A 72,089-nucleotide genomic window follows, 5' to 3' on the forward strand; every position below is an offset into this window, starting at 1 on the left:
ACAACTTACTTATTAAAAAAAAAAAAACAATTTAACCGAAAAGCGAATTCTATAAAATTAATAGCGCCGTGAAGTATGCATTGTTTTTCATAAAGAAAATTTTTTTCGAGAATCGAAAATATTATATGTCAAATATCAATAATTTAAAAATCAAAATCAGCATTTCAATATAAGAACTTACTTATGAATTTCCTATTTTACCAACCGCATTGCATTGCATCCAATAAGGGAGGGGTTATGTGATGGCAACAAATTTGTATCTAACGAATGGATTGATGAAATTTCTTAAAATTTGATATTTGAGTACTAGTTCTTACCGAAACTAACTAGTGAACTTTTCAAAGAATTCTGGTGGCACAAAGCTAAATTCTACTAAAAGCCAAATTAACACTTTTCTAGGTATGTTAACAAAAAGTTTGCTAGTGTCCTTAAAATTGTAAAGAAGGGGTTAAAACGCATTGTCATAAATCTTCTGTAACAATTTCACTAAACTAGGCAATTCACATTATTATGGTCGGTTATGTGCTGATTACGTCATTAATTTTTCTTAATTAAAATTTTCTTATAATTTTCTTTTTTACCTTAGAACTTTAACAAATTAAATTTTAAAAGTATAAAAAATATATTATAAAAAATATAGTTTATTAATCGAAATTTAAAAAGAAAAAAAATTGAATGCAATATTCGATTGTTTAAAGTTGCTTACATATATTTACATACATACATACATTGCCGACATATTATATATTTGTGATTGTAGTGTTGTTTACTTGTATTTTTATTGAATTTCTATATTATACTTCTTTCTATATACACTTTATTACGGGTATTCTATTATTATTTTTAATTCATATAAGAAACCTGTTCTAAATCAATCAATATGTTATTAAGTTCAGTGTATTGATTTCAAATATTTTGCACTATTAAATAAAAAGTTTTTCACGTTTTACAATATTTTTATAATCTTTAATAAATCAAATAAATTAAAAAGAATTTTTTTTTTTGAATTTCATCTAATAAACATTAAAATTTTATTAAAATAAAAATAATAATTTTTTCAGAAATAGTGTTGGTCAGTTTTACAATCTTAACCTTGTAAATTTTTTTAAATGTATTTTAACTTTGAATTTTACTCTTTACTAATTTTTGAATCTAAATACAAATACGAGTACATAAGTATATAAAAAATTACTTTAACTTAAAAGAAATTTCAAAGACAAACTCTTCCATTTGCATGACTTTTTCAAAAAAAAATATTTATAAGTTTAACTCTGAGTGTTTCCAAAAACTTTCAAACCCTTTATGATTTAAAAAAGCTGAATTTCGTTATGGCCAAAATTATTACCTTCTTACATAGTAATTTAAAACATTACTAATATGAATTTCATTTTACTATAGCAAAATTTTCTTATATACTTTCTCTTTAATGAATTATACGCTTATTGAACTGCAAATTATTGAAAGGGTAATGTGATATTTTGCAAATCATGTATTTAGGTTTGATCTACTGTATTTTTTAAATATATGTACACAGTTTTCTTTTAATGAAACTGTTATACTTTAAATATACAACTATATAAATGATTTATATGTATAACAGTTTATTCAAATGTTCGATTTTTATTTCATATTTTTTGGTAAATGGAAAGTGTAGTTAAGTATACGTATTATACCTAGTTGTTTTAAAATTAAATACTTATTATTCTATAAATATGTATAAATATATATATATATGATATAAATATAAATATATCATATAGATATATATTACTCGTATATATATATATATAAATAATTATGAATAAATCTCAATTTAATTGTTAAAAAAAAAAATATTAAATTGTTAAAGGTTAAGTGTTTTTCAAATTAAATTACAAAATTAATTGTAATACAAATTGTTTAAAAGATTTCTTTTTGGACATATGTAGTTCGTTTATTACATTAAATGTAGTAGTTTTGCAACTGTTTAGTCAAATAGGTAATATTAATAGGTAGATTGCATGTTATATTGTTATGTCAAAATCGGAGAGATCACAACTAATTTTTTTCTTTATTTTTTTTTTGGTTTTTCTCTTTCTATTTTGTTTTTCAATTTTCTTCAACTGTGAAAGAGTAACCAATATTTTTCTCTTTTTTTTTGAAAATAAAAACCAATAATAAAGTATGTATATATTGTGAATGATTGCATTTACGATTTTATATTGTTAGAATGCATTATTTTTTACCATCATGTTTCAAGGTCTTATATTAAAAAAAAAAAATTTTGTGTGCATAGTATGAATATTTTTTTTTTGTATTCTAGTTAATTTTTTGTATTTCTTTTTTTTTTTTGAAAATTTTATTTTGCATTATATTGGCAACAAATAAAATATAGGATAAAATACTTAAACTACCAATATTATTATTTTTAATTTTTTTTTCTTTTTTATTTTGTTTTTTATTTTATTTTAGTTTTCTCAGTCTTATCTTTTCATTGGTTATTTTGTTGTGTTTGTTCGTTTGTTTGTTTGTTGTTTGTACTCCTTTTACTTTTCAAGTGTTTCCACAAGTTAACAACTTTTTGCATAATATAAAATTATACACTGTTTTTTTTTTCGTTTTTTATATTATGCTTTTTATAATAATGTACTTGTGCACATAATTGTATATGTACATACAGTATACTAGGTAGTAGTATTTTTTGTGTATAATCTTGTTTAAGTACATGTGTGTATAAATTTTAATGGAAAAAGAAATAAGAGAATTCTTTTTTATTGTTATCATATTTCAAAATCAAAAGATTTTATCAATTCTTAAAAATTCACGCTTATTTTCTTGTATTTTCTTTTCTCGTATTTTTTTTGTTGCTTTCTTTGAATGTTTCTGCATTTTTTCTTTTTTGGTTTTATTTAATTTTTTTATTTTTTTTTTTTGTTTTTTGTGGATTTTAAAGTTAAGTTTGTTGAGTTTGGTTCGTTCAATGCATATACATACATATAAAGATGAAGAAGAAGAAAAAAGTTTTGTTTTTCAGTTAATCTGATTGCATTTTAATAATGCTCTCATCTTTTTTGATATCGTAAACATTCCAATTAAAAAAAAAAAAATACTACACAGAAAAGAAAAAACGAAATAAATAAATAAATAAATAAATGTATATACAAAATACTTTATCTATATTAACATTTAAATGAAAGAATTACTTAAAAATGTTCAAATACTTTATTAAAAATAATTTTTAAATTTTTAAATGTTCAAAAAAGATGAGAAAAACTGTCCATCTCATTTGTCAAAAAATTAATTAACATTTTAGTGTGAATGCATGAATTGCAATGTTATTGTGAATTGAAATTTTTATTTGATATAATTATTTTGAATAAAATGTCAATTATTTTGTTTAGAAAAGTTTTATATAAAAACAGTCGTAAAGTTCAAAAGATATGAATAAGTAAGAATGAGTTGCGGCACCATGATTAAAAATTCGAGAATGGCTGAATCACATTGTTTTGAACTGAAAAATCAATTTATTGAACTAAAATTTTTTTGCACTATCACTTGTTGTGCTAATTTTTTGTTCTACATTCGCTAATATGTGGTATCGGTACTACTGTGTATGTTCTAATTTAGTTGCTTATTATTGGAAATTAAATATTCAAGAGACAACTCCTTGTCCTCCAAATGTATATTGATAGCTTATTTCTGTATATATTTATCTCTTAACTCTTTGTACTAAATGATGTCTTGCATATTTGCAGACGTCAATTTATGAACATTGTAAACTTTTAAGACTCTTGTATTTATCAGATTTTTGGCAAATAAAATAACGTTATAATTTTTTACTTTATGTTTGTCGTACATGAGCAGTTTTCGTTACTTCTTTTTTTCTCTTCTTTTGAATTCAATAAGAAGTAGAAATGTACAAATGAAGTACACGGCATATACACCCAGACTGTACACTTATCTAAAGATAATGTTTTGGAGTTATGTAGTTCATAAAGCATTTACCATTTCCACTCATATATACACAAACACACGGTACCTTCTGATCGATTTTTGTCCCTTTTTATTTTTTTTTACAATTTTTATTTTTTCATTTTTATTACAAATGCGTGAAATATTGGAAAATAAATATTTTGTTATACATATAAGAATAGGTTTACGATTTTTTGTTTTCTTCAGGTAGATAACTTTTTTTTTTTTTGATTTTCTTAATTTTGCTTTAAGTGTTTTGAAATTTTTTTTTTTGTTTCTCTACATCTAACTAAATAAGAAAAATTTCTTATTCTAATTTGTATGGGTACAAAATAAGAGTAAGAAAAAAAAAATCAAGTACAAAATTGTGAACTTGTAAATTTGTAAAATGGCGGGAAAAATTAATTTTACAAATAATGACCGTGACGTGAGTAAAGAAATTTTAATCTGTTTATTAATCTGTGGATGGTATTTGCTTATTGCTATTGAAATTTGAGAAATGAAACTAAAGTTGTGTAGGGGAGTCTTAATTGAAAAATAAATTTTATTATTCAATAATGTTAAATAGTTTTAGATGACATTGAAAAGCTTTTCTTTTAATGCTTTTTAAGTAGCATAAAAAAATCGATAATCTTTAAATTTAAAGAATAAATTTTGGCAATTGTTTCAAGAAAATATTCAAAAAAAATTCATAATGCAGAACATATTCTCAAAACAGTCCGGATACATGTATGTACAACGTCTAAGTTGCAATTTGGTTCTAATTCAGTTTTCAAATTTAGAACGTCTACCCAAAAGCACAATGTCATTATTCAGCCAATATATGTAATAATTCTAATTGCTAAGTGTTTAATATTTAAATTAACTATAAATAAAAAAATTTTAATTTTTATAACTTATACTTATGATTAAATCTTATCAATTAATTAATTTTAACTTTTGTTTCAGAAATGACAGAAGAATGCTTAAATGATATAAATGACAATAAAGATAATAATGAAACAGTTAAAGAAACTTCTAATACAGAAATAGATTTATTATTACCAAAAGAAGAAAGTATATCACCATCACCACCATCACCACCACCAAATCCTATACCACCAGATGATGAAGATAAAGAATTTAGTACAGAAAAGTCAGTTATAGAAAAACAAAATGATAATATTTCAAATCCATCGGAAGTTAATAAAAAACCTTCAACAACTCCATCTGCAGTTCCTTCTGTTAGATTAAATCAATCATTAGCATCAGATCCTGCATTAAAACCGAATGCTAAAGACTTAAAATATATTTATGATGAAGCAACGAAAAATGAAGAAACAAATTTAGAATCTATTTCAGAAAATAGTGATGTTAATTTTAATGCTCTCTCAACAACACCTAATATTTCTCAACGAGTTAAAGTTTTTATGTGTATACCATGTGGAATAGGATTTTCATCATTATCAACATTAGAAGCTCATCAGTCATATTATTGCTCTCATAGGTATGTTCTCATTATTCTTAATAGTTCCTCAATCATTTTATTATTCTAACTATAAATTATATGTTATTTTGAACATATATAAAAAAAAAAACAATTTTTGTATTTTAGACAAGAATTCGATGAAGATAGTTCCCCAGCAATTGGAATTGATAGTAATTCAATTGGTGAACCAGTAGGAAAATCAGTTAAAACTGGAAAACTTTACACTTGTTCCCAATGTTCTTATAGTGCCGATAAAAAAGTCTCATTAAATAGGCATATGAGAATACATCAAGCATCTCCAGCAGCAAGTTCCAATGCCTCAAACGGAGATGATAATTCTAGTCAGGTAATAAAACAGAAAATAATTTAATTTTTTTATTTATAATTTAATTATTTTAATAATTTAATATTTTAGCAAATTGGTCGTTATTGCTCTGATTGTGATATTAAATTTTCTAATGCAAAAACATACCGTGCTCACAAACAACACTATTGCAATTCTCGACGAAGTGAGGAGTAAGTTTCACATTATTTTTTGTATTAAATTATATTTTTTAGTAATTTAAATTACATTTTACAATTTTAGATTAGCGGCATTAAGAATTGATTCACAGAGCCGTCCTCAATCAACAAGTCCTCAATCAAAATCTAAAAGTCCAGATGCAATTAATAATCACCAACCGATTTTAGCTTTACCAACAAATCCAATCGTATTAATTCCTTATGGTTTAATCGGTGGTGCCAATATTATATCTAGTCCACTGTAAACTTTAAACAAATTTTATATAGATTAAATATTGAATTATGTTTTTTTTAGAACAAGTCTTTCAGCTGATGCTGCAAAACTGGATGCATGCTATATGCTTGAGAACGGGTCGTTAAAGGTCATTGCCAAAGCATTACCAAACCGTCATTTATTAAGTAATTTACTAACAAATTCGAATCCAGCACAGCGAGTAAATACTCCATTGGACATTGTTGATCCTGTAATCAAAGACGATGTACTAAAAAAACTGAAAAAAGATTTTGCAAATAAGTGAGCTCAAAATTTGTTTAAGATTATAATTACATTTCATTACTTGAGTGTTATATAAAAAACTGAAAAATTACAAATAAAAAAAAAACATTTTTCAGAGACACCATTCCATTAGATTTATCGGTGGGAAAAACACCTTTAAAACGACCATCTACGGATTTGATTTTAAATGAAACGTTAGAAGGAAAAGAAAACCTCTCAAACAATAGTGGCACATCAACGCCTGAACAACTAATATGCGCACCTTCTTTGCCTAGCAGTCCATGTTCGTCACCAAAACGACGTATTTTAAGTCCTAAAAGTGATATTTTTTCAACTTCTCCAATTCTTAACTCTTTAGAATATTTAGGGTCTAAACGTGCTTCAGATGTAGCATTTAAACTTGCAGAATTAAATGTTGTTCCTAATAATACATTAAAACAAAATATTAAATATTTAGTAGAAAAATCTAATTCAACGAGAAGATCTGAACTTTCAGCAACTAATCCAAATGCAAACATTCCGTCAGGTGCTTCAACATCGTCAGCTGCGTCAATCGTAAGCGCTGCTGCCTCACCTCAAATATATGTAAAACAAGGTGCATCAAAATGTAAGGAGTGTAATATTGTGTTTTGTAAATATGAAAATTATTTAGCACATAAACAACATTACTGTTCGGCAAGAAATCACGAGGAAATAACCGAGCAGCAACAGAAAATGAATACGCAATTTTCAAGCTCTGCAAACTCCTTAAATTCATCTCAAACAGTTGCGCCTACGAATGTTGCATATCAACAATTAATATGTGCGGCGTGCGGAATTAAGTACACATCTTTGGATAATCTAAGAGCGCATCAATCTTATTATTGTCCAAAAGCTAAAGAGCCCGCACCAGTTAATGTTGCACCAGCTGCCTCACAGGTAAACTTGTTTTTTCATTTAAAATAATTAAGACTAGCTAATTTTTATTTTCACATTCATTTGTATAGCATGGAAATTTAGAGGCGGAAAGATGTGAGAAATGTAATGAAATTCATGAATTCCCTGGGAAATGTTCCGAAATTATTACATCTCAAAATGTGTTCAAATGTCCAGTTTGTGGTATACTTAGTGCAAATGCTGCCGAAAATAGAAAACATCTGGAAGGTCATAATAGCGTAAAAGCGTTTCGTTGTTCTGTATGTCGCTATAAAGGAAATACTTTAAGGTAATTTTGTTTTTTGTTAGAAAAATTTTGTCAAGTAAAGTAAATTTTAATGACTCCTTTAGGGGAATGCGCACACATATTCGAATGCACTTTGAAAAGAAATCTGCTGATTTTAGTGAGGAAAGATTTATGTCCTGTATATTAGAAGAAGATGTCAACGAAACTGAAATAAATACGAACTCTGAAGATGTCGAACAAAACTCAAATCAAATTCAATGTGATTTATGTTCATATTCTTCACCGTATAAAGGCAATGTGGTAAATTCTAAAAGATGAAAAATAAATGATCTTGCTTTTAAAATAAAGTTTTATGGACTATTTTCAGATAAGACATATTAAAATAGCTCATTCTCAAAGTGAAACCACTCCTAGCGAACCGTCTTCAGATTTCCAGACAGATTTTGAGGTTAAAGATGATATTCCAAAAGTTGAACCAATTGAAGAGTATATTTTATAAAAAGCGAAATTATAATTGATTTATTAAATTTTAATTTAATTTTAGTATCAATGTATCCGATCAACCTTCGAAAATCGATGGTAATATGTCTGGTACTGCAGCAGCAGCAAATTCAATTTCCGATGATTCAATAACACCGTTAGTTCTATCTGATTCACCACCTGAAATATTAGATGATAACAATTTAGATAAACACGCCAATGAGAAATATTGTGAAGCGTGTGATATTAGGTTTAATTATATGAAGACTTATATTGCTCATAAAAGATTTTACTGTAAAAGTCAACAAAAAGAAAATAGTTCAATACAGAATTTTCCCTTAATAGGTAAAAATAAGGAAAATGTTGAAACAAAATCTTAAAATTTAAATTTTAAAATAAATTTTATTTAATATATTTCTTAAAATAATAATATCGTATAAAAGTAATAAAAATAATATGTAATTTTTTTTTTCTTTATTTAAATTAAATAATTATAAAGTGAATAATTAGAATTGAAAATTATGAAATTCAGAAAGACAAATAATAGTTAAATATAGTATTAGCTAAGAAATTTAACCAAAAGACTTGTAATTTAAAACAAGTAATAAAGCTAAATTAAAACAAAAAATTACTTAATTAAACAAAAATAATGTGGTTTTATTTAAAGAATATGGTGTAAAAAATCTCAATAGTTTCTCGTTAAGTATCCGAAATAGTTAACATATTTCAAATTCGAACAAAATGCGTTCATGGAACTCGTTCATTTAGTTTAAACCCAAGTAAAACAAAAATACACATTTTTAAATTTCTAAGACATTTTTTTTTTTATTATAGAGGAAAATTTGTTTTACTTATTTTCTTTGAGTTATTTTTAAAATAAAAATATAACGATGTTTTGTATTCAAAATTGCACAAAAATAGAAAATATAGTTTTATAAATTTCAAATAGTAAAAATTTGTTTAAATGTAAGTATGTTATGATAATTAATACAATTAGATTCGTTCTACTTAATTATGTAAATTTAATTTTGTAAAAAGAAAATTATTTGATTTTCAAAAGTCTTTTTTTTTATTTTAATATATTAAATTATTTTAAATATATATTAATTTTTAAAATTCCCAATTAATTTAAATTTTGATTCAAAAATTATTATTTTAAATATATTTTTATATAATTACTTTAATTTTTACTAACGAAAACAGTAACAATAAATTTTTAATGATGAATCTTCAATACAGAAACTTTCTTTACTATTATAATTAATTCTAGTTATAACTCCAGTTAATGAAACTGTATACGGTGTAACACGTACAACAGATTCATATTCGGCCAAACCAGGTTTTGTTTGTATACGTAACGTTATATCCATAACAAATTCATCTGATGTTGATGATGATACTGATTGACTTTGTTTTAGTAACTTTTTATTTGGAGTTTCTATTGTCGCATCTAGGATTGAATTTAAATGTAAATGTCTACATTGTGAATTTGATCGTACTTTTTGATTTATTTCTTGTACCATGTATCTAGCAGCTCTCTGTATTCTTAAATCATTTTTAGCTATATTTAATTTTTTCTCAAGACAAGTACATGATTCATATGAAATACCAGCTAATTCACATGTTCTAGTTTGTGGTATTGGTAAAAATAAGCTAATACCACGTGGAAATGAATCACTTTCTTTAATTTCTTTTGATCTTATATCTAATTTATCATCAGTTATTAAACGTAAATCAGATAAATCATAAAGTGTTTCATGTAAATCAAAAGCTGTAGTTAACTTATTAAAATTATTTCTAAAATTTTGAAAGGCTTTCGGATATTGATGTTCAAACCAATTAGGAAATAATGTAAAAAGGAATGGTTGGCGTTCTTCTAATATATTTAAATATGATTTGTGATAATTAATATGTGCTCCATGATCGCTAACAAAAAATAATATTGTATTATTTAAAATACCAGACATACTTAAATATGAAAAAATTTGAAAAATATCATTATCGATTAATTCTACAATTGGACGTTTATTGTAAAGTGATGTTATCCAATAAAATGTAAATGATTTTTTAAAGTGATATAAGTTATTTAATTGTCTTAATAAATCAATTATTTTATAATTTGGTATTTTATTTTCTTTATAATTTAATAATTTAAATGTTTCACGTAATTTCTCCAATTCGACAAGTAATGGTCTTAAATAAAAATCTGTAGGTTTATTTGAGAATCCTTTATGAGTAAAATTTAATATTTTATTTGTTGCAACATCTTCAGCAAATATTGTTGTGTAACCGGCAGTCTTAAAACGTTTCCATATAAATGGACATCGGTCATAGGATTCATTGAATGTATTTGAATTGCATGCAACATGTAATTCATTTTCATCTAATCCACATAATAATGGATAAAAATATTGGTATGATTTTTCACCAATTTTACTATAACCATAATATTCTATTGAATTTGATTTTCTCATAAATTTTGCTATATTTCTTAAATGATTTAAGAGGAAAAAATGCGAGGCATTACTTATACCAATTAAAAAAACTGATAATTCACCATTACTGTCAATACCTTGAAAATCATCTTTTGCTGAATAATGAAAATTTTCATAAAATTCTTTATTATCATAATTACAGGAAACTTTAATAAATTTATTTTCTTCAATTTGTAAATTATTTGCAGGATTTTCAATATTATTAATATCGGTATTAGCATCTCCAATAAGAATTAAACCAATATTATCATCATCATTTGGATCAAAATCATCATTATTATTTAATTGTGTTATTTTAAATGGAACTTTTTCATTTGATGTAAAAATATTATTTGTATCGGTTTTACGATTAAAATATTGATAAAAGCAATTTATTTTTTCAATATCCTTAATACCAAATTCCTTATCCAGGTATGTTCTATTAGTATTCAATTTTAATAATCCATTTTGAACTGATGTTATTGAAATACTTTGTTCGAAATTTTCATTAAATGAAAAATCATCTAAATGTAAATTTTCTTCATATAATTTTGGTATTTTACAACCGATTGTATTCACATAATAATATTTCGATTTATTTGCTAATTTATTTAACTGTTCCGTATCACCATTATTGTGTTGTAATATTTCGCTTACATTTAATAATTTTTGATTAAATGTTATTTCAATTATAATAAAAAATGTTATACAGAATATAAAACAAGTTATAATACATTTTTTTAAATTTTGTTTTGGACCTTTTTTATGCTTATGATGATGTCTACTACTGCTATTAACACTACTAACATCTTGATGTGATGATGTTAAGGATGTTGAACGCATTTTCTAAAAAACCAAAAAAAAAAAGGAATATCAATTGAAATGAATTGAAGATTTCTATTAATTTTTATAAAAAATTTATAAATGATATTAAAATAAACAAAAACTGTTCATGAAGACACATTATCAATTTAATATTGCTCTAGAATCTAGATACTAACTATGTTTAAATATATTAGATACTATCTATAGAATTATTTAAATATGAATATGCAATTGAATTTTGCATCTAAGAACTAACAAATTTTCAAAAATTGTTACTATGAGTACCAACCTATTTATTTCATTTGCTTGGAAAATAAGACGAAATGGTCAGGCTGATAATTGTGTTTCATCTAATTTATGCAGGCGTATTAAAAACTAAATTGCAGAATTTTTTATATACATATATGTAAGTCTTTTAAAACGTTTGTATTTTTATTCTTATAGAGAGAGAGAACGATTTGGGTTGAATAAACTTCTAAGTTGTATACAACGTTTTTCTATTGATTGTCCTTAATTTGAAATTTAACCAACGTTCTACGCCTGAAAGTAACTTTTTTTCATAACATTTATTGTTTAAAATTATAAAAGAAGCAGTTTTTTTTTTTTTTTTTGTCTTTCAGTAAAACTTTTTAAGAATAATTCATTGAAGCTTTTATTATTTTAATGTAAAAGGGCTATTGTAACAAGTGATGCTCTGTTTTGTGCACAAACCTTTTAAACACAAATAAATATAGTTGAATAAGCCAAAAGCCAAAACTAAATATTTAAAATAAACATGTATGTAAGTTTGTCTACTCTATGCATATAAATAATTTTATATTTTATATTATGACTCTCTGTTCATGCTTTTACGTACATATAGGCATGTATGTACTATATAAATTGTATAAATTTTTCTTTACACACTTAATAGCAAGAATAAGTTAGTCCACTTAAAATATAATGTCATATGGTATCATTTAAAATTTGACCTTGTAACCTATGTACATACATACGAATTCAAATAATGTTTTTAGGGAAATTTTTTTTGCTATTTATCCGGCTTTTTTTCTATAAAATATTTAAATTTTTAGTATTCTTTATGACATATGCTCTCTAGCAAGCATTTTCATTTTACTTGTATGACAATTTTAATATAAAATAGCTAGGCTATTGTTTTTGATATTGTTAGGAAAAATGTAGGGTAAGATAATTTAAATCAACGTAAATAATATTATAATGTTAAGTACCAACATGTGTACATTTATAGCTACATAGTTTTTTATTTGAATATTATAAAGGTGCAAAGGTTTTTTATTATAATGTAGGTACACTGAAGTACCTATTGCTACAATGTTATATATGTATGTATGTAGATAATTTTTTATAATATAAGAAATTTTATTCTTTAAAAGGATTTTGTTTTAATTTTAATACAAAAAAAAATAAATAATAGCGTTATGATGCGGTAAAATTGAATTTACTTTTTACTTAAAAATAAATTCTATAACAACATTATTATTATTATGAGAGCAAGAATTACCTACATTGAAAGCTCAATAAAATGAACTGAAAATTATTTGAAAAAAAATCGAATTACTTCTGAGAACACTCATATTTTTCCATTTTTTTTTTTTTGTGTTGAAAATCAATTAAAAATTAATATTTTCTCAGATATATGACAGCTCTTAATTTACTGTTAGAGCAGTTGATTGTTATATTTTCAATTTATTGTCATCACACAAAAATGATTTTGTTAGCGAGAACCTACTGTGAAATTATAATAATATAATATAGCCGCATGAAAATATATTAGATTCTTTTATATAAAAAAAAATACCTATGTACATATTTATTTGATTACTCTCTATGGAAATCAGAAATTCAATTATTTTATATATTTTAACTCACTTATTTTATTTACAAGAAAAAAAAAACAATATAATAAGAAAAAGAAATAAATGTACTCGAACATTGTATATTGTATGTGCATGCTATAATACTTACAAGTCGGAAAGCAGTTACCAATCTTCTCATCGGTACGATTATTGAAATTTTCTTTTCATTTCATTTATTTTTAAGATATTGTTAGATATTCTGTGTTTTTTTTTTTAATTAGAACAGTATTAATTAAACATTTTTATTTTTAATATTAAAAAAAAATGGTAGATTTTCAATTTCTCAAATTTTAAAATTTTTTTTTTTTTCTTTTTTTTTATTGTAATTTTAAAGCAAATTTTACATCCTTCGTGGTTAAGCTAGATACAAAATCTAATGTGAGATGAAATCTTTTTATTGTAAACATCATTTTAGGCAAAAAAAAAAAATTTTTTTTTTTGGATTCTGCGTATTGCATGATGCTTTGCTCCAGGATATCTTACGTATGTAGGTATGTATACATAAAATATATATATATATATATATATCGAATTATTTAACATTAATTTTAATATTATATTAATATGTTCGTTTATAATATACTATTTGTAAATATGTGCATCCATTTATTTTTTTTGTAAATCATACGGTATAGTATACGTCATATATGTAAGTATGCAGAGAATATAAAATAGAGAATAAGAAGTAAATATTATGTATGTATGCACACTCAAGAATATTTGTTTGTCCTTAAGAAGAAAAGGTTTGTTGTGCTGGAAGATATGTTTTTGTAATAACATAAAATTAAGTGAACATCTAAAGATCTCTAAATAACCGTCATAACAACAGTTGGGGTATAATCTTCAACTCTTTTACTTTCGTATTTAATAGATATCGTAATATTTTTGTCTTGACAGCGTTATTGTCAACGTGTGTAAAAAATGTTAGGTTTTAATACAGAGTTATGCTTATTAATCCATAAATGTTTTAAAAAATATATATTTATGATTAAAAATTACTTGTTTGTTAAAACAAATGCATTCACAAATTCTTTATCTCTTTAAATATTCTTGATTTTCTTTTCTTTTTTTGTTTTAAGTGAACACATTTTAAATTAAATTGGGATTAGTTAAATATTCCTTGCCTGCAAATATTTGCTCTAATAATTGTATATATACAAATGCATTTGATTTTGTTTAAAGTAGATTTTTTTTTCTTTAAAATTATAAAAAAATATTCATGTATTTTTTTATTATTTTTATAACATGCTAAATGGTGAATTATTATTTTGGAAATAAAAAATTTATATGAAAATTTAAATGTGATGCATAAAGAAATAAATATTCATTCGAAAAATTTGAACTTGGTTGTTTCAAATATTAAATTTACACTTATGTACATACATATGATATATGTATGAAGATATGTGATATGAGATTTAAAAATTTTTTAAATGAAATGATTTACTATTTTCTAAACAAAACTAACATTTACTAATTTCGTATTTATTTTATTTATTAATTTATGTTATTTTGATTAAGTCCATTATATACTTTAAGAACTGATTCCTGTTCTAAAACTCGTTTTATAGCTAAAAATAAAAATGATTGATAATTAATACAGAAATATGTTTAGTGTGATATATTTTAAAATTTTACCTAGTTTTTCTTCTTCCGAAAGTTCTTTCTTTGGAAATTCAACATCAAATGTAATATATAATGTGCCTTGTAAATTATTATTATCAAAATTAGGCATGCCTTCGCCTTTTTTCTTAATTCGAGCACCGGGCCATGTTATTTTATCTCTTACGATTGAAACTTTATGACCGTCAAGATGATTTATTTCCATTGAAAAGCCAACAAGTGCTTCCTATTATAACATTATCCACATATTAACATATTTTTTTTTTAAATTCTCAAGTTTTAATAATTAAAATTACCTGCAGACTGATTGTTACATTCGTGTATAAATCATCGCCCCTTCTTTCAAATACAGAATGTGGCATTTGTTTCACTTCTATTATTAAATCTCCTGGTTCTCCATCTAAATGTGGCTCACCCTCAGCAACAAAACGTGTTTGTTGACCATCTACCATTCCAGATTCAATTTCAATTTCAAGTATACGTTCTTCATTGACTAATTTAACGTTGGGACATTCATCACAGACTGTTTGTTGTATCATCTGAAATCTTCCTGGACCAAGGTTCCGCGTAACCATTTCTTGGCGACAATTACATTTTCGTGTCCCGGAAGCTGGTTTCATTACTGGTTTATTGTGTGCTACCTAAATTTTTATAATTTGAAGTCTGTTTTTAATATCAAAAAAAAATGTGGGCGTACCTCTACAAAATTTCCAGTGTATAACTCTTCTAATGTTACCGGTAGTTTCATTACAATATTTGCACCTCTAGGTGTTTCATGATTCTGGCTGTCATGGCCACCGAAATGAAATCCAAAATCACCGAAAAAGCTAGCAAAAGGATCAGAGTTGTCCATCATGCCTAATACATATAAATATTTATTTTCGAATGAAGTTATTTACATAAATCAATTTTCATAATGTATAACCTTCTTTTTTTAAACATTCTTCACCACATCTGTCGTACGTTTTACGTTTGTCAGGGTCAGATAAAACTTCGTATGCGGCACCTAGTTAACCATGATAGAAAAAATTATCTGATGAAATACTATAAATTTTTTTTTTATACATACCTAAATCTTGAAATTTTGTATCAGCCTCTGGATCATCTTTATTTTTATCAGGATGCAATTCTTTGGCTAGTTTTCTATATGCTTTTTTTATTTCATTTGTCGATGCTGATTTTCTAACATTTAATATCGAATAAAAATCTCTTCCACAGGAACAGATTTGAAGAAATAAAACTAACAAATAAACTAAACACAAATGTTTTATAAACATATTTAATTTATAATTTTCCTAAAATCTTTTATACGCTACTAAAATTTCAAATATGTATATTGTATTTTATTCTAATTGATACAATTATTAGACAAATAATACACGAAACAATGACGTGTATTTTCTATACAAATTTTCCAAATGTTCTTTCCAAAGTTTACGTACGGTTTATCTATTTTGACATTTGGTTTTTGATTCCTTGATTTGACAATTTGTTTGAAACTTCAAGAATGAATGGTATAGGCAATATACTCTCCAATGGATGAAATTTGACATTGGTTCTCAAAACAAATTTTATGTCATTCACAATAATTATAACCAAATTCACTTCTTTAAAATTTGACATAGTGAACGTTGGAGAATAAAAATAATTTAAAAATTATTCAGAATTTAATTTATTCAATGTTCAATTATAAATACTTGTCTTTAAACAATATATGTATTTGGAAAACTTTTGTGCTTACGATTGCTCATAATTATTGTAAAATTTCGTTGTTGAACTTTAACATAATGCAATGGAACATAATGGATTTAGTTTTGTTGACTCTAAAACTCAAGAGATTAGAATTGAGCAAAAAATAAATGTTATGTTAAATTTGCTGAATTCTAAGATGATAGAATAGGTGTTTAGCTGAAGTTTACGATAATTTAATTTTTATGTATTTTCAAAAACCTCAAAACCTGCTTGTGTATGGGCTAGAGTTGGTAAATAATATCGGTATCGAAAAAATATCGAAATATTAGAACACAGAACATGTTTGTAATATTTTTCGATACTCGAAATTAATTTATTCGCTTGCGATAATTGAATATTAATCAAGAACAAAAAGTTGAATTTTAAAAAAACATTTTTCTTTGTACTTTTATAGGTTTATTAAAATTTTTATCAAGTTTTTTATTTATAGGTATATTTTTTTTGTATGTATGTATATATCACGTCACAAAAATGCTTCAAATTTCACAAATTTTACAAACAAACAAATTTAATCAAACCCGAAAGAAATATAACAAACTGTATATTCAAAGCAAAATTAATTTTTTTTTTACTTAAAATGTAGAAACCTTAAAACACAACCAACACGAAAAACATTTTCTTAAAGTTTATTTTTAAACTATATTATATAAATTTTTCTTTTTGTGCAATTAAAAAACAATTTGCGTTTTATAAATATTTTACTTTTTTTTTGTTTTTCTTAAAATTTTGTTCTCCATTTATATCTTTTATATAATTTACTTATAAAATAATTTTTCATATTGCATTTATTTAAGTACTTAGTCCTGAGATCTTTGGCAAATTTTTCCAAATGAAATTTTTGTGTATTCTCTGCTACAATTTCTTCATGATGAATTGATAAACTAGGTGGAGGGCTGCTACTATTACTATTACTGTTAATAATTTGACTATTATCATCGATTATAACATTGGAATTTGAATCAATATAATTAATATTACTAGTAGTAGGGGTTGAAACAGATTTATTTTCGTTTTTCTCTAAATTTTGTGATGAAGAAATATTATTTTCATTATTTTCAATTGTATCTATAATATTATTATCATTACAAGTTTTTGTCGTTGTGCAAGATTTATTAGTTTCCTCTAAATTAGTTTCTGTTGTTGTTGGTGTTGTTGTATTTAAAGATTCTTCAATATTATTATCGTCATTGGAACAATCACTTTCGTCAAAATTATTATTATTATTATAATTATATGCTTCATATAAATAAACATTTAAATTACAACCACTTTTAATTGTTTCATTTATTATAAATTGTTCGCAAATATCGATTAATGATGGTATATCGGATTTTGTTGAATTTGAATCATGATTGTCGTCTATAATTCGATTATTGGTGTTATTTTCTTTAATATCGGGTTCAGATTTTAAATTTGCATTTGAAACTGCTTTATTTTTAGATCGTAATTTTTGTAATCTTTTCTTATATGTTCTTTTAATAGTTTTATAATCAGCATAATTCGGTTTTTTTCTATTTGTTTTAGAATTTTTTATTAAATTTGTTGATCTTTTTGAAAGAGGCACTTTTTTGTATAGGAACTTATTCTTTGGTAAAATATATTTGGTGTAAAAACATTTTATTTTATAAATTTTTCTAATAATTTTATATCTTTCTTTTCTTAAATTTGATTGAAATGATTTGTTTCGTTTTTGATTTCTTCTAATTTTTTTGATATTAGTTTTTGATTTAATTTCCGAATTTTTGATAGTTATTGAGGCACTATCTTGGTCACTTGATTTTATTATTTCACTATTACTATTTTTTTCTATATCATTTAATTCTTTTTCATTTTCTATCAATTCAGTTTTAATATCTTCATTTTCAATTTTTTCGATTTTGAGCAAAGTATTTTTCTCTTTTTCTTCTTCAGTTATCACCTCTTCTTTAATTTGGTCCTTAACTTTCAGATTATTTTCATGTTTTTCATTATTATTTTTGTTAATTAGTATTGCATCAGGAACTTCAATTGTTTGTAATGATGCATCTTCATCTTCTTCTTCATTCCAATTTGAAATAAAATCTCGTATAGCTTGTCCACATATTAATGATTCTTTTGAATTGTTATTTTCAGGGACGTTAAATCTTTCATATTCATACGAGGCATTAATATTCGTTTGCAATAGTTGATTGTTAATGTTATAAAAATCTACATGTTGTTGGTGATGATGACTGTAAAAATCATTTAAAGGAAATTCGGTCGGTAAAGGATCTACAATTGACTCACTATTCGAGTAATTTGCAGGATTTATATGACGAGATTCGAATGCACAATTTGATGATGATTCTCCGATAATCTTGTTATTTATTTGGTAATTAGTTGCAGTTGTAGAAAAATTGGGGCAATTAATATATCTTTTATCAATCCAAACATTCTCTTGACTAATGTATCTTTGGTGTCTTGTAATATCTGTATTTGATGTGGTTATATTGTTTGGTAGTTCATTAATATAATTAGCATTCCATGCTATTGCAGATGTTTCACTATTATTTTTTCTATATCCTATTTCCCCATAATTAATGGGGAATTCTACAGCAGACTTTTTATATGTTTCATAATTGATTAAATTCACTTGAGATTTTTTGTATGTATCATAGTTGATAGATTCAGGATTTACAGTTTTTGTACCACAACTTTCATCTGGATATTCGAAAGGATTTCGGATTGATATAGAGTTTTTATGCGGATTTGGCTCGGAATAACGCGGAACAAAACATTGTTTATAATATGTATGATGTGTTAAATTCGAATTTACAAAAGTCTTTGAATTATCAGGCTGATAATAATCTAATGTTGTAGAATTTGATGATTGTTTAAGTCTTGAATTAGATTGAATACTATTATTTGTTTGTGGATGATGAAATGCTGTCTGATGGGTTGGTGGTGGTGCTGGTGGTAATATGGTTGACTGATGTGAATTAATAAAGGCATTTTCGTGTAATCTATTTTCATAATTGTAATGTGCAGCTGGTGGTGCCGTTGATGAATTTGAATTTGGCGTAACCGTATTTTGTTGATGCTGATATGATGAATAATTATTTTTGCAATTATTATTCAAAGGCCACTGATACTTATAATCATATGATGCTTTCGGTGTACAATTTGAAGTCTGTGGAGTTGATATATTTGCATAATCGCATTTATTAATATTATTATTATAATCATAATTATTATTATAATGATTATAATTATTATAATTATATGAATAACATTTTTCATTAACTGGTATTCCATTTGCCGCTTGAACAGCTGGCGTCGTTGTTACATGATTATATGACCAGGGATAAAAAATTTCTTTGCTATTTTGTCGATTTATGTTATTGATGCCTGTTGGTGCAGGAATTGAAGGATAATAATTAACATTATTACAATTAGTATTTGCTTTATTAATATTATTATGTTGATTATTATTTGATACAGCGTTTTCGTTGGGAGGATATATGGGATTATTATAGCAACAATTTATATAATTTCGACTCTGGCAATAAGTATTGTGCATTTCTCATCTGATACATAAAAACCTGAAATAAAAAAAAATTAAATCAAATTAATTTTATTATAGCTTTTAAGATTATGTTGAGAAAGAATAAAACTCCAATATTTTAGAGACTTTTAAACTCTAATACTTTTTAAAATCATTCACAATGATAAGAATTTTGAAATATGTAATTTGAAATATGTAAATTGCCTTACATTGGTTGAATATCAATTACCTTAAATATTTAAAATATGTAAGAATATTCAAGAATTTATTTAAATATAAACTTGTAATGCAAAATTACATATATTTGATTACACTTATGTTTTCCCAATATAAATTTACTGTTGTCTTATAACAAAAGTGTTATACATGGTAACACATTAACAATTTTGTTCCATTGTGAATGTGTTTTTTTAAAAATTAAAAAAAATAATATAAAAGTTTTATTTTATTTTTTCGTTTTTAGTTAATTTTTTTTTCGTTCTAAATTAAATAACGGATAACAACCTTTTAGTGAAGCCTTAAGAAAATATTTGTAAACATTGTTATTGATTTAAAAGCATGATATGGTAAGTACATAAGCATGTGTGTGTAACAATATATTATATTTTTGACATTCAGAATAATTTTAATGAATTAGAAATTTATGTTTCGTATTTATTCCACAAGCGGAATTAGAAAATCGTTTTATTAAGAATCGATACTAATAGTTTGTCAATTGTTATAAGCATAATAATTATTGATTTAATTTGGTTTGGCTTTTTTAATCAATATTGTTTTTAAAATTTCTTATACCCAAGTAAAAACTTTGTAAGAATTTTGAAAAAAATATCAAAAATTTGCTTTTCATTTTAGTATGGTGTACGTTTACTTTATTGAATTACTGTTTTTTGAATAATTTATAAAATGAATTCGATTTCCTTTCAACTATCATTATTTTCTATATATGGAATTTACGTATCTATTCTATATGAGTATTGAGAATTTATATAAAGTAGGGCACAAGAACATATTTATATATATATATATATATATATATATGTATAGGTACATATGAATATTTTATTAATAGAAAATATTTTATATAGTACTTATACATACATATAAATATAAATGTAATGTAAATTAATTCTCTGTGTAAAGTTGGTTGGCAATTCTTTTTAAATTACATAACAAGAATAACATACAAGGGGCATTTATCTATGTGGTAATATACTTTGAAAAACCAAAAAAAAATAAAGGACATGCATGCATTAAGCTAATTGCTATCTATAATTTGAAAAACATTTAACAGACGGGGCCGTTTACGTTAATACCACAATTTAGTACAAGTTCTTGTTTTTTTTTTTTATTTTCGTATATAGTAATTATACACTTGACATATTTTTGTTTTAACTGTTACATTTATATTTTGTACATATATTTATATAGGTGTATAGTTATGCCATAAATAAATAATTAGAATGAAAATAATTGAAGGAAAAGCAATCGATACTTCGTTATTTATTCATTCTTTATTTCATTTTACTTTCGTATTATATTATAAGACAATTTTGAAAACATTACTTTATACGTACTTATATAATATGTAATTTATGTTATCTTGCGCATATACATACATAAATACTTGTTAATTTGCTTTATTCTTAAGTTTTTGGTTTTTTTTACTCAACTTCAAGTGTTACAATGTTGTGAAATCAAATTTAAATAAGAAAAGTGTCAAATTAAAATCAAGTAATTAATGAATTGGCAATTTTATTTTGCTTTTTATTTTATCGACATTATTATTTTTTACTAGATTACATATATGTATACATAATTATGTAAAATTTATTGTTTTGTCGGATTAATTTATGAAATTATTTGACAACTTCTTGTTTTTACCAGAAACAAATTGTTTTAGAAATTAATTTTTTATTGAAATAATTTTGAAAATGTGAACGTAAATTACAGTTATAACAGTTTATGAACATAATTTTAAGTTTATTGAAGTTATGGTTTTGAAGCTCTTTGTGTTGCAAAACTTCAGTTGGAGCATTTTTTTTTTGTATATTTTTTTTATATTTTTTTATGTTTTTCATGCGTAAAATTAATCAACTTGATTTTTTACAATATTAATTTTCGTTTACTTAAAAAATAATCGATTTATTTAAAAATAATCGATTTTTTTTGTCATTGAAATCAAAATGGTTTTAAACTGCGAATAGAATGGCTTCTTATTGATAGATTCAATATAACATTTTATATATATCGTAGATTTGAATAAATTTATATTAAACTTTTCGTATATGTATGTATGTATATATCACTTTAATTAATGATTCATACATAAATATCTTTTTTAGAAGTCTAAAACAAATTTAATATTTAAATTTTGCTGTCAATTTCGGAATCTTTTCTAATTTTGACATTTAAAGGAAATTTAAATTTTGCTTTGATAATTATATTTCTATATACGTAATATTTTTGAGCATTTTCTTAAATATTCTTTAATACAGTATGAAACAGTGTTGGGTCGATTGAAATATTTCAAAGTAATTAGAGCATATTAAAATTTTTTTTAAATATGAAAAAAATTAAAATTGTTCTGCAAACTAAATTGTGATATAAAACTAAAATCTTTCAGGAGTATGTTTTTCGTTTGAACTTCGAAAAATTGCAGCTCTATTATTGTATTTATATATTAATTAACAGTGGCAATTTCTTTAAATTTCAACCTTGAATTTTTCATCTTTCGAAAATGCAAACAATTTTTAATTGTCGGGTAACATAGAACGCAAGGACTTCGAAAAATATTGTTCACCATTCCAAAAATTATATTGTATTCGTATAATTGATTGTATAACATTTATAATGTTTTATTCATGTAATCCTTCACAAAAAGTTCAACTTAATCATTATGTACAACTGTAATTTAAAAAAAACAAATGATTTTATCTTAGCTAGATAATTTTTAATAAAAAAATTTTCGTTTTAATCATTTATCCATTATATACGCATTGTTAATTATTTCATGCACTAGATGAAAAAATCAGCATTTTTTTTTTAGAAAATAAATATTCAGATTGAAAAACAGTGTTTTTGAACTCTTATAATTTTGTTCTTGTAGATTTGTCAATTATTTCACAAATACGATATTGTTACTTTATATATCTACATATATGAATAAATTAATGACAAAACATACATATAATGCCATTATTATAATAATTACTGAATCATCATAACTTATTTTAGGGAAAACAAAAGAAAAAGAGACATTGTTTATTTACAATGTAATTGTAAAATTATTTACAATTACTATAATTTTTATTTAATTGAAATAATAATTATTATTATTATTGATAAACTTGAAATTTTTATTAATCATACTAGTATGTGTATGTATGTATGTACATCCATACATATATACTAATAATACATTTTTAATGGCCTTTTTTATTCGAGTAATAGGAAATTTTTTGGCGGCATATTTTTACATTTAATATTATTTTCTAATAAGAATAGTATACATTTAGGCGTAAATTATGTATTCATTCAAAATTATTTTAAATACATACAAACATGTGTGTTTCAAAAAATTCAAAACTACATACACACATATAAACATAATTAATTATACTTAATGTGTTAATTAATTTAATTATATTATATAAATGTATATGCATGCATATATAAAATTGTAAATTTTAAACGTGCGTTAAAGAAATATAAATAGAGAAATAAATTATTTAAATTTATGAAAATATAATTTTTTAATTTTATTTTTCTAATATATTATAATATTTATTTCGATTTAAGATTGTACATGTATATATTTACATGTATATATGTATGTACAAATGTATGTAAAAAAATTTATCTATACTTTATCTATTTAATAATATTATATTTCATGTTATATTTACATATATTTTTGTTGTTTGTGCATTCATATTATATATGCTATATATATACATATATATAGAAATATATATACACAATATATATCGCACGTGTGTTCGTATATTCTTACACATTTATACATATAATATATATAATCTTTTTGTTTGTAAATGTATTTGAACTTTATTTGTATTGTTATACTATATTTATATAATTAATTTAGGAAACAATATATTTATGTATGTATATGATAATAATAGTTCTTTATATACAAAAACACAAAAATAAAATAATAAAGAGAAAAATGAGTAAAAAAAACAAAACCAAAAAATAAAAACGAATACTACGTGTACTTTAAAAAAAAAATTATAATACAATTGTACAAACTAATTTTTGATCATATATCTATATATATAATTATTTTTGTATAATTATCATAATAAGTAGCTATGTTTGTTTTTTTCTTATAAGAATATATATATGTATGTACATATATATAATTTAATATTATAAGTAAATTTTTTTTTCTCGTATATTATTTTTAACATTGAATTAAATAGTATTAAAAAATATATACATACATACGTACTTATACACACACATGTGTTCTTATAATGTATAGTTAAAAAAAAAAAACGTACCTACATTTTAATTTTAATCATTATTATCTACTATAAATATCGACTATTATTGTCATTATTAATTTACATATCTGTACATACATTATATTCCATACATATGTATTATTAAATTAAAATTTTAACTATATAGGTATAAGAATTTGTATGTGTATATAAAATAAATATTTTAATATAGAGTCTCTAATTATAATTATAAATAAAATTATTAAAGGAATATAATAGTTTATTTTATTTATTATATGTATAAATAGAAAAAACATTGAACCTAGGATAATTTTTTATTTGAAAAAAAAAAAGTAAATAATTAATGTTTTTAGTGCTTCTTTATATGCTCATATTCACAATTATTATTCACAATTATTATTCACAATTAATAAAAATAATAGTTATTTTTTTAAATATTTCATAATTATTTATGTTATTTATAATATATGTTATACATACACACGTATTCATATTATATGTATATATGTGTATTTATGTAAATATGCATAATGATTTTTAATATTTTACACTTGTTGCTTCACTTTTTAAAACCGTATAACACAAATTTTTGTTTGTTTGTTTTTGTTTTTTATTTTTTTTTTTTGTTTTCGTAATATTTGTTTTTAAAAATTTTTATTTTTGAATCACAAACAAATTTTTTTAAATTTTGAAATCAGAAGGATTACAATATTAATTTATTAGAATTTGCATATGTAGACGGCGGGCGCCGCTTGTATTAAAATTGTTACAAAAATTTTTTTCTTTTCCAAAAAAATAAGCATAACAACAAAATTACTCACGCTTAAAATTAAAATGGTTAAAATTTTTTATTTTTTCAAAACAAAATTCCATTAAAGCAAAATTATAGAAAAATACGAGTAAAATTAATTTTTTTGTTTAACGTGGATGATTTTTTTTTTTAATCAATATGACTAAACTACCGTAGGGAAAATTGATTTTGTTTTTATTTTTTTTTTTCATGTTACTTACATTTTTTATTTTGTGTTGTTGTTGTTTTTTTTTTTTTTTTTTTTTTAATACATACTAAAATAATTTTTCACCCTAGAAACCAACCATGCAAAACAAAATTTTGTTTTTTTTTTTGCTGTTATTTTTTTTTTGTTTTAATTTTGTTAAAGCGTAGTTTACAATTTTTCGAAATGGAATGTAATTAAGTAAAGTGAAGTTAACAAAAAAACGTACACAAAAAAAAAAGAAAATCAATGATAAAGAGCAATAATTTTTTAATTTTATAATATTAATTTTTTTTTTTTTTGAGAATAACCTTAAAATCGAAACTGCGGCAATATTTTATAACAATACACACAATTCAGCAATTTTTGGATATATTCTGGAGTTGATTAATCTTGAAATTTTCGTACCAAATCCGAATGTGTCAAGAATGTTTTTGATGTATGACTCTTGAAATTTGTACCAGATAGAAAAATTTTCACAAATTATTCACAAAATTTCTTTACAAATATGGACTTTTAAAAAAATTTTAATAATAATTAGAAGTTCCAACTTGTACTCATATATAGATTGAATTTTCAGAACAGTAAAAGAAGTCTTATAGCAATTTGGATGTCAAAGATTATTATATAGTAATCAATTACTTTAATATTTTAAAAATTTCTATGTGTACTTGTATTCTTAATGCAATTTATGTTTGCATGTTAAAAAATTCCCATAATTAAAGTTTTCCGATATATAATATATAGCATTCTAACATGTATAATAATGAAATTCAGTTTTATTAAAGGTTAATTGCTGAATTCTGATATCCTAATTGTAATATGCTGACATTCAACTTGCATAACTTAAAAAGTTGATAAACTCGTAAAAAAATTCTTTATATAGATGAACAATTGATAATATTGCAATTTACATAGATGAAAAGGTATTACAAAAAATTTTGTTTTTTTTTTTATTTTTGCAAAACATGGTCATTGAATATTAAATGTATTAATATTTAATACATACGTACAAATTGTATTCAAAAAATTTACGCTGGCTTTGTTTTTTTAAGCACACGTATAGTAATAAAACCTTATAGATAAATTTGTTTAACTTTTCAATTCTAAATATTGTACAAATAATTTGATTTATTATAGAGACATAAGCTAAATTTCAAATGTATAAAGTTATTTCTGAAATTAGGAGTATCGATTCTTTCATAATTGTAATATATAGAATTATTTTTAATAAATTGCAATGCGACATTACAATTTTACCAATTTCTGGTCAATCGGTTATGTCAAGTTTATCTGAAATTTGGTAACAATAGTTGCCAAAATTACATTTGTTGTAAAAATTGAAATTGACGAACCACTTATATTGTTCGTTTTTAACTTTCCGAAAACGTCAATATTGATGATGACATGGCAATATTCACAAATTTGAAAACAAATTATATCCGTCCGTCATAAATTTTAAGAATAATTTACAATTAGTTTCGAAAATTAGAAATCTGTGAATATATTAAATGAAATTGGAGAAATTTTTTTAGAAAAGTGGTTTAAAAAATTTTTTTAATACTTTAACATTAGTGCGTGGATAAGAATCGAAATTATATTTTGACAGTTTAATTTGTCATTTAATTCGTTTGGCATTTTGTTATTAAATTACGAATTTAATTCCAAAATTTCTTAAATATTACACAAAATTAAAGTAATAACATAAAACAAAAAATTTTTATTTCTTGAATAGCATTGTAAGTATGTTATAATTAAATTATAAAAATTTAATTAAATTAATTTTTAATAAATTATTGTGAAAAGAAAAAAAAACTTCAAAATTACTATGTGGCATTTTGACAAAGTCTTGATTTAATAGATCTTTTGGATTTATGGATTTTGTTTAAAAAAGAATAAAAAAATTGTTCATCCGTGAAATACCAAAACCGAAAAAAAAAAATAAAAAATAAATAAAAAATATTAATATATATATACTTCACAATACGTGTATATTTAAATATGACATTATAATTGTATCACAGTTTATTGTTAATATAATATTGTTAAATTGATATTGCACGATTTTTTTTTTCTATTTCATAGCGCATTTGAAAAGAAGTTAAGATTGTTTGTTCTTCTTATTTTTTTTTAAATTTTTTTATCTTTGTTACATACATAAAAAAATTATAATGTAGACGTATATTAAAATAAGCCGCTATAACGGTTAAAAATGATATTATAAACTTTGTTTAAATATTTAATTTATATACATATTTATATATATATATATATATATATATATACGTATAACAAATTGTTTGTTCTTTTGCTTTTCTTTTACTTTTTCTTATTTTCATTTCTTTTGTCAGTGTTTTTTTTTTGTTGGTTTTTATCTTAGATATGTTTTGCTCTATTAAAATTACAAGAAAAGTGTGTTTTAATTACAAAACTTAAAAAATATACTATACAGATGTTATATTTGCTTTTTCATTATAAAATTATATAAAGAAATTAAATGAAATTAAATTTCACTAAAAATTAAAATTTTTTTTTTATTTCAATTTAATTTAAAGTGAAAAAAGAAATTTTGTGTTGTAAACTTAACTTGTTTTTGTTTTTTACTTAAGTTGTAATATTAACATTTAAGAGCACGAAATATAAAAATTTCACATGAATTAAGAATATACAAAGGCACACACATAATATGTATACGTGTATGTAAATGTGTGTATAAGAATTTCGTTTAAAATTTCATTAATGTTTTTCAACCCCAAATGAATATTTCTTAATTGAATTTTCTTTTTTTTTTTTTTAGTATAGGTATTAGATATATATGTATACATATGTATTTATTATATATTAACAAACATATTCACAATATAAACACATACATAAATAATCTTACAAATACACGTTGTATATATGTAATCAAATTAACTATTATTATTACCGTTTAATATAAATTTATAATTTTGTTTTTTTTTGAAAAATTTTAAATTTTAATACTGTTATATAGTTTTTTTTTTTGTAATTTTTTAATTAATATAATTTAATTATATTTTTTTATAAAATATTTTTCTTTAAATAAATAATTTTTAAATTTTTTTTTATCGTATTTAATTTTAAATGAGAGCACAAAAATTTTATAAATTTTCATTTGCTTTAATATTCTTTCAACACTAAAATAATATTGTTGACGAATGATGAATTATTTTTTGTTGACGATGAAGCATAATTTAGAAAATGAAAAAAAAAAGAAAGAAAAAATAGAATAAAAAAATGACAAAACACAATTTTTTTTTGTTTTATTTTTTATTTTTTCCAAGTACAATCATTTAAGGTATAAAAAGCTCCGATGACATTTTTATACTGTTGAATTAAATTTTTTGTTGTTAGCTCTTATTATTATTATTGTATATATATACATATTTATATATACATTCTAACATGTACATAAATAATAATCTAATTGTATGAAGGTATATATATTAAGAAAATATATATGTATATATCACGAATTGGATTATTTTACAACGAGTCTAAACGACAATGTATTGTCGTACACTATACTTAATAGTAGAGCACATGAAAAGGGAGACCTTATGCATATTATTGTAGGCTACATGCCACAATATACGCATGCTATTACTATATAACGTACTCAATATAATATTTATATAAATATATTAAGAAAATATATAATAATAATAATAGTATAGTACTTATATGAATATGTTTACATACATATATAAGTACATACTATTTTTGTATTATAAATAAAATACATTAACACTAAAAATTCTTGTGTTACAATTTTAATTTTTTTTTCTATTTTTTTTTTTTTTTGTTATTTTTAATTCTATATTTTGTGCTTTTATTGTTTTGTGTTTTTATTGTTTAGTTTTAGTTTTAGTAATGTGACAACTTAGATAAAATGTCACATTAGTACACCTTCAAAACGTACGTATACACACAGTATATACCTATTATATGTACATATCTATAAAAAATACATGCATGCATGTTATAAAAAAAATTACTAATATTAAGTTGTTATTGTTTTTATTTAGTTTTTATTGCGTTAAATTATTTTTTCTCTTCTGTTTTTTATTCTCTTTTAGAAAAAAAATATACATACATACGTACAAATATTGCTACATTTTATTATTATTAAATTTTATATTTACATTGTGGTGACGCTTAACGTTTATATTTTGAATACAGTTAATAGAGCAGCGGTATTAAAAATTTAAATGTAAGAAAATGTTTATACAAAAATGTTAAGCAACATTCTCTTTATATAATTTTCTTTGTATAGAAACATTTTTGTTTTGTATATAATAGGAGTAAAACACGATAAAAAATAAATTGCATTTTCTAAAATAATTAAAATTACTTTACATACACACATTTCTTTGAATACATCTATGTATGTTAATGCAAGAGCATGCATGTTTGTATATATGTATATGTAAAAATAAATAAATATACTGTTATGGAAATATTTATGTATACTATATGTATTATATTTATTTGTAATAATGGTGCAACAGGTGTTTTGATCGTCAGCATCATTTTATCAATATGTGGCAATAAAGCGTGTTTTTTTTTTATATATTTATATTGCATCTCAGTTAGAAGATAAAAATAATTACATAATGTTTTAGATGGCTTAATGTTTGTCTGAAATTTACTGAAAATTTATTTAAATTAAATTAAATAAATAATAATAATTCTTTAATATTTATGAATTTTATGCAATATTGATGACATTGATGCATATTCTTTTTTGAGGCAAATTTTTTATTTCATATATTCAACATCTTCTTGATATGAGGCTGATAGTGTTAAAATCTGGCAAAAAGAAAGTAATTTTCTCTTATTTTCTGAAGCTCATTAAAAATTTAAACAGCTTAAGAGTTTAGCAATAGAAATGATATTATTTTAGTACAAATATTTTATTGTACTTGAATTTGATATTAATTATAACGCTTGTTTGATGAAGCACTAATTTGTAAGTAATAATGTTCAAGCTAAAGAAATTATTGTTTCCACACAAAATAAATGTTGTAAATACTTATGTTTTGAGCACTTTTCCAAAAAATTTTTGAAAAAACTGTAATAACTAAATAGTTAAAACATTTTTTAACTATTTATTGCAGTGAAACCATAAGCATTTTTCAAATTTTACAAACGCAAACAATGGCTTGCTTCCCCTAGCGCGGTATACTGTAGTTAAACTTTAGAAAAACAAAATGGCCGTTCAAATTTACCGTTATCTAAAGTCCGTTTTTTCAAAATTTTTGATCTCGTTTTTCTTCTAGACCCCAGCCTGTAGAAGCCTGAAATTCTAGGAGCTAATAAATGCTTAATTTCGTTAGAAGAAAATATTTTTCCATCTCCACCCACTCTCAAGTTATTGCCTCTTGAAATTTGCAAAATTTGAATTTCTGACGCCCTATATTTCCGAAACTGCAAGCTTTTTCAAATTTCTATAAACGCAAAAAGATAACGGTAAATCCCATAAAAATATAATTATTTTTCTTAACTCACACAATTAACCCTTAAATTCGAGCATTTCAAAGACTGCATAAATCGTTCATCCTAAATATATGCAATCCTAGAAATAGTTTCGTTCATGAATGAAAATAATTTTAATAGTGTTTTTTTACTTGCTGGAGGGAAAAGGGCTACAATACAAACGATTAGTTTGATCCAACTTTATTATAGATAAGTAAGAAATGCATTTCTTTGATTTAATGTCACTGTTATAGTAAACGAGCGAAAACAAGTACAGTTTTCACTGTTACATTCATTAAAATTTGCTGGAAGTGAAAATTAAACAAAACATTTTTTTATATTTTAATTTAAGATTTTTATTCTAAAATTTGATTTAAAATTTTTAGTATTTTTTTTTTTTGTTATTTTGTTTTTTTTTTATTATTTTTTGTTTTTTTTTCTTCAATAATTTGAATCAAATAATTGTTTTTTGACTTCGGTTGGATAAGTAACATAAATATAATGATTATTTTGGGCTGGTGTTACATTATCAGTTCGAATATCAATACTTTCTGAGCAAATAATATCTTTGTCATAATCAATAATATTACGATGTTGTTGCTGCTGCTGTAATTGATTAGATTGATTGTGTTGAAATGATTGTTGTTGTTGCATTTGATGTTGCTGTTGTTGTTGTTGTTGATGTAATTGTTGTTGTTGATGTTGTATATTGGGCACATTAGAATTTTCTCTATATCTAGGATGATTTGTTGAATATCTCGAATTTGATGGTGTACGCATTTTTATTGAATTTACAGCATTATGTGTTGGTCTATATATATCTCTACTATTGTTACTATATTCAGTGGTTCTAAAATGATTGAAAATAAAAAAACAAAATAGAACAGAATCATAGTAATGATTATAAAAAGAAAAAAAAAAAAAACAAGAAAATAAATAAAAGAAAAGCGCAACAAACAAACACCAAATATACAATAATTTTATTTCACAATTTAAATTAACATAAAATTTTAAATATTTTATTTAATATGGAATTTTTAAATTTTTGCATTAATATAATTGTACAATATATTTTGAATTTTTATTTATATAATTGTGCTTATAAATATAAACTATATTATGTAATTTTTTTATTAGAATTTAAACTTACTCATATCTTATGAATATAATGTAATAACAAAAACTTATTCCAAGAGATACAATAAAAATTCCTAAAAATAAAATAGCCCATGGAAAACTTTTCATATGTACTGGACCATCTTCCCAATATCGATCACATGTTAGATACCAACAAACAACACGATTTAATTCATCTACAAAAAAAAAAATAAATAGAAATACAAATTATTTTTTTGTTCTATTGTTTAACACAATGATCTACATGTTTACATCTTTAACATTTCATTTCATATTAAATTTCATAATTAGAAATTGAAAAGAAGAGAAAAACACTGTATATACAAAATTATAATAAACGTTCTCTCTAGATATCACTGATTTCGATTCGATTATTGATTCCAACTTACTTTCTAATTCTCTAAATTGTAAATCGGTCATCTCTAATAATAATCCAGTTATACATTTTCGTACCGTATATTCACATTTTTGTTTAATTTTCGCAATACCATCTGGATCACATTTACGATAAAATTTTTGATTTTCTGTACCATTATTTATTGTAAAATTATTATATTTGTTAAAAGTTTGATTGCTTGTTGAGAATGTCTTTGCATTTGTATTACCATCATTGTCATTATCATTTGTATTAGGATTTTGTGGAGAAGAATATTTTCCTAAAAAATTTATAATATTAATTTGCTATTTGATATGAAATAATTGTTTTTTTTTCTAACTTACTATTTTCTTCCATATTGCTTTTACATGGTTTTCTTCTAAGAAATTTTAACATTGATATTTGTGATTTTTTCAAAATATTATTAGGTTTTGTATCCGGCAGCAACTTCCTTCTATAAGTAAAAATAAGGAAAAAAAATATATTTTTTAATTTTTTTTTTTTAAAATAAATTTCGAAAAATTTTATAATTTTGAACGTTTCAATCAAAAGTTAAACATTTTTATTATTTTATTGGCAAGTATATAATACGAAATCCAGTATAATTGAAAAAAATCCAACCTGCAATAGAGCAGATGAACAAGCGACTTCCCGTTCTATATATACTTGCAAAACCAAATTCTATGTAATATAATAAAGCTCAATTTTCAATTATTTTCAAAAAAAAAAAAAAAAATTTAATAAAGAAATAATTAACTTTTGATATTATGAACGTCTATAATTATGCAAATTTTAATATTTAAAAAAAAAAAACATTTTTTCTTTTTATATTTTACTCAGAAGCAATTGGGTCAAGTCTTATAAGGCTTCCTTGAGGTAAATTATTTGCTTTATCTTTCCAAACTTCCATATCAGTTGTTATGGGAGCAGAAGATGATAATGTTAAATCTTGTGAAGACCATACATCACAACGCATAACATCGCAAAAATCTGCTAAACAAATGGCATCCTCAGCCTTAAAATAGCAAAAAATACATAATACATAATTATTAATTAAAATTTTTTTTTTTAGAATTTACCTGATTAATCACATCATGTTTCTCTAAATGATCATCAATATATTTCTCAGAGAAAAAGCTTTTACCACATAAGGAACATGTCCATTGAGTTGGTCGATTTTTCTTTTTTGCTTTTTGAATTGGCCAAAATATATCACGTATTTTATGAAAAGGGCAATCTATTGGAAGTTTTACCTAAAATATTTTGTTTTTTTTTTTTTTTTTTTTTTTTTATAAAATAATTTCATAAATTGTACAATTTTGATTTACTTTATATTGATCAAGTATTGGTTGCCATTTAGAATGTATTATTTTTCTAACAAGTCTACTGTTATCTCGAGAGCATAATGTATGTTTTATTTCTATCCGGGGCCATGATAATATTGTTAATAATGAAAAGATTATAAGCTAAAAATAGAGAGAGAGAGAGAGAGAAATGAAAAAAAAAGGAAATTAATTTAAATTGTTTAATTAAATTCACATTATATGTATGTATTTGTACGTATAAGTAAAAAAATAAATGTTTCTTATACAAACATAGAAGAGAAAATAAAATAAGAAAAAACAATAACAAAAAAAAAAAAGTAATTCATCAACAGCCTATAAGTAGGCTTTTAATTTTCTTTCAATTACACTTCAATATAAATTTCCTTTAGGAAATTATTACATGCATAACTATTTTGATTTATAATAGAAATCAATTCCGTTTCAGTTACTTGACCAATAATATGACCAATAAAGTAATGAGTATAACAAAATTAAATTTCCATTTATAACACTTTATATTGCAAATATATTTTAAGTAGTATTAGTTTGGGATTTGTTGCTGGTGTACTTTGCATTTTTTGATATTTACTCATTTTTTTCTCTTTAAATATATATACGTATAATTACATACATATATTATTGTAAAATTATATTTAAAATTAATTAAAATAATAAAATGATATACGAATAAATTTAATTATTCGCTCAAGTATATATATATATATATATATCGTATGGATAATTAAGCCATTATAATTGCTTGTTATTAAAAATTTTTAGAGATATTGTACCCGCCCATAATAATCTCGACATTTTCTATTTACGAGTATATTGGAATTAAAATAGAGCATTTCACTTTATAAAATTTTCATCTTATATTTTGAATTTATATTTTCTTGAAAAGGAAATCATGTCCTTATAATATATCCTTTCATTATTGTATAATTTACTTGATATATACGCTATATATATACATATATATTATGAATATGATATATCCAAATGTACTCGTATATATGAAATTCGTAATATGAGTAAAAATACTTTTATACATGATTTATGTGATAATATTCTTCTTCCTTTAGGTTATTTTTTTTTCACACTATGCATATCGTTTTGTATAACGTATAGAAACATTATTACACTTATGTGTACATACACACAACATACTTATATGTTATAAAATATAGGTAGAAACTGAAAGAATTTTTTTTTTTTTATTATAGATATAGGCACCACCTAATTAACAAAATATTTTACATTTTTTTTTTTACATTTCAAGAATTTTTCCTCTGTTATTTTATTGTGTTAAGTGCTTTTATTTTTACATTAATATAGTCTATATGTACGGGTATTTGTGTATGTTCCGGTTATATTTTAAATTTATTCTGAACTTTTTCCACGCATATATTAAAATTTAAATATGAAAAATTAGTAATATTATTTTGAATTTATGGTTTTTTAATTAATTTTTCTTCACTGTCTTCAATTAATAATTCAGTAATTTTGTATTTTTTTTGTTAAGAAGAAAATTTTATTCAACAAAATTCAATTGAAATCCAAAAATATTTTAATATTTACCTCAATATGGAATAATAAGGTCGACATTCATAATATTTTCAATGATATTTATAAAATCTTTTCTTAAATAAAAAAAAAATAATAAAACTTTTTTTTTTTTTTTGTATTTCCTATGTGTGTTTTCCTTTTTTTAGTTCTTATCCTTTTTTTGTCATAAGGAAATTTATGACTTTTCCAGTACCATGCATGTATAGCAAAAAAGCAATCCTAAAATTCAATAAACAAAAATTATTTTTTTTTTTTGTTTTTTGACACATGCGCGCTTTCATTTAATTTTTTGATTTGACAGATTTGATTGTATCCTGCAGCAATTTTTGTTTTTATTGTTTTTATATTTTGAAATTTTTTAAAAGGGACAATTTTTTAAGAGAAAAAAATAGGAAAACAATTTGAATGAAATAAGAAAAATTTAATATATGAGAAATGTCATATTTGATTCGTACATACAAAAGTAATGTTATATATGAAAAAAAAATTGCATAATTATAGGATGTTCAAAAAATAAAGCTCAAATTAATTATGTAACAAAAAATAAATTTTTTATAAGTTGTTCAATAATTAATAATTAATTGAATAGTAAGGAAAATTTTTTTGAGGTTAAATTTTTTTTATTTTTTGAAAAATTATGTGAATATTTTTTGAATGGAAGCGCTTGAAAAATATTCTTACTTGTTTATTTTCGATTTTGTGACTGTTTATTTGGTAACATTTTCGATATAGTAAATAAAATAATTTTAATGTTAAAGGAATTATGTTGTTCCTACCTAAAAGTTACTAATGTCATTCGAGTAAATATTTTTTTTTATAGGTACAAAAATTTATAATTATAATTTTATAATTTGGTTTTTAAAAAATTTTGAAAAAAATACCAAAAACATATTTATGTGTCACAGGAAATAGAAAAACAAATTTTGTGTAATTTAAAATTTCCCATAAATGGTTTGTGTCTTTGATCTAATGTATAACAGAAATTGTGTACCTAAATAATATGTAAAATTTATTAAAACCTTAAGAAAGTATAACTAGTATATTATTTTGCATATATATACTAGTAGGTATATATATAACAGTTATATTATTAATTTTAGGTATATATATAACAGTTATATTATTAATCACGATTAAAATGTTAAGCTGTATTATTATAGCATTATGTAAATTATGTATAGTTGTTTGTAAATAATTACGAATTAAAAATTTACCAGCTAATAATAGAGAAAACTATTTATTAAGGCTACTCTAGTTGGTAAATTGGTAAACTAGTTTGCAATCCATATTATTCAGTAACTGATATACTTATACGTAATTCACGTTACAAATAATATCTGCTTGATTGTTAAATGTGTCTTAGTATATATGTATAAAATTATTCTAGACGGTAAACTTGAAGCTCTCAAAATTATTTACAAATATAATGTTACATTTGCTCGACTTTTTGACTCTTTGGTGTACAGTAACCAACAAAAAGTACCGACAAGTTGGTTTACAGTAATAAATTGTATAGAAATTTAAAAATCACGAGAGTTACCGTCCTGAAAGAAAACTATTGCATATTTATTCAACAAAATGAACTTATTTAGTTGAGTAAATGTAAAGATGAATAATAGCTAATAAACAAAAAAAAAAATATTTACATTTTAGTTTATTAAAGGGCTTTATGTTACCATGAAAAATAATTTTGTTACTCTTTTTTTGTGGAATAAATTAAAGTCCAACTAAAAATTGCATAACAGTTTAAAAAATAATAAAAAATATTTTTTTTTTTTGGGAAATATTTGCATTGACATTTTTATTTTTACACTATACCATTGAAATACAAAAACCGAATGCAAATCGCATATTATTTAAATTTTTTTTTTATTTTATTTTAAAATTCATAAAAAAACCAACTAAAATACATCAATTTTTATTTTATATATCTAGACAAAATAAAAAAAAAAATTTTTTTTTTCTACCACATTTTCAAAAAATTTAATATTCAATTCGAGTGAGTAAAAATTAAAATAATAATGAACTAAAATATATTGTTAAGCTCTATGTAACATTTTAATGAATTTGTAATACAAATACATCACTTAACATCAAAAGAAAATGCCACCAGACTGAGAAACGATGAAAAATTTACAAAACTTTTATAAAATTTTTAAAATTTTAACTATAAATTAAAAAACATCTGTTTGCCAATTCAATTAATATTAAAACAATTTAAATTTTTACAAGTTTTCGTATAATTACTTTTGAATTTCGAAAATGATACGTAAAAAATTATCTAACTTATTTCTTCATTTAAACTTCATCCGATGCATTTCAATGAAGGTCATGATAGTTCGGTAAAAAGTAAATATTCATATTTGAAGCATAAGGAGTCAATATTATTTACTTGCTCTTTAATACACACACAACAAATAGTATAAGCGATTCATGGAATTGTGCATACTAACATGAAAATTAGTATAGAAGATAATAAATAATGTGATTTATTAGTTACATTATGTTTAAGCATTTACTTTCACTTTTATATTCATAATGTGATAATGTTTTTATTTTAATAGTTTTTAGTTAAAAATTTTTATATTATACGAGTAGATAATTCATATAAATGCAATTTCGAACATCAGTATATCAATTGTGATCCCAGAGTATAAGATGTTCAAAGAAACTTGTAACATGTTTTGGATCTTCTTCTATTCTCGTATATGTATACAAAAATTAATGTGTTTGTGTATATCCTTCATGTAAAGAGTCGATATTTTCATAATATTATACTTTTGTTGAGCCTTCTGTCAGTTTGTTTGATATTATGTTTTTCATATTTTATTTATAATTTCTACTGATTCGAATTCCTTTTGTACACAATACATTATATGGTATATTATTGACGTAGTGTGATTTGACGTTATGTATGTCATATTTCAATCAAAAGTCTCTTTTGCATAATGGTGCAAAAAGAGTTCTCGTATTTGCTCATGCCAATGATAACGATGTTGGGAGCGTAAGTCTGAACGTCAATAATCTATAGGGTACATGAGGCCACCTGTTACCTAGTTCTTTGCATCGGCTGAGACAACATTCCACCCTGTGCATATCCCCTAATTACACAGTTTATTATGGTCTTCTGTTCAAACTTAATCTTTGTCGCTCTTGTAGTCAACATTTAAGAATGCGAATAACAAAACTTCTGCTTGTTCAAACGTCGTGTGTAAAAAATTCATCAATGTATACAAAACTATCTTTGTAGATCTACTAAGTGGTTTTTCCTGAAATTTGTTTATTTACTACTTTTTAATTCCATCGTTCTTTAGAAATGATTTGAAATCGGGTGGCCTGAGTGATGAACAGTCAATTTTCGTTCAATTTTTTGACAAGTAAATTGTATACATTATATTTTATTATATTTTAATTACTAATTTGTTAATTTAATTTAATTAAAATTTAAAATGGCAACAATATAACCTTAATTGAATTGGTAATGAAGAATAAATTTCCATTAAATAATATGACATCATTATCCTTATTGGACATTGACATCCAATGACATCATTGAATTTATTGGACATTGAATTAAAATAGGTCCAATTCATTAATTAATTAATATCAAAATGCATTTATGTCAAAATATTGCAATAAATTACTTTGAATTCTAATTATAATTAAATTTTTAATGAATTTATTTTGAAGTAAAAATTTTAACATTGACAATTTGAATTAGAATTTGTATATGTACATGTATATATATGGGAGCAAATATAGTCATGTGTAAAAGTATGTACTATGTTCATTATTAAGTAGGTATTTTAAGCTTATATTAATTAATTTGGGTTAAGATTTTGTCTTTCCAATATTTCTTTTTTTAATCGTTCGTTATTCAGTAGTTAATTTTATTGAAAGCGTCTCTCTTTCAAATGAATATTCGTCATAATATCCTTTTTCCTTATATTTAATAGCAAAAAATTAGCTTTATTTTTCCATCTATTTCACGATAACAATTTGCAATTAAAAAATTAATTTAATTCGCTATTAAAACTTTATATAATTATTATTTTATATAATATATTTGTGTATACGAAAATAACAATTATATAACAAACTTCTTGAATATTGTAAAATTCATAGTAAAAAACAAAAAAGATCCAATGAAATAAAAGTAAAAGTAATGTGAGAAAAATTATCAATGGAATTTTTATTTGAAAATGAAACTCGATTGTCAAGATCATCGTTTAATAAATCGGATGAAATAAAAAAAAAATGATGATAGAAAGAAGAAAAAACTGGACCTAATAAACGATAGTTGCATTTTTCTTCGGTTTTTTTTTTTTTTAGTTTTTTTCATTTTCAATCAATATCAACCAACTTGTTTTGCAACATAATTGTGAATGCCAAGTAGGAAATATATACGTTACTGTTAATAAAATTATGGAACTAATAAAGCTTAAGCACATGTACCCGTTTTTTTTTGTGCTTTTTCCATAAATGTTGTAAATTCTTGCTATATAATAAAAATGCAATGTCCGGATAAAAAAAAAATTAAGACTTAATTATGACAATTGTTTAGTTTTAATTTATAGTGTTGTGTATAATACAGTAAATTTACTGCAAATTGTACTGCATTAGATGACAATGAAATGTTGGGTAAAAATCAGAGTTTAAGTAATTTTTAATTTAGATTTATTGATTGAATTAATCGCTTACTAAATTATACTAATTTTAATTGTTCAATGCGCCGCATGGTGGCCGTATGTAATACTTTGTAGTTATACTCATTTATTTTCTGAACTTTCTGTCATTTTAAATGAAAGTAAACTGTATATGAAGTAATAATAATAATATAACAATTTACATCGTTTAATAAAATTATTTAATTCTAAAATTATATAAGAAAATCGAAGTATTTAATAATATTTTAAGTTGAATACATGTATTTATATAGTAGATAATTTTAATATAGTGAAAAAGTGTAATAGTATGCCAACGGTTGCAGTTATTTTATTTTGTACTTTTTTTTTGCTGCTCTAAATTTTAATTATATATTATGAAATTTTTTTTTGATCAAAGTTGTTTTAAAGCTCATAGAAAATGAAAAAATCGAGTTTTTCTTTAATTGCATCAATTTGTTTTTCTATTAAAGTTTTAAATTTTTGTAAGAAATATATACATATACATACATATTTATTGAGTAAACATAAATATTGAGTAAACAAAATATGTTATCGTATTTATTGTGAGTATACAAGTGCTTATATTTTGTACTTGTAAAATTGTGGCACTGAAATTTTAATTTCAGGACTTTTTTTTAGTAATATGGCGTATATTATATAGTTTATATGTTTTTGTAATTTCTTGAAATATTTAAGTAGCTTAAGGTAAATTAAGAAATGTGTTGAGAAAGCAAGTATGATAATGTATAAATTACATGAATTAAACATGTTTACTATTTTTACTAATTTACCCAATTTTGAAAATTTATTTTGAAACTTCATATAGGTATGTATGAAGTACTATTCGTTTGATTAGTACTTTTTAATCCATTGAATTGTGAATATCATTTTAAAACAGATTTCTGGTTTATTTCTGAATTGTTCTTACTTATTAAATAATCATAATTATAAATATAATTAAATAATCAAAAGCACTCCCGTACTTTTACTGGAATTAAAGTACAGAGAAAATTGAGTAAATTGGAAAGGAAAATATTAACGAAATACTAAAACCAAAAAATAAAAATATAGAAACAGAAGGAAAATTAAACGGAGAGCATTGCGTTTCAAACAAATTTCAAATAACCATCCAACAACAATCAATGTTGTTTTTTGAAAAACTGGAATTTCTTACTCTTTTTTAGATTGAATTTGGATTGGGTTCAATATTTGGGACAAATTCAATATTTTTTTGAGAAATTTTAAATTTTAATTGTCATTATCCCTTAAATTGGTGCAGGAAAAGTGTTAAATACATAGTTGAAAGTATATCAAACCATAAACACACATGACATGAAAAAGATAAACGTTATTATTATTATTAACAAAATCTTTTAAATCAATGCATAACATTTATTTCTTTGATAAAAATTTAATGATAATTTAATTAGATATAAGAATTTCAAAAAAAAAATATATAAATGAAAATTACAGTTATTTAGAAAAACAAATATTGCAATATTAATGTCAAAAGCTCCCATATTTCAAAAATATGTGTATGCTTACATTTGTATGTATGTTTGTTTGTATGTTTTTTATGCTAACATTTGTATATTTAAGTAGATTTTATCATCATAACATAGTAACTGCAATAATGTCAAAACGCATTTTTTCACTCTTTCTCAATTCATTGATGCCGCTGATATTTGAGAGAGAGAAATGTGTAAGGAAAACTTTATGTATTTTAGGTATCAAAATATTAAAGATCTAATTAAATATTCACTAAAAATGTGTTTATTCACAATTCACAATAGACCTAAATTAATTCACAATTTTATTTTTATTTTTCATTTGTTTTATACTTTTCATATAAAATTATAACAAATTTTTATTACAAATTATGCATTTATGTATATACATACATATTATAGCATGTATTATAAATGTACGAATATATTATTCAAAAATACACACACACACACACATAAACTTAAAAATTGTAATTTTACGCTCAAAAAGCTGCACATTACTTTTCTTTCTTTCTTTTTCTTATTGTTTGTTTTTTTTTAGTTTTGTTTTTATAAATAATCGTTATTTTTTATTAAGAGATGGAACTTTTTTATATTTTATTTATTGAATATTATGTCACATATATTATTTATTAGAAAATATATATATGTACATGTATGTATTTATATATTCATATGCATTAAGTGTAAACACATATTTGAAATAGAAAAATAAAAGCAAAAAAAAATAAAAATCGAATTATTAGAAATTAAGTTTAAATTGAATTTCAATATGTAGTAAATGTGACGCGAGTCACTCTTTAACTTACCTACTACAAAAAAGGTAGTATATATGAATGTATTTCGTATGTATATTAAGCTCTATTTAGTTAAATATAGGTAAGTATAAGTAACTACTCTATGTTAGCAAGAAATATTTAAAAAAAAAAATCAATTTTGTTGTTTTTTTTTCACAATTTTTTTAATATTGCGATTCCTATGGCAGACAGAAAATATTTTACCATCACATACGACACTATATTACAAAAGAAAAAAAACAAACGGTAACTATTTAGTTGAAAAAGTTTTCACATAAAAGACAATATCGTAAAGGCTATCGAAAGATTCGGACGATTTTGAAAAAATCTCCTTCACTGTAAAACTAGCTTGGGAAAATTTTATAAATAAAAACAAAAAATAAAAAATTGAAAAGGAAAATTGTGAAATAAAACTTGAATTTTTGTTTTTCTTTTAAATTTCATAAAATTCTTAATAGACTTTTGTTTTCCTTTCTTTTTTGAAAATTATTTTTACTATGAAAATTTATACAAGTTAAAAAAGTTTGTCCTTTTTTTTTTTTGGTATTCAATTAAAAAAAAAAATTTTCCAATTATCTTAAAGTTATGCGAATGCCAAATTTTTTTGTTTTTCTTTATTGGAAGTGATTGAAACAAAAAATTAATAAATAGTTTGTTTAAAAGTGAATTTTGTGGTTATTATAAAAAAAAATATTACGAAAAATTTAAAATAATTATTTATTTTGCTTTTTAAATTGTAATTTTTAATTAAATTTGAAAATAATCAAAAATGATTTATGAAAAATTTTTATTTACTGTGACATTTTATTGTATTTTATTTTTACAATGTAAGTTATAGTGTCATAACAAAATAGCTCATTTCCTTAAAAATATATTATGTATGTCAAAAATATTATGAAAATAATTAAAATATGAAATAAAAATTATAGAAATTAATATTAATGAAAAAAAAAAAATTCTTTAGGTAAAATGATTTACGGTCAAGGTATAATACAACAGGCACTATATTTAGGTGATACATCAAATTTTAATTCGACTAGAGAGGATTGCGTTTGGAAACGTGGAAATGATTTATACGATAAATGTCCTGATCCTGATATTAATTTATATTTGTATACATCAATGAATAAGAGTAAAGAATTAGTAAGTATACGTATATAATTCTTCATAAAATCTCTAGAATAACAATATGAAAATGTGACATAATAAAAGGTTCTCTTATAATTAGAAATGATAAAAGTTTTACGATATAGAAAAAATTTGAAAAATAAAATAATTTTCAATTATTAATTAATATGTAAAAACTATTTAATAAAATTCAAATTTTATTTCAAATAATCAGAAAAATTTCAAAACAAATGCTTAATAGTTTTAAAATAAACACAAAAAAATTATTAATTTATTGTTCGTAATCCGACTTAATAATTTAGCAATTTGTTGACATAAAAAATTTTTAAATATTTTATAAATTACAAAGAAAAGTACACTTTTCGACTCTTGAGAGCAGTTTTTTTTTGATCAATCATGAAAGGTATAATTAATTTGATTTGACTGATGACCAAAATTTAAATTCATATTTTTATCAATCAATATAAATTAATATTCTAAATTATTCTAGTTTTACGGTAATTCAATTAATTAAATTTTTTATTTTTTTCTATATATGTAAACATTTTAAATTTAAATAGTTTCCATGCTATTATTTTTTATTTAATTTAGTGAATTAATATGTATAAAAGAAAAGAGTTTAAGAGAATGTTTGTATATAAAAGTATTAAGAGACTAATGACCTAATATAATTCCGCGACTTCCATATCGTTTTTGTGCACATATACAATTTGGTAAAAACGGAAATACATTTTTAAATATGGAAAAGTATAATATTTTGTGCATAATTTATTTTCTTTTTGCATATAATTTTTTTTTTTTTTTTTTACTCTCTTTATATGTAAAAACATACCATAATTATTGGCTTTATCGATAGTTATTAAATTTATTTCTTATTTTATTATAATAATTTGTCCATATAAAAATGAAATTTTAAAATATAATTGATTTTTTTTTTTTTGTTATATCGGAAATTTTGAATTTGGTTTTTTTCAACTAAAGATAAAAATTTTTTAAAATTTTCAAAAAATTTGGAAAATTACAATAAAAATGTTTTTTTTTTTTTTAACAGAAAGATGTTCGTAAAGAATTTGGGTAAAAGCAAAAAAAAATTTCTCAATTTTTCGAAATTTTTTTAGTTGTAACCAAAAATTTGTAATATGGTGGATATTAAGGCTTATTTCGAAATTAAAAAGTTTGTTTACAAAACGCAGATATTTAAGAGATTTGAATAAATAAAAATTGATCTATATATGACATTAATTTAATTAATTAATTTGGAGGCAATTAATAAATTAATTTATATAACGCATTGCCGTTATAAACTCTTATACATCAATGCTATTTAGAAAAAATGCTTCACATGACAATTTATTAATTATACATAAAGTAAAAAAAAAGAAAACAATTTCATATTGAATCTGTATACATACAGTCGAACACGCTTATATGCACAGTCTTTTCGCCAGAATTTTTTGTGCTTATATTCGTCTTGTATTGCTATTCATTTTCAATTTGCAATATTAAATTTTTAATTAAATTATAGGATGTGTTATCACATTAAACAATAAATAATGATTCCTATATTTCGCGCCAGATGGCTCATTGGCTCAACGCCGGAAAAATACATAAGGGAATATATGCAATGCGTACTATAATTTGCAAATAAGCTTGTTCGACTGTATATGATTTTGGATTTTTGTTTCTCATTTTCCTTATAAATTGTTATTTTTTTTTTTTTAATTTTGAAATTAAATGGTAATTACGCTAGTTAAGACATAAAATAAGTTTTGACATTACTTTGGCGCTGTTGTACATAATATGTTTATACTATTATGCAAAATACAATTCCGAATGACTACCGCATAATAAATTTAAAAGAGTTGTGTAATTGTCGAACGAGTACTGTTAAGAAACCTTAATATTTTTTTTAGTAAATTTTGGGTAGCCGCTTTTTTAAGTTTTTTTTTTCAAAATTCTACCATATTCAATGAAAATTAATTTATTTAAAAAAAAATTGTAAATCACTTTCCCTCTCAAACATCTTTATCTAAAATTATTGTAGAGGTATTTTAGACATATTTACAGACAGGCATGACATTACCTTTTTTTTTTACTTTTTATTGTTTTTTTTTTTATCGTAACCAAGCGGTTTTATTGATTTGTTTATATTTTTCAATTTGTTTTTTTTTTCTCTTTTTTTTTCTCTCTTATTATGTTATTGTTTTAAATCGATTATTGCATCGTATCGAGCATCGTATTAAAAATAAAAATATTTCAAAATTGATTATAACATAACTGTTATAATCTTGAATAGAAAACTTAATAGAGAAGTATAACAGAAAAAAAAAAATTTATTTGCATATATAAACATAATTGGACATGTGAGATGTCAAAATATTCATACATAACTTTTAATATTACAAAAGCAATATCAACGGGGGAGGGGTACTATTGTGTATTCACAATATGAGTTGATCAGATTTGATTAATTTGCATATTATAAAGATAAATAAAAATTTTGAATTATTTCGATTATTTCTTAATTATATATTAATTTAATGGCCAGATACGAATATTTGTAACTATTTATGGAAATTAGTTTTTTTTTTGTTAATTATTAATCAGTTTGAAAATGTTGTAAGAGATAGGTTTATAGTGCAGCCGGTATAATTTCACAATATTATAGAAAATTTATTTATGTCATAGTTTACCATAATGGCACACATCATATACGAGCATATGAAACATTTTTTTTTAAATAAATTAATTATTTTTCTTAAAGAAAAAATATTTAAATTAATTTCTTTTTTAAAAATATTCACAATTTTTTCATATATATAGCTAGATGTCTATCAAGGTGATTGGTTAAGAAATAGTAAATGGGATCCACAAAAGGAAAATATTATTTTAATACATGGTTATGCAGGAAATGATGAAGCCTTACCATTAATTGTTTTACGTGATGGTACTTTTTTTTTAAAAAATCTTTTATTGTTTTTAGTTTGAATATAAAACAAAAAAATATGAATTTTAATAATAATACGAGAATTTTTATAATTTTAGCATATTTAAAACATGGAAGTTATAATGTTTTTATGGCTAATTGGGGTGCATTAGCAAAACCACCATGTTATGTTTCAGCTGTACATAATTTAAAAACTGTAGCTAGATGTTTAGCTGAAAGTTATACATTCCTTAGAAATTCTGGTTTAAGAGTTGATAAAACAACATGTGTTGGTCATTCATTAGGTGCACATATTTGTGGTATTATGTCAAATTATTTAAATTTTAGAGTTGAAAGAATAATTGGTAAGTTAAAAGAAAAAATTTTGCTTATACTCTTTTGAAATGGGGGGGGAGAAAAATTTATATTTTCTTTTTATTTTTTTCTTTTTTGTTTTTATTTTGTAAAGGGCTTGATCCAGCACGACCATTAATTAAGCCCGGTAATAGTAATCGTTTAGATAGTGGTGATGCTAAAGCAGTTCATGTTATACATACAAATGCTGGTTATTATGGTGAAACTGGACGTGTTGGACATGTTGATTTTTGTGTAAATGGTGGTAAAAGACAACCATATTGTAGTAATACAAGTAATGCAAATTTATGTAGTCATATATGGGCAATTTGTTATTTAGCACAAAGTATACATACTGATTATGAACCACATGCAGAACCATGTAGTAGAAGATGTCCATCTGGTCTTAGAAGATTTACTAAAAGAAGTTTAGCAAGATATATTGTTAGAAATGCAATTCCAATGGGTCAACATACACCAATGAAGTAAATTAAATTTTTCTTTCTTTGAAATAATTATATTCAATTAGTCTTTGTTTTTTTTTTTTAGTGCTGTTGGATCATATTGTCTTAAAGATGATATTCCACCATATTGTTCAACATCATCAGATGTTATTGGTGATAAAAGATGTTGTTTAGATTATTCAACAGATTTATAAAGGAATATACTGGTAAAAGAAAATGAAAGTATAACGAAAACTAAAACCAAAATAAATGAGCTATTCAACTATAAAATGAAAACTATACAAAATAAACACAAATTAAAATATTATATAAGAAAAGTTACACCACCATTTTATTATAAATATCATTAGGATATTTATATGAAGACTTGATTATTTTAAGGGAATTTCTTTATATGTAAATAATTTAACAAAAAAAACACACATATTTTAGGTTTAAGTTAATTAAAATAGAAATTTTTTGATATATAATTACAAAAATATTTTTAAAAATTATTTTTTTATTCTTTTATATCATCTATACCTGTACATATACGCACATATGCCAATACATTTTGTTTATTTTGGTTTACTATATAGGAAGTAACAAATTATCCAAAAAAACAAATACAATTTTAAATTATACTTAAAAATATTCAAAAACAAATCAGGGTTAAGAGAACGCCAAAAACTTAAAATATAAAAATAACTATGTATAAAGAGGCTACAAATTTGTCCAATTGACCTAAATTTTAACCAAAAATATTCAAAATAATAATGAATCAATCAATTGATATACATATATATTATATTATGTATATGATGTACTTCTACTGATACAAAACGCTAGACTATAAACATAGTTACTTTACTGTTATTGATTTGAGGAATTTTAAAATTCAGAAACAGAAATTTTACCTATCACACACATGTACAATAATGGCACGCCAATATGAAATTATGCGTCTAGAATACAATTAATTTCTAAGAAGCATGTCAAATAATTTATACATAATATATTTAGGGTGGAGATCAAAATAAAACAAATACAATTTCGAAGAAGAAAGGTGAAAAAGAAAAAAAAATAAAATAGTTATAAATTCTGTACATGAAAAATTTAGCAAGAAAACAAAAATAAGCATAATAATTTGTTCTAAAAAGAAAAATTTTTACTTTTTCTGTTGAAAAATTTTTTACTATGTCAGTAAGACATAATGTCATGTTGAGAGGTGCATCAGAAATTCAACTACTATAAATACATCGACACTATACATTCTAAGCTTAATCACTCGCATAGTACAGAGGCTCGTTTTTAAAGTATATTTGAATTTAAAGTTGTGGTTGTAATGTCGAAAAAAATTTTTTCCTACAATTTTATAACTATTATAAGATAAAAGCATATTTTGAGTTGGTGAGTTTACGGAAATTGTTTAATTTTAAAAATTTGAAATTTTAATTAAGACTTTAAAGAAATTCCAAATTTATTTCCATTTATTCGATATTATATTTTACAACAAAAACACAATAGAACAGAGACTATTTGAAATTTTATTTATTTCTCACTGCTTTCATCTGCGATATCGTAAACAAGCTTATAGAAAATTTTCGAATTTATTCCAAGAAATATTCTGCAAAATTTTTGAAGTATTTATTTTTATACTGTCCTTTAATCGAACTTTTTGTATAATTCAAATGTCAATAATATTAATTATAATTTTGCAATTATAATGATTCAAAATAAAAATCAACATTTTAAGCTCAAAATTTATGAATCAAATCAGTAGAAATATGACGTTATCCTAAATATATGCAATATAAATAATGACAAGTCTATCATTTATCTAGTAAACTATCTAATTTCATGAAAGTCTTTTATAAAATTAAAAGCTAAAATCTTCTGGAATAATAAGCTTTCATATTTTGAAAATTATGTATAAACTTTCAATTATATCTTTTGATACATAATATGAATTTTATCAAAATTAAAAAGATCTAATTCTTAATCAACAGCTTGACTTTATATTGACTTTCATTAAGCTTTTTGTAGTTTATCACTTAATATTCTTATCATGTGTTTAATATTTTTCTTTTTTGAAATATTCAATGTTTTCCACGTTCTGAAACTCCAAAATTGTAAAACTTATATAAACATATGTATAGAATGATAATTTTGGAGAAATAAACAGAGGCAAAGAATATAGATCTAAAAAAATATAATTATTTTTATTTATTTAGCTTGTTTTTGTTTTTTTTTTTTTTGGTGTCTTTCTTCTTACTTAACACCGCATATACTTAGAATTCAAATTCATTTTCAAAAAATTATTTTAAGTGTTTCATTTATTCTTTGTAATGAGTTAGTAAAAGTTGAAATGTTTACAACAGTTGTTGCTAGTTTAATAACATTTTATTTTATATGCCTTCAAAATACATTTGGTGGTGTTAATATAACTGTAGGATCCTGTGTTATACAATATTCAGAAGTTTGTAATAGTAATTTTGTACGTTTTTATATATCGTCAAGTGATCATCGTGATAAAGGATTTTTTCTATTTGAAAATTTTCGTACTAAAATACCCGAATGGATAAATTTTAAGAATGAAAATAAAATTATAATACATGGATATGGTGGTGGTATTGAATACAATCAAACCAAAGAAATTCAAGAAGGTTAATTAATTTTTTTCAAATATTTTGTTTTTATTCTGAGAAGCACATAAATGTATTTTGAAATTTTTAGAATATTTAAAAATTAATTCAACAAATGTAATTGCTGTAGATTGGGGACGTTTAGTTATATTACCGTGTTATCCAAGTGCTGCTGTAAATACAAAACAAGCTGGAGAATGTATAGCAACATTTTTACAAAATTTACAAAAAATTAATTCAGAATTTGAACCTAATAATGTTCATATAATTGGTTTTAGTTTAGGGGCACATGTTGCTGGTTTTGCAAGTAATGCCTTAGAAAAATCAATTGGAAAAAAAATTAATAGAATAACTGGTAAATTTTTTTAATTAATTATTTTTAAGTCGATAATACTTTTGTTTTTTTTTTTTTAATTTTAAGCACTTGATCCAGCATTACCATTATTTGCAACATCAAGAGCAAGTAGAAAATTAGATTCATCAGATGCTGAATTTGTTGATGTGATTCATACAAATTTGGGAATATTTGGTAAAATTGAACCAAGTGGACATGTAGATTTTTATATTAATGGTGGACAATTTCAACCAATGTGTCAAAAATCTAATAGTATAACAAAAAAATGACTATAAAATTTATTTTTAAATTTTTAAACTATAATGAATTACAATGTAATTTCGAATCTATTTGTTGGTTTTTAGATATTCCTCTTTGTAGTCATATGATGGCTATAATTTATTTTAAAGAATCAATAGCTGCTATTGAAAATGAAGATGATGGTTTCTGGGGATTTAGATGCTCAAGTTATTTTCAATTTTTATTTGGTTGGTGTAATAGTAATTCTACAATTAAAAATAGTGATCAAATTTTAATGGGGGAACATTGTTCAAGAACGTAAGTTAATTAAAATAATATTACATACATATGTATATAATGGAAACTGAATTTAAATATTTTAAAATCACTGGTATATTTTGTTATCTGTCAATAAATAAAAAATAGAAATGTCAAGTATATGCATTCGAAATGTCAACAATAAATTGTTGTCATAATAAAACAAAATAATTTTTAAGTTTTTAATTTTAACCAATTTAAATCTATTCAATATTTTAAAAGAAAATATGGAAAATTGGAACGCACCTGCTACAATTTATTTATAAATTTTCAATTGAAATTTTAAAATATACTCTTTTATTTATTTTTTTATTTTCTAATTTTAGTGAACATGGAATTGTTTTTGTTTACACAAACATACTGCCACCTTATGCTATGGGGAAATTGACATAGAAAAATTAAACATACATACTTGCAATATTTTTGTGAAAGAATTAAATTTATGATATTTTTTTTAAATGATTTAAAAATTTCGAATAAATTATTTTTTTTTTCAAATATGTCTACAATAAAGGATTTTTTAAATTAATCTAAAAAAATATTAATTGTGATATAGAATAATACTATTATTACCTTGCCTGCCGAAGGGTATTGTGCAACCTAACCTAGAATAATACTATTTTTGTAAAAATGGCGATATATATATATAAAAATATGAATAGAACAATCATCCCTTGATAATACACAAGATTTTGGCAAAAATTTTTAATATTTTGAGTGTACAATTCGCTGGAGTATTTAACAGAGTCTCACCTTTTATTCTTAACGAAATAAAAAAAAAATCAATTTTCTATTCATTATTTAATAGTGATATAAAATATGGCATTAAATTATGGGGCATACATCAACCATAGAAACAATTGATGATCCTACGAAAGATTTATAAAAACCAATTTGATTATAATTGTAGAGGATATACTTAAAATATTAACCATGGTATGATACACACCACCTTTATAACCAAAAGCAGGTGAAATGCATTATCGCTTAAAAAAGAGTTAACAGACAAGGCATTGAAAAACTACAGTAAAATTTTTTCAGTGAATTAATTTGATTTTTTCTTTTTATAGTGTTATAAACCTTTAATGTTACAAACCATTTCTGGGAATCATTTAGATTTCTTTATCAAATATTTACAATTAAATTTTATTTTTAATTTTCAATTGTTTTATACAATTAATTTTAATTTATAATTTTTATTTTTCATACAAATATTGTATAAAATTATTTTGTTTTTAAGACCATTTTCAGTCTTTGAGGAAATTTAAATTATAGGCCAAAATGTGTATAAACTGTAAAGTAAGAATTTATTACATTTGAATTATATGAATTAAATTTTTTATTTAGAGAATAAATCGATAACAGAGGACGACCAATGTACCGTAATACATTTTTAAATATCTGATTTTAATCAAATAAATAAAAAATGTTGCCTATTCTAATTTAAAAATTTCGCCTAAATATATGCAATTTTTTTACAATTACAATTTTATTCGTATACAATAGCTGTCATACTAGTTACACTAGTATATTCCTCTATTTCTGAAAAAAATTATTTAAATTCAAAAATGCGCGCGCTTTTTCAAAAAAAAAAATATAATTTAAATTACATACAATTTATTTGATTTTTCTTTTCATTCACGAATTCGTAACTAAAACTTTGAAATTAATTTTTCTTGTCCGTTATGTTATGTACAATCCAACATATTTATTTAACATTTATTTAGTTATCATGACCTTTATGTTCGCAAATTTTAAAGAATTTTAAGTGCGTGAGGCATGTAAAAAATACAACACAAGTTTTACAGCAAAAACACAAGTTTTAAAAACTTTTTCTTTTAATAAATATTTTTTATTAATTTTATGCATTTTCTCAAAATACATAATTGTCATTTTATTACTTATGTTGCCTACATAATATGTAAAATACCGGCTTTTATTGTTTGTTTTTTTTTTCTTATTTTAAATTATAAAGAAAAGTAAAATTTATAATAACCACCAGTTGAAATGTAAAGCTTGCAATAAATTATAATTCAGCTATCATTCTTATGAGTTTGTTTGTTTTTATTGGTTTCTTTTATATTAATCGCGAGAATCTAGATCATTTGACTCTATTGTTTTTGAAAATAAAAATTTTTATTTGCATTTTATTGTATTGTGTCTCGTTTTAAATATTTCTTTTTCTTTTATTTTTTTATTATTTACTTTAATATACATTTCTCATTTCACTCAATAAAATTTTTTTTTTTATTTTTAATTCTCAACTCTTCATTTAATTAATATAAAAATTTTTACTTTTTTTTTCTTATATTCAAATTTGGTCAACATAAAAGTGTGCTGTTGGAATATGGTGGGAATTTAACATATAATAAAAAATTTTATTTGAAAAACTCATTTCACTCTTTTTGTTACTATTTTTAAAAAGTTTTTTGAATATCCAGAAATAAATTGATTAAATTGAAAAGAATTTCTTTAAGTTTAGATTTTGTTGAGCGATTGATTTATAACTCAATAGCAGCGGGGTTTTACTATCGCAATAGTATAGAGTTTAAAAGTAGTATTGAAATTGTTTTTGTAATATTGAAATTGTCTCACGTGACTTAAGTGAGATTAATAGAATAAAATTTATTAACTAAAAATATATATTTTTGTTTTGAAAAAAAAAAAAACAATTTATGATCTATGAGATTAAATCGTATATATATATATAGATTGAAATGATAAGAAATCAATAAAAGTTTTGAACATTTTTGTATTGTTCATTAAAAAAACCATAAGGTTTTTACAAAAATAATCTTTATAATTAAATTCGAATTAAATAATTTAAAAGAATGTAAGTGTAAATAAATCAATTAAGTTTAATACATCGCAGAAATAAAATTCGATTTTAGAAAGAAGATCTTAACAGAAAAGAAGAAGGCAAACAAACAAGCAAAAATAATAAGGTGGAATTCTTTTTTTTTTTCTATATTTAAATTTAAAATTTCACTTTTGATTTTCTTCTTTATTGAATTTTCTTTGCTATATTAATAATTTCAATAGTCAAAAGTATGAATAAATTTTATAAATATAAAATGGCAACACCAAAAATTTTTGTTATATTGTTAATAATTTGCATAGGTAAGTTTGCATATTTAGAATATTTAATAAGACATTATGTTTAATATTATACGAATTTGGTAACAATCATAATGAAATTGAAAATAAGATTTGATTTGAGTTTGTTTTTGAAAAAAAAATAGTTCATAAAGTGATTAAGAAACTATCAGTGAATTTTGTTAAAGATACGAGTATAAAATGATTTGCAATAATTTAAGATTTTGCAATTTGAACTTGTTTAAAATTCAATTATAACAAAATTATTAAAAATATAATTTGCAAATCAAATGACTTTTTTAATTATATTATATAAAATTCATAATAAACAAGTGTTTTAATTTTATATGTGTTTAATTTAGAAGTGGGAATATAATGGGTGATTTTCTTTTAAACACTTATTTCTTAAACTTAAAGTATAATTCAGAAAAATTGCTAATTTTCATAGTAATTTTAATTTAAAACGATGACTTCGTTGCAATATGCAAAAATGAATCCATATAAAATGATGTTGACATCACAACTATATGTTTCATATAGTGAATTTTAACTTTAAAATGTTTTAACTTGGATATAGTTGTTCGTACATTTCCGCCTGATTTATATTATTTGATTATAGCTTTATTGAATATAAAGTTATTAATCAAATAATAGGCCAGTATATTATATGTATAAACAAGAGATTTGACATACTCTCAAATACAATAATTCAGAGGTGTTAAAACATTTTATTTTCACAAAAAAATTAATAAATCTAAAACGTGATATCATTTGATCACCGATTTTGCATTAACAATTGTGGTTAAAACCTAAAAAGCAAGTAGCAAAACAAAAAAAACCCCCATTACAATGTATTTTATTAAAATATGCAAGTTCAATAATATTTTAAACATGTAAAAATTGTGCATTTTTTATTAATAATTGGCAATAATATGAATATTATTTTATAAAACTATATAATAAACTTTATATTTTAAAGAAGTTTTACATATTAGACTATATAAAATTAGTTTAAAAGTTTTTGAAAAAAAATTCAAATTTTTCGAACTTGACAACTCTATTTTAAAAGTGACAAATAGAGTGCAAAATATTCAGTGCACTTTTCAAATATTTTCAAATTATCTTATTGAAAAATAACAATTTTTTGGATATTAGATTTAAGAACTTTTCAGAGATTAGTTTTTATTAAATTTGAATTTTATTATTAAATTAATTAAAATTTATTTTGTAGATTTTGTGAATTCAAATAATTCAGGTGATTATCCTTTAATCAATAATAGAGCACCAAGAAATAGTATTACAATAGGACCATGCACTTGGGTTATAAATAGATCATGTCCAGATACTGATATTAAATTTTATTTATTTACTCGAAGTAATAGACATGATCGTCAATTTATACATATTGATGAAACTAAAAGCAAATCAAATTTATCTGAATCATTCTTTAATCCAAGGAATCCAACAAAAATTATAATTCATGGTTATAATTCAGATATGTATTTGGGTCCATTAATATCAATGAAAGAAGGTTCGTTTTGTATACCAGACAAATATTATATATAGCTTTAAAAATTAAATAAATTTAATATAATTTTATTTTCAGAATACTTACAAATAAGAGATTATAATTTATTTTATGTTGATTGGAGTATTCTTGCAACCGGTCCATGTTATTTTTCAGCAGTTCATAATACACGTCATGCAGGAAATTGTATAGGTCAATTAGTACAAAGAATATTAGATGAAGGTTCTGCAAATATTCATTTAATTGGATTTTCATTGGGAGCTCATGTACCAAATTATGTTGCACAAAATGTTGGATCATTTATAATACCACGTATAACTGGTTTAGATCCTGCAATGCCATTATTTATAACAGCTTCCAAAGATAATAAATTGGATTCAAGTGATGCAGCCTTTGTTGATGCTTTTCATACAAACGCTTTTGTTCAGGGTAAAATTGAAAGATGTGGTCATGCTGACTTTTATATGAATGGTGGAATAATACAGCCAGGATGTGAAAATAGTATTGTTTTATAAAAATTCTTTAAATCCTCAAAAATAACTAACAATGTTTTTTTTTATTTAACAGATCCATTTGCATGTAGTCATCATAGAGCAGCTGATTATTATACAGAATCGATTCGAAGTGTTAAAAATTTTTGGGGTTGGCCATGTTCATCATATATTAGTTATTTATTAGGTTTATGTCCTCCAACAAATAATTTGTTTGAAGCTGGTGAAAATTGTAATACAAACACTGAAGGAATGTTTATTGTTTCAACAAATGGAGAAAGACCATTTGCAAAGGGTAAATGGCCTGAATATATTAAAAAGAATTTGAAAAATGATCCGATCGTCAATTCACCCTATAATCTTTACAATAAACGTATCAATCAACCTATGACAATTGATGAATGGGGAAAATTAGATTATTCTTTTAATAATCTTGAATCTAATCATCAAGTTAATTATAATCCAGATTTTATGGGAATATATTCACAAAATTATAATGAAGATGAAACCAATGAAATCGCTGATATTTTAAGACAAAATTCTGATGTAGAATTGAAATTAAATTTATGGAAATTAAGAAAAATTTCTGATACTGAAAGTGATACTAAAAGAGATTCTTTAAATGATAAAATTTATAATAACAATAAAAATTCCAATAAAATAAATGAAAATATACCGGAAAATGATTTTAGTAATAATAATGTTGATATTATAAAAAGTGATAAAATAGTAACTAATTTAAATAAACGAAAAAATGATAAATATAATTGGATTAATGAAGCTGTATTTGGATTACCAATAATAAATGAACATTAAAGAATTGTTTTCAAATTTTTGTTTTGAAAATTTTATTTTAAATAAAGCTCCCTGACATTTTTGTACATAGGTTAGTATTTTCACAAACCATAGTAAATGTATTGCATTGCATAATCGATTTTTTTAATATCGAAATTTGTAATTTTAATTTACTGTTCAAAAATTTGTTTCGAGTGAGTGATTCATATAAATTTTGTACATTATGATGTTATTTTTTCTCATATACTTTTTTGTTTTACCGACAGGGGGTAAACAGAATAAAAACGACATCACATTCTTAAGATAGGGATGGGAACAGGAAGAAGTGTTTTATCAAAAGTAGTAAAAAAATCTTTTTTTTAAAGTTAACGACAGAATCCTACATAAGACAAAATGAAAAAACGATAGTAAATGTGCTAAATTCAACACGATTGATTGACAGCAATGTTCAATATGAGCAAGCAAATTAAGAGACAATTAAAACAAGTTTTTTAAACATTTTTTATATTTTTGTTTTTTTTTTCTCGAAATTTTTATTCGAATTTTATTTCAAGTGCTCTTATATTTTTTTCTCTCTTTATTTAACAGCCAAAAATTATCATATTTCTTTCAAAATTTTGTTTGTTATTTTTTTTCAAATTAAGTAAGTTATTTAAATTGTATAATTATATTTTGATTTATTAATTTTACAATCTAGAATTTTTTCGAATTTCAAATTGAACGAAATATATGTTTAACTTTAGTTAATTTTGTTTTTATAAAATAATATCAATACCATATAATGAAATAAAGAATAATTATAATTTTTATAAAATTTGCCTTATGATATTAAAAATAAAGTAAATGTTTGTATAATTTTAATTTCTTATAAATATAAATTTAGAATCAAAATAAAAATTAAATAAAATTTCAAAATTTAAAATTTATTTTCATTTTGTTTTTACTATAATATATTCTATAAAATATACCTTTATTTCATTCATTTTGAAAATTTCTAAGAAATATTTTTTAAGAATAACTTTAACTTTGTACCAAAAATAAAATTATGAGAAAATGAATTGTTTTTTTAAAATTATTTTATTAAAATATTTAATAATAAATAGCGTTCGCAAAATATTTTATTTCATTTTATACTTATACACTCCCTGCATTTAACATTTAATATTCCAAAAATCATTCATTTTAAAATCATTTGAATTTTCAAATTTCAAAATTCAAAATTTAAATTGTAATTTTTTATTTATTTTAAAATATTTTAATTACATATTGTATTTTAAAAAAATTTTTTCTAACAATAGACGGAATATTTTTATACTGTATTTATAATTTTTATCATTTAAGTTTATACACAATTGCGTGTATATTCTACATTTTATAATTATTTTATTTAAATTTCATATCATGTGTTTTTTTGAAAAAAAAAACAGAATGAAAACAACTTAAAAAAAAAATACTATTGCATAATATTTTCTTTATAAATTTTTCATTTTATACTTTGGACGGTTTTCTTGCTCTTTAAAATTTTCGTCACAATTTTTCTCCGCCATCTTTTAGTGATAGAAATATACAAAATAAGAGAAGATATTAAGAGCAGAAGCAATTAACAATTAAATTAGAAATTATTTATGAATATTAATAAGTTGTATCAAAAATAATTTAGATTCAGTGTAGTAAAATTACTATTTTTGACGATATTTCAGAAACTAAACAAGATGAAGTTTTATAAACTTCTGTAATTGAAAATAAAATTAGAAAACTTGAATCTGCAAATTTAAAATCGGAATGAAAACAATTATTTTTATTGAATATAAAAATATATTATTTTTTAAAATAAATAATGAAAATTTAATAAAAAATATTAATTTATATTTATTTACTACAATTTTTGCTTCTGATATCTAAATATATTATATGAATAGTCACCATTTGGTATGCACACATACATTTATATATATACATACTTATTCATAGAATAATTCACTTTTAATTCAAATATATGTATATTTTTTTTGACCAATTTCGAATTTATTAAATTTAGATTAATATTTTGGTTTATTAATATAAATTGGTTTAGAAAATATGTTGTTAATTTTTATTTTTAATTTGTGTTTGATTTTGTATTCATTCGGTTTTGAATTTTAAATTTTGATTTTAAATTTAATGCTTTAATTCAATTTGACGTTTAACACAAAATAAATTTTGACTGTCAAAACAAATTTGACTTGACAAAAAAAACTTTCATATAGAATTTCAATTATGATTGAGTTTTGATGACTCAAATATTGAAAATATTTTTAAATTAATATATTTTAATAATTTCGAAATTGCAGTTTCTAAGTAAATAAGTGAATGTTGCTATATTATGAACAAATATGTATATATATAAAAATTTGTATATATGTAAAGGTATAGGTACATTTTCTTTTCGTTATTAAAATTTAATAAAAAAAAAATTAAATAGCAAACTTATCACCAGCATTTTTCTTTTTTCTTTTCTTAAATTACTTTAGGACAAAATTTCATTTAAAATTCACATTTCACTCGTGTTTTTTCTAACAAATCTAAATTTTTAGCAAAAAATTTTTCAATTTTTAACAACTTAGCAAGTATTTTTCACCTATTTAATTCAATTTTTTTTTTTTTGAAATTATTTTGATAAAGGTGCATTGTTTTTAGTACAACTACTTTTATTTAATTTTGTTTTCATATTTTTGTTTTGTGTTTTCTTACAGTGCATTCTCTATAAATAATAATAATCTATTATTTTACATAGCCTAATACAATTCTCAAAAAATTTCTCATTTTACATATTTCATTATTTTTTTCTTTTTTTATATTATTTTTTTGTTTTTTATTAGCTCAACTATCTATAATTTTCAGTATTCATTAAATATCTTATCGAAAAAGGCATTTTTTTAAAATAATTTTTAAAAATAAAAAAATTTTTTTTAATTAAAAGTAAACAAAAATCAATTGTCAATTATTTGAATTGTCAATTATTTGAAATTGCAATAATAGAAAGTAATTGTACTATTTTCTGTACAAACTGACAAATATTTTATTAAAATAATAAAGAAATAGTACTTTTTACAGAAAATGACAATAATTATGAAAGGAATGTAATAAAACAAAAGTAGTACAAAATTTATAAATAATGTCATGCTTTTTTTTTAAATATAGTAAATATTTTGTTTTTTTTTTTTTAAATATTTTAGTATTTTTATTCAATAGGATATAATTTTTGTATTTATGAAATATGTATATATATATATAACTCACTCAAAAATTATATAGTTTAGTAAATTTATAATATTATTTAATTATTATATTTCTTTTTATTTATTCTTTTGCCATAAATATAAACAAGTGATCAGTGACGTTACTGACTATTGTATTGTGTAATCATTGTAGAACCCGATTCCCGTTTAGAATATAATATAGACCATTGTATAGATATTATTTTATTTAAATTTTTATATTTTATTTTTTCTATACTAAATAACTTTTGAGTTCATCTTCTTTAAATTTTTTTTAGCATGTAATTTTTTTAAATATATGTGTTTAATAATAATTTAGATAATTTTGATTCGTTTTTTTATTTTGCAACAAACATTTCTTTTCTATTTTAATTTATCGCGATTTTTACTATCATTTTGATGATAATTAATTATTTATGTATTAATTAATTAAATTTTTTTTTCAATAAGATGAAATAAATTTTATAATTTTTAGGTACTACAATTTTTTTTTTGTTTTTTACTCTTAAAATTTTGAACTACAAATTTATGATAGCGCTGTAATTTTTTTTTTACTAGTTTTCATTATTTCAAACTTGTGTATTTTTTCGTTTGAATAAAAATTTGTATATATAAGAATATATAGTAAAACAACTTATACAATGTAAATAATAAATTTATTTCGATGTACGTGCTCTATGAATTTTTTCTTTTTCTTGTTCAGAAAACTCTAAAATACTTTCGATTGCATTCAAATGTCCTTGTGAATTTTCTTTATCAGTTAAAAAATAATAAATAGCGCTCTTAAGGAACTGCAATGTTACTTCTGGATCAACTTTTTGTTTATTTTGTTGAGCTTCAATTAAACGCCGATAGATTGTCTAAAATTATAGAGAAAAATAAAAAAAAAAGAGAGAAATAGAGAGATTTTTTTCTTATAAGAAATTTTTTTATTTTTTTTTTTCATTAAATTCATTTACAAAATTAATATTTTACATGTGCTTTTTTATTTTGAAATATAATCGACAATATTCGAATTTTATTTAATTTTTATATTTTTTAGGAATTTACAATGTCACATTGTTGTTATATGTACTTTTTCTGTCGTAAATTTTTAAAGAATCATGAATGAAAAGGAAATATTTGAAATGATCCTCATATCATCAGGAAAAATTTAAAACAGGTTCTAAAGCCAGATACGATCTTAATTTGTACAAAGTCCGTTTTTAACGTATTAAGTAATTAAAGGTAAGTGCGTACTTGTAATAATAGGAATTGTAATTCGAATTTTAATTGAAATTTCATTCAATTATAATGTAATGTTATTATTGTTTTTTTAACTTTCAACAGTAAAATTTTCATGTCTAGAATATTGTAATTTTCTATAGGGTATACTTTCATGTTAAACACACGTCTAATTTTATGCAAAACGAAATAGCAATGTCAAAATTGTATTCTCTTTATTGTAATAATAAAATGAGTGCAAAAATGTAATGTGAGATTATTACTACAATAAAACGTACTTTGTACGTACTGTAAAGAATTTTTGACAGAATTAAATGTCTTTTATTTCTAGTACAGTTTTATTATTTATTTTAATATGAGAATATTCTAATGCGTATAGTATACAAATTCGTTAGTATTTCCACTCTCAATTTAATATATGTTATGTATGTACATATGTGCATTCGTTCGTATCTTCTACTTAATATTCAACTAAACAATGTTAATTTGTTTTAAATTTAAGAAGTATATAGATTCTTTAGTACTTCTACAAATTATACTTTAATAATGTCTTTTTTTTAAGAGATTTTAAGATTTTTTTATGTATATACAATGGAAAATTTCTATTTTAGACACTATATTAAAGGAAAGTCGATTATATTTGAAATGACATAAAAAAAATTACCCCTTCAGTTAATATAACATGAATGTATAATTATATGTATGTATGGTTTTCATATACAACAATGCAAAACAAGAATTAAGCTAAAAAATGAATAAAACGATCATTTTAAATGAAAAACACGTAATGATATTTTTTTTTTATACTTAATACTGTATTTAATTATTATTAAATAAAAGTTTATATGTATTATGTAAAAATATGAGTAAGTTTAGTTATACATATAATATATATATATCTATATAAAAAAAATATGTTTATATAATAGTTGAATAATAGCTTTATTTTATTTTAAATAAATTTTCTTTTCCAAATGATTATGATTATTATTATTATAATAATTTTTAATTACAAATAGCAATAAATATTTTTTATATATGTATGAAAAACTGTACAAGAACATTAAAATTTTATATTAAATCTTAAAAAATTATATAATTTTTCCCATAAAATTAATATTTATATATTAATACTTAAACAATATACTATAATAATTATATGATAATGATAATTATAAAAAAAATCGTGAAAAATTTATTAATCTAAATAAAAATATAATATTATTTTGACGCGAGGCAAAATTTGAATAAAATTTTCTTTTATTTTTATAATTATAATTAAAAAAATAATTATTAAAAATAAAATTAAATAATATTATTAAATAATTCGTGCATTTCAATAATGTTAATTTATAATTGTTTTTTCGTATTGAAATAGTTTTCTTTAAAAAAACTACTTTGAAAAAATTACAAACCTTCCTCGCGCCAAGTACCCATAACGATATAGCTTCTTTTGCTGTTAGAAGAGCGCATTCACCTCTTTCTCTATTGTTGCATACCTATAAGAAATTTAATTGAAATACACAAAAAAAAACATACGATGATTTTAATCAAAAACAAAATCAAAAAACAAATAGGTAGGAGAAAAAAAATTTTATTGTTTTTCTTCTTTTTATATTAAAATTAATTAATTATTAAAAAATTAAACTTGAATAAAATATTAAAAAGGCACTATATATTATATTGCAATTATTTATAGAAATATAATTACAAAATTTAAAATTATTTAAAATTCAAACTTTTCTACAAATTAAAATTAAATTATTTCAATTTTCTTCTTCTTTTTTTTATTATTTATATAAAATTAGTTATATTGTATATTTGGGATTATATTTTATATTTACAAAATTTATTATATTGTATAATAGTTTATTAGTTAGATCAAAACACTTCTCATATTAATTAATGTATGTTTTAATTTAATTTTAAAAAAATTTTTATTGAAATCTTGTATAATTATTTCGTCATATTAATATTGTCAAACAAGAAATTAATTAAAACTGTCAAATTATAATTGAGTGAAAATAAAATTTAGGTGTGACAATTATTGTCTCAGTCAAATTAAATTCAATCAAAGGATTGTGTTGGAATAAATTGTGGTTTGCGTCAGTGAAATTCTAGTGAGAATTGCCAACATGAAATTTTATTAATATTAAATATAAAAAAAAGTACTTAAAGGTTATTTTTATAGAGCTCATTAATGTGTCAGAATTTTTGTTAATTAAAGTTCTTGTATTTTTTAGTAAAAGTAAATTTAAAATAAATTATATAATGATAAATGAGGACCAATACCAATTTTGAAGTGTTTTCTCACAAATTTCAAGGCAAAAGTGTTTTTTTTATATTTTATAATATTATAATACTTATTAAATTAAAAATTTTATATTTTTTTCAATTACTTACTTTATCATATTCTAAAAAAGTGCTAATATAATTCAGGTTTGTCTAAAATTTATTTAAAATACAAAAACAAATAAAACAACAAAAGTATATGACAAACTAAAATTATTAGCGCTTAAAATTCCATTTTAATATTTTAAACTTTTTTTTTTAAATTTAACTGCGTGTGGAACAATTTAAATTGCAAACTAAGCTAAAAATAAATAATTTTTAATGAATGTAATTTACTATTTAATTATAAACTTTTTATTTTATTTTCAAATTATATACACATTTAAAACACTACTTGTACAATTTCAATATTTAAATTCAGTCCGTTGTCAAAATAAATGTAGTAAGTACATATTCCGATATTTAAAGTACTTTTAAAAAATAAATTCACAAACAGGAATAAAAAATTTTTCTCATAATTTTCCTTCAATATTATTTTATGAGTAAAGTTTAATCAGTACAAAATGTGTCAAAAAAAATGTCATAAAGGTTAAATCTTTCCAATATATATAATGTACTTTGTATTCAAATTCAAAATTTGAAATTAATATTTTATAATTTTAATAAAATTATATTTCAATTTTTAACATTTTTAAAGTGCACATTCGAATCATGAAAAATGTTGCTGAATATAGGTATGGCAGTGTTGATGAAATAGATACCGTGACAGAAATAATCAAAATAAGGAAACATAAATTTTATTAAAATAAAAAAAAAATAAACCAAAAAGTTTTTTGTTTCAATTTAAAGGAAAATATAATATTAGCCTTCGGTATGTATATAACGCTAAACGAAAAGCAAATGTCATTGACGAATAAAAATACAAATGTCAACTTCAATTGCTTTTATAATATGCATTCACAATGAAGAATTTTTAAATTTAAAATATTTCGCAACGGAAGAACGTATTATAGACTTTGTTTCGCTACATTTAAATAATTGATCGAAATACATACTAAAGGCTTTATAACGTAAAATCTCACGATTTTTTTTTTTTTTGTTTTCTGAAATAAAACTAAAAATTTCATTTTACCAAAATAAAAATTTAATATATTTCATCCAATTTTCTTTATATATATCATATATAATAAAATTATAATCATGAAAACCATTGTAAATGATATTTAATTATGATATTGCAAAACTTATTTATAAAATGTTATAATAATGAATTAAAAACAAAATATCGAAAACAAAAAACGAATAAATTTCCAATTAAAATTTTTATAATAATAATATTCCAAAAAATAAATCAATTTATAAGAAAAAAAAAAAGAAAATTTAATTAAAATTAACAAATAAAATATTGCAATTTCGATTATTTAAATAAAAAAAAATGTTTTATACAAAAATCAATAATATATTTTATTTTTATAATTTTATATTTTAAATTTTGAAACAAAATTTTGAAACAAAAACACGAAAAACAAAAGCAAAAATTAAATAAAAACCATGATAAAATGTTAAATTTATAAATGAATTTGTATACAAATATATTATACATTTACGTAAGTATATACGTATGCATCTATATGTAAATTATATTTTAATTATACAATATATAAAATAAGAATAAACAAGAATATATTGACATATCATTTATAATACCAACATAAAGCAACATCAAATATTGTTAGCAACATAAATAATAGGAACATTGACAACAATGGGAAACTTACCCTAATATTTTCTAATTCGTCTTGTGTACTCTGTAATTGTTGCAGTAATTCTGGTATTGATACACGATTTGGTTGCCTATGCGCTATTTCCATTATCTAAAATTTTAAAATAGAAAAAAAAATTAATAAAAATAATAGAGAATAGAAGGGAAATTGCAAGAAGAAAAATATGTAGTGTGCTGTTTCAGCAATAAGATATCATTCTAAATATATGCAAAATTATATAAAATTTTTAAAAAATATTTTATATGGTTTGTATTGGGTTTTTGTTTCGTTTTAATCCAAAAATATCTTAAAATCTTTTTAAAATAATTTCAATTTAGAAAACTAAAATATAAAATATTTAAATATCATATAATACCTGTTCAGCACGTGCAATTCTTTCAGCTTCCTGACCTTTTTGATACATATGTAAGTACATTTTCTTTTGTGTTTCTTCATGTTCCAATAATTTTTGTTGTAAATCTTCTAATTGTTTTTCCAATTCACGAATTTTTTCTTTTGCTTGTTCATAATCTGGTACAATGTCAGCATATCTAGTATTAATATCAGCTAATTTTTGTAATAATGCTTCAATACGATCATTATGTGATTTTTTTAATTCACCAGTTGCATCATCTTGATTTTTAATTAATTCTTCAATTTTTTTCTCATACAATCTTATTAATTCAGCTCTCTGTTCTTCATATGTTTCAATTAAATTATTATCACTACCACATGCTTGATCTTGGGTTGAATGTGATGTTGTCATATCTTCAAAATGACCGGAATCAGCAAATGAACTTTGCATTTCAGAATTTGATATTTTATCCAAATAATTTGTTGATGTTTGATGGGATGATGAACTACTACTATTACCACCACCAGAACCAATATTATAATTATTAATATGAGATGGATGATGAATATGATGATGATGATGATGTAAATTTCCACTACCAGAATTTCCTCCATGATGAAATAATACATGTTTTGGACTTGATTTTATACCATCATCTAACATCATTGTATCAACAATTGGTGATACATCTTGTGATGTTTTTAAATCAGTTGGTGCTTCACGTACAGTAACTGCATCACTTGAATTTGATGGATCTTCTGGTGAACTTAATGATGCTTTAAATAAACGTAATTCAACAACTTCACGTGTTAAACGTAATAATTCAGAATCTTTTTGTTCTAAATCTTGACGTGCCTGTGTTAATAGTTCTTTTAAACGTCTTAATTGCCTTTGAGCACGTTGTGTTGGTGTTAAATAATCATCACCAACTTGACCAGCATATGCAGAACAATGAACAACATATTTCATTTTTCTACCACTAAATGTTGTTCCATTCCTAAAACGACACATTTAAAAAAATGAAAAATAAAAATTATTATTAATTTTGAAAAATTCTGAAATTAAAAAAAAAAAAATTAATTTGATTTACCTTGCTACATAAGGATGATCACAAGACATTGTTGATCTGCCCGAACTATAACTGTAAACAGAATCTAAATCGTCATCTATATATGTATTATATGAATCTGGTGTAACTGGTGGAGTTTTTGGTGTAATTTTATTATGATTTGTTGATGAAGATGGACTGCAATTTGATCTTGATGGGGTTTTTGGTGTATGCGGAGTTTTTGGCGTTATTGGTGTACGTGATTTCATCGAAGTGCTAGCATTATTATTACTATTATTATTTGCATTCGATGTCGATGGTGCATTCAGATTTAATGTCTAAAAAAATTAATAAATAAATTTAAATTAGTAATTGTAATTTTAAAAAATTTTTACAAATTTATTTTAAATATTTATAATTTTTTACTTTTTTAGGTTTGTTAAGAAGAAACATTTTCTCATAGTAAGACGAAGTGTACCATCATTGAAAACGATTTGCACTAATAGAGTATTATTGGAAAATTATTTATTATTAATATTGTTTTTGCTTTCAGTTTATTAAACAGAAAATATAAAGTCTTTTGCCAAGGTAATATGCATATTATTCTTTTCAAAAATCCTTGTACAATTGCACATTATTATTATTATTATTATGCTTTTATATTTTTACATATACAATGTTAGTTGGTTTTTTAATCGATTTTTCAATTTAAAAAAAAAAAAAATTTTTTAAAAAAGAAATAATTTCAATAATTTTCACATATTATTGTTTGTACTCGTATATATGGTTGTCACATGTTTTTCGTTTTAAAATAAAATACAAAAAAAAAATTCATATTACCTTCGAAAAGACACACCTTTACCTAAATATTATATACTAACCAAATCAGATATTTAGAATTTTCTATTTCAAATTTTTGCGAGTTAACTTACCCCCGAACAAACAAAATATAACTATGAACAAAAAAAAATATTAATTAAGAAAAAAAATTTTCAATTAAAAGAGAAAAATATTTGTAAAAAAAAATTTTATTTTGTTTTATAATGGTACTGGTACCCTATATATATTACCTATATACTAATAAAAGTATATAGGTGTCTTACATATGAATTATTATTTGAGTGCAATAAAAAAAAAATTTTGTTGGCACAGCTTTATACTTGATTGAAGAAAAAAAATCGAACCGAAAAAAAAAATCAATTTTAATTTGTTTGTTACACAAACACCGAATTAATTCATTCGGTTTCCATATAATACTTGTGTTTCGACATTTGGATTTTGTATTTTTTTTTCCTTTATTTTTTCTTGATTTTTTGGAAAATGCGGAAATGAATTCAAAATTTAACTTTTATTATGCAATTTTTTTATTCATACTATATACATATATATATAAATTGTTATAAGTAGAATAAAACATGAAATAAATGAGAGTAAAAAATTTCAAAATCACACAAAAATTTTTCAAAGTGAATTGCAAAATTGAATTTTATAAATTTTTATGTGTGTAGTATAAGTAGGTATTAATAATTTAAAATTCAATATATTTTATTAATACTAATATTTTTTTTTGTGTTATATATATATGCATATATATATAAGTAATTTAAAACAATACTTTAATTATAGAAAACAAAATCTAATTAAAAATTTTTTTAATTAATTATTTTATTATTTGTTTATTTGTTTTCTTTAAAAATTTCATTTTAATTCACTTTAAAAAAAAAAAAACAAATACAATAATGAAAAAACGAAAAAATGTGAAAGTGGTCTTTAATTCATTTCCTGTCTTATGTGCCATTCCTATATATCTAAAATTCATAATATTAAAAGTATTTCCTCTTAAAATTACATTTACCTTTCCTTTTTTAACACATTTGATATTGAATGAAAAGAAATCAAAACACTTTTCAAATAAAATTGTTTTTTTTTTTTGTTTTTTTGTTTTCACCACATTAGAATAAAAACTTGTGATTCATTAATAATAAAATAATTGTGTTGAGGTGAAATTTATTTTCCTTTTTTTTTTTGCTTTTTAGTTTTCCCTTGCAAAAATCTCTTTTTAATGATTTTCTTTTTCCGATTTATTCCATCTATTTACGTACTATAACAAAATATTGTAATAATCCAAATTATCTTCTTTAGACCACTTCAAATACTAGACAAAGTTCTTAAGAAAACATCATTTAAGAATAAAAAAAAAAAATTAATTTTTGCTTCTGCTTTTTTTTTTTGTTTTTCTTGTTTCACAACCTCAAAAAGTTAAAACTTATTGTGTTACAAATTATGTACTTATATATTGTATGTATAAAGAATTGTTTAGAAAATAAAATAAAAAAAAAACCTTAAAAAAAGAACAACCAATGTATGTATGTATATGTACTTACATACATATAAAAAATCACTATAATATTTAATACAGATTATTATTATTTTATGTGCACAACACTCAATGACCTAGACAAGACTGGTGTGTATAATATTTAAGAGAAAAAAAAAAAACCAAAAACACAGAGAAAGACGAAAGAAAAAAACAAAATAATAATGAAAATATTATGGGGTAGATTTCCCTTAGGGACATTTTTCTTTTGCCTTTATGAACCCCCTCATTTTTTGAACAGAGAATTAGAATTAAAATATTCTTATGCCTTGAGTATATAGCGTATATTAATGCATATAATGTATATGCATAATGTGTATACATAAGTAAAATTATATTTTACAGGGTGTATCGAGGTGCAATAGATTTTCGGAAAAAGGGCCTTGGAAATTTATGTTAAAAATGCAATGATTCTTTTTTTGTCATCATTTTATTTTCAGTGATTTGAATTTTACGTTGCATGACATAATGAAAATGAAGAACAGAACAGTAAATTTTACTTAATGCGTAAAAGAAAAAACAGAAAAACAAAAGTCTTAAAAATTTTAAATAGCAATTCCGTAATTATTTCGTCAAAAAGTCTTCAACCTATGTATATCACCATTGATGGAGTTATATTGATATAAAATATAAATTTCATGGGATGTAAAATGAATTTAGCAAATTGAGCCTATATCTAACATATCTCTGACACATATCTAGATAAAGTGTTAAAATGGAACGATCCAAGGTCGAAAAACTCCATGAAAAGACGAAAAACGCCAATATTTTTTTCTGTTATTTGAGTATATATACTAATGAGCTGTATCCCTGCTTTGGAAATACCATTGAGTTCTGAACGCTCTGTATTTGTTTCCTTGTATACAAATGCAAAATAAATGAGTGATACGAGTAAAAATATATGAATTGTGAAATTTACACCATATTAACAAATTGTAACAACAATGTACCTGTATACAATATACAATTATAAATAATTTTCATATTGCAACTTTTATGTTTTCCACTCACATAGTAAGTAGGTACTACAATACCATTATGTATACATTTTTCAGTGTGAAAAATGCAGGTACTAAATATTTAAAGAATTTATATTCACAATTATATAACCTATATACATGCTCTTATATTTCACATATTGTAGTACATATTTTTAACACAGGTACTTTATACATATATATATATATATAATCTATTCTACATAATTTAAAACTCAGCTAACACCTATGTATATATATATATATATATATGTAATCACCAGCTGAATAAAAGATTTATTTTATTCATTTTTTGTTATTGTATACTATATGCCAACGACTTTCCTTGATGATGGCACAGAAATGGCAAAATATGTAAAAAAAAAACAAAAGACGAGCAAAGAAAAACAAAGAAAATAAAGAAATAAAAATTAATATGAAAATGAATGTTTAATTTTAAACACACACATATCTTTACTATAGAGATATATAAAGACCAAAGAGAGTATTGAATTTCCACCATATTTTTTAGTGTTCTTTAAAAATTGTAAATTTATATTATAGAGGTGAATTGAAGAAAAGAATTTTATCATTGTTTAAATTACCTATAATAAAATTTTTTAATATGAAATTTAATATTCCTTAAATATATTAGTGTTATAATAATAATATGTGTTAAAAGATAGGCTGCGAAATCTATAAGTACTCCATACAATTTTAGTTATATTGCAGAAATAAATTATTTGAATAACATTAGAATAAGCTTAAATAATAATTAATTAAGAGCATAACGAATGTCAAATGTCCTCGGAATTGCGAGTTCACTACAGTAAATTAATATAATGTTATATATTTTTAACATGAATTATAACACAATTATATAACAGTTATGTATACATATGGAAGGTCTTCATTTCGCAAGACGTAAAATAAGATTGTGTGAATTTTATAATATTATATTCCAAACAGAATATTTTTGCTATATGCTATAAATATTAATTTCCCTTAACATTTAATATTTTTAATAATTTTTAGTTTAGTATTTTTAGTTACGTATAGTTAGTTATACGTAATATTTTCTGATATGAAATTGAAATTTAATAAATTTACCTATACCCAATTTACCATATTCAGAAATCTTTGATGGTACTGCAATAAATTTTAAATGATTACACAAATCAAATTTAAACTTACTCGATTATTATTTAAAAAAATATTAGAAATTTCGCATAATAGAATTTGAAAAGGAAAACTATGATAGAACAGAAAATATGAATGTATAGCAAATTAAAATTAAATTTCTTAATGAAATTTAAATACCGTATACAAAATGACGGACAAACATTTTCTAAAAAACCAGAATTATGAAAACGTATTTGTAAAATACAAAAATTTATTGTTTCTTTCTTTTTATTATTACTATTTCTTCCGGTTTCTATATAAATTTCACCCTAACCTATTCCGTTTCCTATACATGGATAATATTCTTTTCCTATAATTTATTCTAGTTCTTCTTCTTCATATTCTTATCGCTCTGCCTGCCACATCAGAACAATATTTAAATTGAGTATATTTGTAAGTATATAATGATATAATGTATGTAAATGAAAGAGAAAAAGAGAAATTAATATGAAAATAAAAAAAAAGAAAAAGAAATATTTTAAATAGTGAACTCAAAAGGAATTACAACATAAATTTTATTCTAAAAGTAAAGAAGAATAGGAAAAATCAATAAAAATGTTAAAAACAAAATAACAAAAAAAAATAATAAAAAAGTTGTAAAATAAAATATTTTTTTTCTCTTTTTTGATTTTGATGAAAAATGGCGCTAATGAAAAAAATATAGGGAAATGAAAAAAAAAATGAAAATAATTTATTATGGTTTTATGATTAAATTTATCATATTTTTTAATAATTTTATTTTAGAAACTAATTCAGCTATTTAAATAATTTTACATTCGTGTCCAAATGTGGAAAATGAA

General features: G+C 22.2%; 8 protein-coding genes across 13 annotated transcripts in view; 3 read left to right on the forward strand and 5 right to left on the reverse strand.

Moving 5' to 3' along the window:
• Positions 1-4,901: 4,901 nt before the first annotated feature.
• Positions 4,902-8,914, forward strand: LOC129612179 (zinc finger protein ush). The gene is made up of 10 exons (XM_055525696.1): positions 4,902-5,437; positions 5,546-5,765; positions 5,835-5,935; positions 6,006-6,182; positions 6,237-6,455; positions 6,554-7,355; positions 7,424-7,641; positions 7,704-7,899; positions 7,967-8,085; positions 8,144-8,914. Exons 1-10 carry the CDS (start codon positions 4,902-4,904, stop codon positions 8,457-8,459), a joined length of 2,904 nt encoding a protein of 967 aa, XP_055381671.1. The 3' UTR covers positions 8,460-8,914.
• Positions 8,915-9,170: 256 nt separating this feature from the next.
• On the reverse strand, positions 9,171-14,316 carry LOC129612175 (uncharacterized). Its single transcript, XM_055525691.1, has 2 exons — positions 13,365-14,316; positions 9,171-11,399 (listed from the first exon to the last, which is right to left on the reverse strand). The coding sequence occupies exons 1-2, from the start codon at positions 13,392-13,394 to the stop codon at positions 9,270-9,272; spliced, it is 2,160 nt and encodes a 719-aa protein (XP_055381666.1). The 5' UTR covers positions 13,395-14,316; the 3' UTR covers positions 9,171-9,269.
• A 407-nt stretch (positions 14,317-14,723) lies between these two features.
• On the reverse strand, positions 14,724-16,291 carry LOC129612176 (dnaJ homolog shv). Its single transcript, XM_055525693.1, has 6 exons — positions 15,948-16,291; positions 15,804-15,884; positions 15,576-15,736; positions 15,175-15,519; positions 14,894-15,104; positions 14,724-14,826 (listed from the first exon to the last, which is right to left on the reverse strand). Exons 1-6 carry the CDS (start codon positions 16,153-16,155, stop codon positions 14,753-14,755), a joined length of 1,080 nt encoding a protein of 359 aa, XP_055381668.1. The 5' UTR covers positions 16,156-16,291; the 3' UTR covers positions 14,724-14,752.
• Positions 16,292-17,240: 949 nt separating this feature from the next.
• LOC129612174 (probable cyclin-dependent serine/threonine-protein kinase DDB_G0292550) lies at positions 17,241-28,754 on the reverse strand. Of its 2 annotated transcripts, none has more exons than XM_055525689.1 (2): positions 28,568-28,754; positions 17,241-20,190 (listed from the first exon to the last, which is right to left on the reverse strand). In XM_055525689.1, the coding sequence occupies exon 2, from the start codon at positions 20,166-20,168 to the stop codon at positions 17,349-17,351; it is 2,820 nt and encodes a 939-aa protein (XP_055381664.1). In that variant the 5' UTR covers positions 20,169-20,190; positions 28,568-28,754; the 3' UTR covers positions 17,241-17,348. The 2 variants fall into 2 exon arrangements, with proteins under 2 accessions (XP_055381664.1, XP_055381665.1); XM_055525690.1 differs by lacking the exon at positions 28,568-28,754 and adding an exon at positions 20,658-20,909.
• A 2,787-nt stretch (positions 28,755-31,541) lies between these two features.
• On the reverse strand, positions 31,542-35,738 carry LOC129612201 (uncharacterized). The gene is made up of 8 exons (XM_055525720.1): positions 35,557-35,738; positions 33,979-34,116; positions 33,730-33,903; positions 33,487-33,665; positions 32,995-33,104; positions 32,664-32,930; positions 32,288-32,450; positions 31,542-31,987 (listed from the first exon to the last, which is right to left on the reverse strand). Exons 1-8 carry the CDS (start codon positions 35,581-35,583, stop codon positions 31,579-31,581), a joined length of 1,467 nt encoding a protein of 488 aa, XP_055381695.1. The 5' UTR covers positions 35,584-35,738; the 3' UTR covers positions 31,542-31,578.
• Positions 35,739-43,232: 7,494 nt separating this feature from the next.
• Positions 43,233-51,367, forward strand: LOC129612195 (uncharacterized). Its single transcript, XM_055525714.1, has 12 exons — positions 43,233-43,343; positions 43,481-43,659; positions 46,468-46,591; positions 46,690-46,890; positions 47,040-47,409; positions 47,474-47,556; positions 48,572-48,587; positions 49,696-50,033; positions 50,104-50,367; positions 50,434-50,619; positions 50,712-50,904; positions 51,231-51,367. Exons 1-12 carry the CDS (start codon positions 43,286-43,288, stop codon positions 51,295-51,297), a joined length of 2,079 nt encoding a protein of 692 aa, XP_055381689.1. The 5' UTR covers positions 43,233-43,285; the 3' UTR covers positions 51,298-51,367.
• Positions 51,368-53,713: 2,346 nt separating this feature from the next.
• LOC129612196 (pancreatic lipase-related protein 2-like) lies at positions 53,714-56,835 on the forward strand. The gene is made up of 5 exons (XM_055525716.1): positions 53,714-54,024; positions 55,232-55,531; positions 55,607-56,029; positions 56,096-56,710; positions 56,801-56,835. Exons 1-5 carry the CDS (start codon positions 53,955-53,957, stop codon positions 56,833-56,835), a joined length of 1,443 nt encoding a protein of 480 aa, XP_055381691.1. The 5' UTR covers positions 53,714-53,954.
• Positions 56,836-60,582: 3,747 nt separating this feature from the next.
• The window catches only part of LOC129612172 (protein quick-to-court), a 14,501-nt gene continuing 2,994 nt past the window's right edge, over positions 60,583-72,089 (reverse strand). For 2 of the 5 annotated variants that reach the window (XM_055525686.1, XM_055525684.1), the window contains 5 exons: positions 66,796-67,091; positions 65,727-66,702; positions 65,366-65,461; positions 62,711-62,794; positions 60,583-60,931 (listed from right to left, as the gene is read on the reverse strand). In XM_055525686.1, coding sequence (XP_055381661.1) covers positions 60,728-60,931; positions 62,711-62,794; positions 65,366-65,461; positions 65,727-66,702; positions 66,796-67,091 — 1,656 coding nt within the window. In that variant the 3' untranslated portion in view covers positions 60,583-60,727. Of the gene's footprint in view, positions 60,932-62,710; positions 62,795-65,365; positions 65,462-65,726; positions 66,703-66,795; positions 67,092-67,179; positions 67,253-69,137; positions 69,188-72,089 lie in introns of those variants that run through there. The other 3 variants (XM_055525688.1, XM_055525687.1, XM_055525685.1) reach the window with 3 other exon arrangements.

Source organism: Condylostylus longicornis, unplaced genomic scaffold (genome assembly GCF_029603195.1).
Source record: "Condylostylus longicornis isolate FDR11 unplaced genomic scaffold, ASM2960319v2 ptg000063l, whole genome shotgun sequence".
Lineage (NCBI taxonomy): Eukaryota > Metazoa > Arthropoda > Insecta > Diptera > Dolichopodidae > Condylostylus > Condylostylus longicornis.

Coding starts and splice junctions, on each gene's coding strand:
- LOC129612179 (XM_055525696.1), top strand. CDS start 4,902: ATGACAGAAGAATGCTTAAATGATATAAATGACAATAAAGATAATAAT. Junction 6,183..6,236: donor AATATTATATCTAGTCCACT/GTAAACTTTAAA, acceptor TGTTTTTTTTAG/AACAAGTCTTTCAGCTGATG. Junction 7,356..7,423: donor TTGCACCAGCTGCCTCACAG/GTAAACTTGTTT, acceptor TCATTTGTATAG/CATGGAAATTTAGAGGCGGA.
- LOC129612201 (XM_055525720.1), bottom strand. CDS start 35,583: ATGTCGACCTTATTATTCCATATTGAG. Junction 33,105..33,486: donor CTTGACCCAATTGCTTCTGA/GTAAAATATAAA, acceptor TTTTACTTATAG/AAGGAAGTTGCTGCCGGATA. Junction 32,451..32,663: donor ACAATTTAGAGAATTAGAAA/GTAAGTTGGAAT, acceptor TTTTTTTTGTAG/ATGAATTAAATCGTGTTGTT.
- LOC129612175 (XM_055525691.1), bottom strand. CDS start 13,394: ATGAGAAGATTGGTAACTGCTTTCCGACTT. Junction 11,400..13,364: donor TGGTAACTGCTTTCCGACTT/GTAAGTATTATA, acceptor TTGGTTTTTTAG/AAAATGCGTTCAACATCCTT.
- LOC129612174 (XM_055525689.1), bottom strand. CDS start 20,168: ATGCACAATACTTATTGCCAGAGTCGAAATTATATAAATTGTTGCTAT.
- LOC129612196 (XM_055525716.1), top strand. CDS start 53,955: ATGAATAAATTTTATAAATATAAAATGGCAACACCAAAAATTTTTGTT. Junction 55,532..55,606: donor ATTAATATCAATGAAAGAAG/GTTCGTTTTGTA, acceptor TTTTATTTTCAG/AATACTTACAAATAAGAGAT. Junction 56,711..56,800: donor TATACCGGAAAATGATTTTA/GTAATAATAATG, acceptor GGATTAATGAAG/CTGTATTTGGATTACCAATA.
- LOC129612195 (XM_055525714.1), top strand. CDS start 43,286: ATGATTTATGAAAAATTTTTATTTACTGTGACATTTTATTGTATTTTA. Junction 43,660..46,467: donor TGAATAAGAGTAAAGAATTA/GTAAGTATACGT, acceptor TCATATATATAG/CTAGATGTCTATCAAGGTGA. Junction 50,620..50,711: donor AATGTGTCAAAAATCTAATA/GTATAACAAAAA, acceptor GTTGGTTTTTAG/ATATTCCTCTTTGTAGTCAT.
- LOC129612176 (XM_055525693.1), bottom strand. CDS start 16,155: ATGTTTATAAAACATTTGTGTTTAGTTTATTTGTTAGTTTTATTTCTT. Junction 15,105..15,174: donor ATGTAACAATCAGTCTGCAG/GTAATTTTAATT, acceptor ATGTTATAATAG/GAAGCACTTGTTGGCTTTTC. Junction 14,827..14,893: donor TTCGGAAGAAGAAAAACTAG/GTAAAATTTTAA, acceptor TTTTATTTTTAG/CTATAAAACGAGTTTTAGAA.